This window comes from Argentina anserina, chromosome 6 (genome assembly GCF_933775445.1).
Source record: "Argentina anserina chromosome 6, drPotAnse1.1, whole genome shotgun sequence".
Classification (NCBI taxonomy): Eukaryota; Viridiplantae; Streptophyta; class Magnoliopsida; order Rosales; family Rosaceae; genus Argentina; species Argentina anserina.
Genome location: NC_065877.1, coordinates 21,974,226 through 22,046,314, shown reverse-complemented (window position 1 = coordinate 22,046,314; position 72,089 = coordinate 21,974,226). Strand labels below are relative to the sequence as shown.

The following is a 72,089-nucleotide window of genomic DNA, read 5'->3' as shown; positions in this document are numbered from 1 at the left end:
CATATGTTTGGTAAAATGGTTCCATTTAATTGCTAAGGAAAAAAAAAACGGATTGGTTGTCTCTTCAGATTTTTCCGACTCACTTACTATATTAACATACCAAAGGAACTCCAAGTCTCCAACCCCAGATCCGTCCTCCTCCATTCCAAAGCTGCTGAACTCAGCTCATCAGCAATCGTGACCTCTTCCACCCAAAAATCTTTAGTCATGAAAAAAGAAAAAAAAAAGATAGTCATTGAGGCTCTAAATAGACCAAGGTATACCACATGCCACTTGCTACCAAGTTAAGCCTCTAGTAGCATTCCCATTCTACCATCTAGACATTAATTCTTACCACCAAATGAATTGATCTTTAATCGCACAACCGCCTGAAACCCCAAAAACACCCCATGACCCCTACCTTGCATCCGTACTGTACTTTAGCCACTCGATTTTCACCAGCACTTCTCTCAGAAGAAGTCTGGTGGCTCTGATGGGTACAATTTCCAAATATACTCTGATCAATCATGTCATAATTGTAATCATCGTACATATATACAAAATACGATAACAAACTAACTGCAAAACTTGAGAGGTGGTTTGAAGTGTGCTTCTAATGCAACTGTTCAGTGGGGAGGAGAGCGAGGAGGCAGAACAGAGGGGATGTCCCAATATATACCGTAGTTGCAATATATTAAAGATAAACACTTCTCACAAGTTAAACAAAAAAAAAAGAGATAAACAAACACAAATGTAACATTACTCTTTCTCGCTTTCCAGTCCCAGTCCCACTATTATAGCACTTAAACAAACCATACAAATCCACCTCTTTGGCTGACCCTACCTAGACCTTGATTGATAAAAGTACATGAAACACATTTTTGAAGAATTTCAAGTATTGATATATAATAGTATAATACAATTCACTTACATACTAGCGAGTACATGTATCATCCTGCCGAAAATTTAAAACTGAAATTGAACTCCATTACTGAACAAGCAATTGACTGGAAAGAACTGCATAGATTGATATCGTTTCCATACATCTAAACATTTGAGAGACAAATAATTGGTTTATCGAAGAAAAATTGAAGCAAAAAAATTTGTAACAGATTCACTTTCTCACTTACAGTCCCCCACATATACCAGTTCCTCTTGCAGCCTTTTACTTCGTCAGCCAGTAGATGAATATAAGAAATGTGCACATTGATGCGACAAGAGATAGAATGATGGTATCCATAGACTTTTTACGCTTTATTGCTGAGAGGATATGACTTACCTGCAGTCACGACATGGGAATTATATATTAATACACATACTAAGTAATAAAACAAACAGAAACACACGTCCCAGTCCTTATTTCTAACCTTTTATAGTTTTTGTAATCCCCTTTAAACAAATCATCTCATTTATCAACAAAAAAAAAATTTACAGTTACAGTTGCAAAAATATTTGAACGTGTGACAAGGCACATAGGTACAAGTTAAAACATATGCCAAAAATCAACAAAGTAGTTAAAGGCATTGATGGTTTTGAATTTAGCATCTCTTACTCTTACGATCAGAGCTCTAAGCTCCGAGCTTAGACAACTATTAGACTCAAACAGTTTATATTGTTAGGTTTATCAAGGATAAGGTACAAGGGACTTTCAACCCCAATCCATAAGTACAAGGCACTCACACACTCACAACCAGTGGTTTACTTTTGACCACTGGCCCATGCATGCATCTTAACTATTGTTTACAATTCATTTCTAAAGCAGAAATACTTGATTCCATAAGTTTTGGAAAAATGTGATCAGAGATTTTGGTCGATATCAAAGAAACAACTAAAACATCAATGACTAGAACTACTGGTTTTATACCGTTGGAAGGCGGCTGCCGATATTGCTGAGCTTTGAATTGATGCCGCCAAACGTTGAACGTTGAAGGGCAAGTGCACCTAGAGTTGCTTGAGCTTGAGAGATTACAGTATCCATCTGCATCACCACACCAAATATGGGAACTTTTATATTGAGCAGACTGAATGCTAATCAAACTGCTTGTCCAAAATTTCTTATAGCTCACCACCCAAACCCTAACCTTATAGACCAAAATGTACCATTTTTTCCTTTACATACCTGTCCCGTACTCCGGCTAACAGAAGCATGTTCTTTCAGGAGAGCATTTTCTGCAGAATCTCCAGCTTCCAAATCTACTCTTGTTCGATCAAATTCCCTAAAATCCTCGAGCAATGAAGCGTGATCCTGCTTAGCTCTAAGGCTGGAGCGCAGACGATAAAATTCCTGCACTTCAATTATGTCTAACAGCAAGTTAGTATCTGCCAGGTTCAATCTTATTCTGGTTATTATTTAGTTTGTAGATACAGAGAGCATAATGATACAAGATTGGATTAAGATGCGATAAAAATGAACGTGAAAGTTGCTTCACCAGCATAGAACATGATATTAAACCTACGTACTTTGTTGAAAAGATGATAGTAGCATCAAACTAAAGTTGATGTCAGAATTATTCTTAGGAAAGTTAAATCAGCCCCTTTGTAACTAATTAACCTCGACTTCATATTAAAATCGGATGATGAAGTTAATAAATGAACCAAAAGAAAAGGTCAAAACGAAAATAAAACAAAAGTACTTAGTCACTTAAACTTCTTCTTCCTAAACATGTGCAGGAATTGACACCTAAAATCAAACAGAAGTACAAGGAGGCACAGGAGATTGTATAATATATATCCCTGAATATTTCTACTGAGTAACATAACAAATCTGGGAAACACCTAAAAAGAGCAGTTCATATATTGAACTGCCATGCATGTTCACCAGTTGGCATAGTCAAGAGGCCAGAATACCTGAGTGAGATCTTGAAGAATCTCTTGATGTCTAGTCAAGGTATGAGAAACCATTTCTGATCCTCCTGCTGATACCCATGCTTGCATTTGTAAATTTACTTGTTGGAGTTGCTTTAATAGTCGCTCTATCCCAGATTCAAGATCATTGTCAGCTTCAAATTTGACAGAACCCTTTGCGGAGACAAACCTACGATAAGAATTCATCTGTTCATCCAACTGAGCTTCAAGCTTCCTCGCCTGAAATTACAGACAGAAAGAATATTCATTTATAGGTTTAAACAGATGTGCTTGTAAAGGGAAAAAAAAAACAGAGTGCAGCAATTAGCATACATTATGCTTAGTGTATTCCAAAAAATTCAAACTGTGTAATAAATTGCTTGGTTAAAGGATTATAGCATCACGTATCAGAACAACTGTCTCCAATATTGAATAAGCAGTGCAAGAGTGGAATTTAATATTACCGATGGAGAGCTCCCGGGTATAAGTTGAAATGGTTGTTAGTCCTATAGTTTTTAAGGTCAGATCTTACTAATAGACTTATATTAGGAAGGAAAAAAGTTGGCTGTTTTGGAGAACTCTTAAGCATTATACAAGACCCCAAAGTAGCTGCCTTAAATTTGGGAGGCTACGCAAGGTTCTAATCACCGAGAATCAATGGAAAATGTATCTTCCATTGATGCAAAATTCTGCTCTAAATGAAATGACCCAGTTGTTGCTCTTCTTGATTGTCAGGATGGTCAAAATACTAGAACAAATTCAGTACTCGTAGATTCTCATAATGCAACCTTATAGGCCACATATATGGCAGTGGCATAAAAGGGAACCGACACATTATCTAAGTATTTATTTTTATATCCACAGCCAAATAAGATATGATTTTAGTTCATGATCAGGCATAATATGTGCACACAGGACATTGTATCATAGTAGGTTATTGAAAGGATTGAAATCTGTTGCCTTTTAAAGCTGGTATACGGGTAGAACATTAACAAACCCAACGAAAAGAGACTGTAACAAAAACCAAAATTGCAATTTCTGGAAGCCTAGAACCAATTCAGAGAAGTCTATCAGTAAGGAAGGTTTACAACTTGCACCAGATTTACAGTCACAAAAACTTTGGAACTAACCAAACATGGTGTTCAGGACTTGGTCTTATAAAAGCTGAACTGGAGTTTCGCAGGAAATGAGCATCACTCCATAACAGGTCTTGAAATTTTTACATGTATTTCCCTATGTCAAGTTATAAGTCAACTGGAAGCTATATCAGAAGCTGATCTTATACGCCTACAGTGACATGAATTCAATTCAGAAAAGTTGGAATCTTCATTTCAATTCTAGACTTCGCCATCAAGCAAGCATATATTCCAAACAGATGGTCGAATTTTCGGTGATAATTACAAGGAGGAAGATGAAGACGGGTACCTGCTTGCGAAGCGCGTCCCATGAGCTCGGAACTTCCATATCCACCGACACCAAAAATCAGAGGCGGATCGATCAGTCGGTCCTATCTTCTTCGTTTTGTGGCTTCTGGAACCTCCAATTCGGAATTTGGGAGAGGAGACGGGTTAGGAGACGGAGACAGATGGTCTGATTTCAACGGCAATGTGGCGTGTTTCTTAATTCAACCCCATTTTCATCCCCACTCCCCCGCTCGCGGTCCACCGAATCACTAATCCCTCATGTGAATTTCCCATACAGTACATTAGATTAGGTTTTTACTTTTTACTAGTAAGTTTTTACAAAATTGGGTCATTCCACTCATGCGGCAAAGAATTGTAAGTATTAACTCTGAGTTAAAGATTGTTAGTATTGTCATTATATATTTATTCATATTGAATAATGAAATAAATTAATAAAATTACTTAAGAGGAACACTTCCTATAATGTTTGTTTTTTCGAAACATGTTATTGATTTATATATTTATTATTTTATGTGATATGGTATGTTAAAAGATATTAGAAAAAATATAAATAAATAAATACATTGAAAATTAAAAATATAATGACAATACTACCCCTTAAATGCATGACATGTGACGCAAAATTGGATAGAAACAGTTAAATTTAACAGACGGGGTGCAAATCGGTAATTTTTACCAAGTTTAGGAAGTAAATTGACTCAAATACAAGTTCAGGGTGCAAAGTGACAATTTCAGCTAAATATGGGGTGCAAATCGGCATTTATGTCAAATTCTAATTATACCTAATAGTTTTTTTATTTTCCAATTTTACTCTTATTTCAAAAGGAGGAAAAAGAATGCAACCGTTGTTCATCTTCCCACTTCGTTTGCCGACGGCTGCAATCTTCCCCCTTCTCAATCTCTCAATACCTCCATTCTCTCATTCCCTCCATTAATCATTTTGTTTTCATCAGAATAGTATAACGGTAAGTTCCCTTTATTTGCTTCAGGTTTCTTTTCTTACTCTAAATCTGAAGACCTTGGGTCATTCAAGAAACCGGATCAAGCACAAGTGCTTATTCTATCTACTGCATTAGTTGCAAATATTATCCAATTAGGTTTCATTTAGGGTCTCCACACTAATCTTTAAGGATATATTTGGTTAGGGCTGAGAGTTAGTACCGAAAAAATGGTACCGAAACCGTTCGTCCCATACTGAATCCCAACAGGACGTGATGAATCGGTACAAATTTCCAATATTGAATCGATACCGATACCGAAAGTATATAATCGGTACGAGTCGGTTCTATTAGATCTGATACCGAATATACTGAACCGTACCGAAACCATAAAAACTCATATTGGGGGAGGGAGGGGTTTAGGGTTCACAAAAGCCAATATATCCTAACTCATTTCATCGAAAACTCATCGCCTCTATGCACTTCGCGTCTTCGCATTTCATTCTCAATCACTGAGTCCGCCCTTCACTCTCATTATCAAGTCTCAATCGCAGCCTCTCGGAATCTCGATGTGAAAATTGAAGGTAAGCCATAATTTAATCTCGAATTCTTAACTGAAACACTGAAAGTATGAATTATATATGTAGTTTGGGTTTTGAGTTTTACTTTCTTTGGGTTATGGTTTGACTTTGTGTTCGTTTCAAATCAAAAAAGTTTGAGTTTTGTGTTTACTTTCTTTGTGCAAAAGTATGAATTTGTATAGTGTAAAACTCTCAATTTGTGCAGAAGTATATGCAGATGTAGGAATTGCTCTCAGTTTGTATCTTTTCAGCTTTGTGAAAATGTGAAGTGTATTAATTGTATCTTTTTTATGTGAATTATGTTCATAATTGAACCTAGTTAGTGTAGTGAATGATGCATATGTAGGTCTGGTGGAATTTTCCAGTTTGGTACCGAAAAAATACCGTACCGTACCAAAATCGAACGGTATCGATTATGTTCGGTATTGAGGTTGAAAATGGCAGTACCGAACTGATACCGAAATATAAAATCGGTATGGTATCGGTATGAGCACAATACCAGACCATCTCGTACCGGTCCCAGCCCTACATTTGGTAGCACCCTTAAAGTTTTTTTACTAATTTTCTTGCTCCTATCTAACTGAAAAATAGTTTGTCGTTGTTGGCTTCAACCGATATGGGTAATTTGTCCAACATAGTTATCTACCATTCTAAAAAAAAGTACTTCAAATTTCTTAGTTTAACTTAGCTAAGGAAAATCCATCTTATTAACCAATTAAATAATGAAAAAATATATATTCTTCAATAGCAAATTCCGAATAAAAAAAACTAATATCGGTGTCAAATATGATGCTACATGCAAATTTTGATTTGCTCCCAAATTTCATTACTGACCTTTAGTTTGAACAAAATATGGAACATGTGCAAGACCTACAGGCCGAGTAATATATAGTGAAATTGTAACAGATAATTTCGCTTCTTATGGATCTAGTATATCTATTATAAAAAAAACATATTAACAGAGAGAATTGAAGTTTTGTTGAGCCTCAATTACCATAAAAAATTATTATATGTACCGGTACATAGTCTATGTGACGTACTCTTTTAATATTATTGGTCAATTTTATACTGTGTTTGTTTCTACTTAGTTATTCATATTTAAATAATCTTTCCCCTTTCACGACGTGTATGTTTACCACACCATGGAGTAATATGATTTGATGGGTACGTCACATAGCAGTGACACGTGGTGTTCCTGGTACACATAATAATTTGGTTATTTTTCTGTCCTGTTGGGTGGTTCCTCCCTGAATCATCAGTCTTTGTGATATTTATATCTTAGCACCGTACCTAAAAAAGAGATTATCGTCAATGGAAATAATGGAGAAATAATACCAGAAAAATTAATAATATTACAAAAGTTCCATAGACAATAATAAAGATAAATACCCCATTGTAATACAGTAAAATCTCTATAAATGAATAATGTTTAGACTAAAGGAAATTATTACTAAATTATTATTGATAGCGGGATTATTATATTTTTGATAAGTAAATAGTTTATTCATTTATTGATAAATTAATAAATTATTATGTTACAAAATTTATTGTTATTAGTAGAGTAATATGTCTATTTTTAGCTAGGATTATATATTTCTTCACTTTTCAAATTTAATATAATTTCATGCCTAAAAGTAACTTTAAAATGTTAAGTTTCAATAATTACTTTCCTTAATTGTATTATAAATTTTATTCACTATCTATTTTAAATATTTGATCAATTATTAATCATATTAACTGATTTTTAAATTTTATTAAATGAATTGTTACTTTATATATTCGATGGGACTTAAAAATATTTCAAAAAAAAAATATCTTATGCATTTTAGCGAGATTTCTAATAATATACACTGGTCCCGAGTCGGGATCAGAGGAAATTATTATTTAATCAAAGTTATTAATTAATCGAACATTCATTTATCGAAGTTCAACTATACTAAGTAAAAATTAAGTAGAAAAAAAACAAACACACAAACACTAATGTGTATAAATGTAAAAAAAGATTAAAGCATACATTGGCCCTCTCTGGTAGGACTTAAACCCCAAAGTCTACTACCATAACCAAAAGGAGCAATAGTAGAGTAAAACTGAGAATTTCTTAAGGGGGTATTAATATGACTAAGCAAGCGACTGAAGCCATACAAACTTCAGGTGACACCTTGACACAGAAAGGTATGATTCCAGAGAGAGAAGAGTACTACAAGAATAATTACATGGATAGATCTGTTAATAGAAAAGAGTTGAAGAACAAAATACAGGAATTGAAGAATCCATGTAAAATGAATAAACAGGCAAATAGCAATTTCAACAGTATGATGGCAAGACCAAAGCTACAATAAAGGACAATCACGGCATAAGTACAACGTAAAAAATTTGGGGTCTCTACCATGGGTTATCTCTAAACTGTCATCTACATACTAGCATTTGCAATCGCAAAACCTTTGGCGATATTCAGCCGTTTTAGATCCTTAATTGCACAACATGAATCTATTTTTTGTATTGAATATGTTTCGTTGTCTCATGCTTAAGAGATGTGAAAACAACATTTTAATTGCATATCAAAGATCAAAAGTGACGAGGCACATCATTTCGTTCAAGAAATACATTTTCTGTAATACACATAAATGTAGAAGAATGAAAATTTCCCAAGGCACACATATAAACAGATTGTACCTTTCTCTATCCAAGTAAAAAAAATATATATGTGAAGGAATGAAAAGTAGAAGAGAAAATTAGAGACCCATTTTTCAAGCCCCTTTTTAAGTTAAACCTACACTCATTTTCTTTTTTAATCTACACCAAAAACTTATATATATGCATTCTTTACTTGGTTCTTTTTTATAATTAATATATTCAAATTATTTGTTTGAGTTTACTTTTTTGCCCTTTTAACTGAAAATGGAAAATATCTCTCTAAATATAGCTATTAAAAAATTTTAAATTCTATAAACATGTAACATTATATATATAAATGTACTTATAAATTAAAATATTCAATTGGTAAATATGGACAATTTATGTTAAGAAATAGTCAATTGAAGAAGTAAATTTATGTTATAAAAGTAATTGTATTAAGCAAAGCAATTGAATTGAATGCCTTAAAAGTTGTCAATTTGGCTCTTACTTTTTACCACTTTAAGGCTATTTAATCATACAATATGGTATTATATTCTTTCCACTTCAAAAATACATATTTATTTCTTGTAGTCGTCGAAATTTCATTTTTCCATTGTATGTTAGAAACTACTCTTATATATATTTTTATTTCTATATATCCTACCGTTGGCCATTACTAGGTTATGAATTTTTTGTTTTGTTTTTAGATTCTATATATGATATAGGTGTATAATCCCTCCATATTAATTTGTTATAATAGCAATCCTATCCTATAGGTAAATAATAGTTAAGTGTGGTATATCCAACAATACATCCTACCTATGAAACTTACATTTCTTAACTCAAAAGGTAAATCCTACCTATAGAGCAGAATTAACAAACCAAACCCACATGTCTTCAAGGAACAATTAATCTACACATTCCAAAAACTTAACCTACTTAACAAACCACACCACCTATCTTCAAGGAACAATTAATCTACACATTCCAAAAATTTAACTTACTAAATAGAAGTTACCTATTTCACAGGAAAGAAAAACAATCAAACAAATACCCTTCAAAACCACATGCCTTCTAGGTAACTATGCCTATCACACAGGTACAACAACCCGAATTACAAGTAGAATACAGCTCACTAACAAATTCAACTCAACAAAGAATCACATATACATATTTGACGAAATTCAAATGAAAGTCATACCTATGGTACTGGAACCACACAACAACAAACACCACACATGTCCAAGGAAAAACATATTGGAATAAGTGAAAACATAAATTGCTAACAAACCAACGCCATATAGGCTTGTGAAATCGAGCAACCCATTCATATCATGAATAAAGGTGGGAATTGAGAAAACCTCTTATATCAAGGTTTCGTATGAGGAGATTATATAATCTCCAAATCCCCCTGTATTTAATTATGTTGATTTGATCATGGATGAGAATGAAATCAATATTTGATGCTACAATCAAGGGCCAGATTTTGAATTCAGTTAACTCAATCATGGTTGAATTTTGTAACAAAGACATATGCTTCAATCAAGTGATACATGCTAATTTTGGATTTTATAGTTATCTATTAGGAGAGTGGCACATTTAGTAAATACACCAAAATAAGGTTATCTTATTTAGAACTAAAGTATTTTTTTTAAATGAGATAGCGTAATAAATAGATTGGTTGTAAGTTCAGAGATAGCAATGGGGAGGGTAGGGTCAGGGGATTGAAAAACCATACCCATACCCCAAGTCTGTTTGCATCCTCGTACCCGTCCTGATTCCCGTAATAAGATACTAAGTATTCCCTACGCTTAGGGGATCAAGTTCTCATACTTGTTCTAATACCCGTTAATAGCAATTTATTTTAATATAAAAATTTCCAGTAAAGTACAAGAAATATAAAAGAATGAAATAAAAATCAAATATCATAATAAAATTATCTCCTTACATCAAAGATTGTTGTGCGTGCAAATAATCACATAATATATTTTAATATTTATTTATTTATTTAATTTGTATACTAATTTATTTGAGTAAATATATATTAATTAATTATATTAGAAATATAATATATTATTAGGTGGGTATGGGGATGAGGATTGAAATACCACCCCCATCCCTTATCCGTTTCCGCTATCCGAATGTGGAGATCTTCGTATCCGTTACCCGATTTTATCCGAAACATTCCCCGATTAAGGTCGAATACCCATGGGTATCCTACCTGCTAGGTATTTTTGTCATCCCTATATAAGTTTAAGGGGTGAGTGTAATATAAAATAAATCTACATTTTTGGGTGTATGTCTAAATGCCCCAAAGTAAAAAATAGCAAGAAGCATAAGAATACAAAGTTGTGTGTTAGGGGACAGTTCTGAGTGCAATACAAGAAATGCTCCCATAAGAGCATCTTCAATAGAGATGCTAAAAGTTATTGTCAAATTTATATTTTGACATTTGACATAGCACATATAGCATTTGTTATTTTGACTAATCTTGATTTCCAATAGAGATGTCTAATTTGAATACCATATATATTTTGACTAATATATATACCATATATTCTTTTCTCTTGTTTTCTCTTTTTTTTTGATCTTGTAATGTAAAGATCTATGGTATGCCATATCCAAACTATAGTGACACTGTAGCAAATCTATAACCAATATGACATGAGATACAACAAAATAAAAACCACTTCAAGATTGTATTAATCATACTGCATTGAAAAAAATAACCGTTTATTTGAACACAAACAAACACATTGTGTTCTAAATATTACATTCTCTAGATAACAAAACGAAACTTCATACATAATTAAAAATTAAACAACAATTACGAATTTTCAAAGGAAAATTGGAGATAGAAGTCTTCAAGTGTCACCTTGCAAAATTTTCATTTGCAGTTTGAAATAATACTCCATTTGCAGAGGATTCATAGTAGATGTATCCATATCCATAATTTTCATCTCAGCCTCTATCTTTATATTCTCAGCCACTTGTTTCCTAATTCGCACTTTCTCCTTATCAACTTCAATCTTTTCCTACATGATTTGTAGTTTCTTTTCATCTTTTTTTTTCTAGATGTAACTTTTGAAGTTCTACTAGTTGATCAGTTTCGTTCAACTTTCTTTTTTCAGCCTTTGTACCAGGTGGTCTAGTCACAAAACTACAAGTGTTCATCTCCTCCTCAATATCTATATGAGTGCTTGTAGTTGAAGATGATGAGATATTAGTTGTAGAAGGTTTAGATCTTTTCCTACTTTTCTTCATGTTTGGCTCTTGCATTATTTGATTCCATTTTGGTTGGTGCCTTAAGAGAATCCAAGCATGATCAAGAGTGAACCTTTTCCCCTTCACTTGTTTTTCATACATACTCTTTGCACCTGCAATCTGTATAAGAGAAAAAACGGTAAAAATGTATATGAGTTTCAGGTTCTTATAATTGCAGTGATTTTATAATGTAATCAAAGGAGGCAATGAATTAAAAATTACCTTGTCTTGTTCAGTCTTCCCACTTTCATGTAGATTATTTATAGATGCAACACACCCTGAAAATTTGTTGACGATACTCTGTATTTTCCCCCACCTTTGTTTCAACATTTGTTGGGAACGATCAGAATCAAAGTCCTTGTATTTATGGTAATAATCTGTGATCTTCCCCCAAAAGGTGTTAGACTTTTGCTCATTGCCTGTGGTTGGATCCATACCAGTGTTCAACCATGCACTAATAAGAAGAGCATCCTCCTCTGGGCTAAAGCCAGCACCTCTTGTTTTAGTAGTCGACTCAAACACCTCCTCTGAGTATTGAGAATCCATCATGTTGCAAAGACTGCTGAGAAAGTAAACACACACAAAAAATAGTAATAAACAGACCAATACAGAGAGAAATAGGTCCAGAGAAGTTGATACCAAATAACAAAATATATAGTGGCTAAACTTTGTTGTTAGTTGGGGAAACATATGAAATATGGACGGGAAAATTTATTATCATAATAAATTAAGTTAAAGGATTTTAGGACTTTGCAGGTCTTAAGGATTGTTAGTTTTAAGGAATATAATTAACAAGTATAAAAACGTGTAGTGTTATAGTAGAATTAATATAGGACAACAACACACCTTCTTATTCAATATGCACACCAACATGTCCTTTTATGATCTCTTTGATGACAAATAAGAGAATATGGTTTTCTAGTTCTAAAGAATTTTTTTTTAAAAAGGGAGAAATAGCATATATGTCTTCAAGGACTCTCATTAAGCACCAAAGAGTTAATAATAAATTCAGCCTTGTACTTCAAAATTCGTACAATACCAATACAAATCCTTGTACTTTAGTCTTATGAAATAGGGATAAACTTGTACATAACAACATATGCCAGCAAGTTTAGAGCAACATTGAAAAGACATAGAACAACATATGGCAGCAGGTTTACAACAACATTGAAAAGACACAGAACAACAAGTAAGACTATAATAAAAAACTAAAATAGAAGCAAAAAGGAAAACTAAAAAAAAAAAAAGAAGCAACAATAGAAATAGAAGCAATAACAATGAGCAAGGATATCACAATAATTAGTTCTTGACAAATTGGAAATAAAAGTTCTTGTCCACCATTATGGGTGTCCTCATCAATCCCACACCATTTTTTCATAATTGAGGTCTAGTCATAGGCATATCAGAACCAAAGTCATTTAATGGTTTAGAACCAAAGTCACATTCTTTTCCAGAGAAGCAGACGCAAAAACCAAATTCTCTACTGTTACTGGTTCATGCATCTGCAATTATATACAAAAAGATAGATTTCATGTATAGTCATATGCCAATCAAATGATAGTACAAATACCTTCATTAGATCTTACCTTGCCACGGTTCAGGCCTTGAGATAAGATGATCAAGTCACATGCATTAAGAAAGTTACTACCCCTAAGATTATAACTTAACCAAAGTCAATTACAAGCAAATGTCTATAGTCAGAAACTGAGGAAACATTTATCAAACACATTCTAATCGGAAACTACGTAATACAATTAATAGATTTCTAACTGATACAACTAACAACATCTAGTCACTAATTCCTAGCAAGGCGACGTTGCCATAAGTGCTCAACTAAATCTGATTGGAGCATAGAATGTGTTTCCCTATCACGAATGCGTAAGTGGTTGTTGAGAAATTCTTCAAACTGGACTGACTGAATAGGTGGAAGTGTTTCAAGATCATCATCACTCTCAGTATCAGAATCAACATATTGGCTTGCAAGAGTATCAATATCATTTTGGTGCAATACGTTCGTCACGTTCATCTTCTATAATCATGTTGTGCATTATAACACAAGCTTTCATAATTTTCTGGAGAGTTTCACAATCCCAAAATCGAGCAGGTCCACGAATAATGGAAAATCGTGCTTGCAACACTCCAAATGCTCGTTCTACATCTTTCCGACATCCCTCTTGAGTTTTAGCAAAATTATTTGCTTTCTCTCCATGTGGACATGTAATGGTTTTGACAAAAGTGGCCCATGAAGGATATATATCATCGGCTAAATAATACCCCATTGTATAATTATGATCATTGATCGTGTAATTAACAGGAGGCGCTCGGCCTTCACGAAGATCAGCAAATAAAGGAGAATGCTCTAAAACATTAATATCATTATGAGAACCAGGTAAACTAAAAAAAGAATGTCATATCCAAAGATCTTGTGAAGCAACAGCTTCAAGAATCAATGAAGGTTCACGATGATCCCCACAAGAAAACATACATTTCCAAGCAACCGGACAATTCTTCCACTTCCAATGCATACAATCAATACTACCGAGCATTCCTCTAAATCCACGATTCTCACCCATTAATAAAAATCTGGAAATATCATTTGAATTGGTTTTCTCAAATATTCATCTCCAAATACATCAATAACAGCCTGGACAAACCTTTTAAGAGCTTCAATTGCAGTGTTATCGCCAATTTTGCAATAATCATCCACAACATATGCCTCAATTCCAAGAGAAAGCATCCGCATCGCAGCGGTCGCCTTTTGCAAAGTTGATAATCCAAGACACCCAGCTAAATCTCGTTTTTGAACAAAATAGGAGTCACAAGCTTTCACCCTTTCAAGAATTCGAAGAAAAAGAGGACAATGCATTCGAAATCTTCTCCGGAATTTTACGGGCCCATGAATTGGATTTTCAGCGAAAAACTCCTGGTAAATTGTCTGATGGCCTTGAGATTGTAGCCTAAGTGTAAAAATCCGACCAGGAATTGAACCTCGGCGTCTTCTCCTTCCATTCACTAATTTTCCTTGCAGAGAAATCATTTGCAGATGTAATTCTTCATCTGATGAAGAATTGGCAAGAGCCCAAAATTCCTCATTCGTGGCATCAGAGGAAGAATCTGATAAATTAAAATCCATATCCAACACACTAATGGAATGAAAAACGAGTATGGTAGAAGAAAATGTTCTGGATCGAATATGGAAATTGTGATGGTATATGGAGAGAGAGAGAGACGAAAAGAGTTGAGGAAGAATAAACAATAAAAAAAGGCATTCACATGTTCTAGGTGCCAAATTTGACATCCCTCACTGAGATGTTAAATACATGTGTAATTAGCAGTTGAGTTGGAGTTCATTTTGCGCTGCCTTTTAGAGCTATTGGGCCTCTAGGTGGAAAATAGCATCTCCGATCTAAAACCTCTTCACTAGAAAAAGTAACAAACAGAAACAATTATTAAACGCTTACTGGAGAACCCAAAAAGTTTAAATACGCCCTCTTTTATCAAAAGCCCTAAATATAAATATCTTCATATGCGTATATGCAGCTAAAAAGCAGCTGTAGAACATGTCAAGATCTTACCTTTTTAGTCTCAAACGTTGCTTCCAAGTTGTACATGAAACTTCTGAACAATGACCTGAATCATATTAGAATGTAACCGAATACATAACGCAGCAAGTTCAAAAACTGCAGGTAATAGTGTTATCATTAAAAAATATATTGTATTCATCAATTAACTTGCTGCCAGAAAAAGTACATGAAGATTTCATGCACAGACATACAGTTATGTAACAGGCTTCTAAAATTTTCTTCGTTTCCTACTATCTCTTGTTTAATGAGTGCTCTGTCCATTCTCAACACCTAAACCATACAAGACACCAGCATACTTCTCCAAAGAACCACTAAAGAAACTCTCTTTCAATTTTCTGAATGCACAAGATGTGAGCAAACTATCAGATCCTGCCTGGTGACAAATGCCAATCCTCTCCACTTCCAACAACTCGGCGAGCTTGTTCAGTCCACCATGTAGGCTATTGCAAAACTTCATCAAATGCTTGATATCATATATCGTTGGAAAGTAAGTACTGATCAAGTTAAAGAACCCCACTTGCGTATCAGGCAAATTCTGGCAAGTCAAAACCTTAAGCAAGTAGCCAAAATCATACCCGCTGTGGAAAGTAACCCAATGCACGTTATCATTCAACACAATCCCCGACGACATCAACAGCTCCCCAAACAGCTTTGCATCAATACCCTTCTCAATGTTCTTCTTGAAATCAATGCCGCTCTGGCGCAACAGCTCGATCGAATCATTAGCAAAAACATCCTCATTCAGATCAAACTCTCGGAAATTAAACTGCCAAATGCACCGCTGGTCAGTCCCACAGGTCGGCAGATTACCTTCCTCGTCCGAAAACGTAAGTCCCAGCTGAATCAACTTGAGCAAATCCACATTGTCCTTCAATGTCTGGTAATGGTAGTCATAGCTGTTCTTGAAGTTGCCTACAGGACGAAGAACTATGCCGGGGAACTCGGTGTCCATGGCAACATAAGGATAGTCGTCCACAATCTTACGTATCAATTCAAATTCCTCCTCAAGATTGTCGTTCCACACCTCCCGGATTAGGATCGAGTCGCTTTTCCGTAAGAGAGGCATCCCAAAATCCACAAACAACTTACAATTGAGAAAAACAGGGGAAGGAAGAAAGATTCTTTTGATGACCTGGGGGAGTCACCAATTCAATCCAACAACTATTCTCACATTTAAAGCAATCGAGAGGAATCCACCCGATCCGTGTATCAATCCAAATCAAATATTCTACATCAATAAAAAAACATAAAAATCATCACAATGATATATACATGGGTGATCATATATTCATATACGACCTGAAAAATTGAAATATATAAAAAGGTGTAATTGAGAGGAAAATGAGACCAACCTCGAATAAGGGGAAGATTAATCAGAGATTATAAGATGAGAAACTGCAGATTCAAGGGAGAAATTTTGTGTCTTGTCGGCAAAGACGAATGGAATATAAGATGAAGTTTCTGAGGTCAAAACTGGCGGTTTGATTGATTCTTGAGATTGGTTTTTCTAACTGATTTTCGTGTTTCTTTTTTTCCTTGTTGGTTTGTTCTTGCTCTCATGAACGAGAGGCAGAGAATGAGAAACAAAGAACAAACAGAGAGATGGTGAGAGACAAAATGATAACATAAACTATACGCACGAAGCTTCAGAAAAACAAGGACTCAATTACATGAAACTCTGTGGGAATCGGTCGGATTTTACCGGTCATTTGTGAGTTCGCGCGTGCCAAAAGTGTTTCCTTGTAATCGTTTCTTATAATTATAAGCTATGGAGTCCAAGGAATAATATCATAGTAGTGTAACAAGATCCTTATCTTTGGTTTGACCCGCGACTTTTTTATACTATAATTCTGATCAAACTGTTTAACTAATTCCCGAAACCCCATAATCCTACCACCAAAGTGATCCTTGATATATGAATAACCCATAAGTTGTTAAATACATACTACTTACATAGCATGGAAACGATTAATATTGGTATAACATATAAAGTGGATAGCAAGCGAGGTGTATTTCCTCTACTTGCAACATTTTTCTTTGCTTCTTGATGAATTTTTCGATTTGCCTCCTGGCATAAAAGCAACAATATCGATATAACATATAAAGTTGATATCGATATTAATTGCATGATATTCTTGGTCATGTCATTGATCGATGTTTTGCTTCCAGTGCATCATCGAATTTGGATGGTAAGACCTCACACTAAAGCTGGGTGAGAAACCTTTTTTTTTTTTTTGGTAATGTCTGATGAACTAGATTAACTGATGAGCCACTCCCAATAGATCGAGGCTTTGATTTCCCGTCAACTAATTGATGAGCCACATTTCAAATTTATTGCCAAATTACTATATATGCCCAAATAGTAATTAATCTGATTAATTTAAGTGATAAAATATATTAGGTCAGGAAAATTGAGTATGAAGATTGAGAATCACCAAGAAGCAACAGCTAGCTAGCTAGCCATCATGCAATTTGATTCATGCATGATGCATACAATAGATTACTAAACACAATTTATTTCCAATCATGAACGATCGTTCACTTGATGTAAAGCGCACTTGACGAGCAAGTCGTGCTACTAGCACGAACCCAACTGAAGTGGCCCGACTCGTGGTATAAACACGATCAGCAAGCTGCAAGCTCATGATTTGCATTGAAGGTCCAGTTCCTGGTTGATCTAACTTGTTCAAAATGAACACAAGCAAGGATTCTTCAACGCAATCCAGACGACGTAATCATTCCCCAATCATAAATTCATGCAGAATCGAATCTCTCTGAGTGGTAGCAAAGTGATGTCTAAGCGTCTAAGGTAATGCCAGGAGTATATACGTCACCCCTTAATAATAATGTAAGCACGGTTTTAATTCATTATGTTCCGTACTTGTCATTTTCAAATTTCAATCATCAGCTTACTCAATTTTATTCCAACGCTTTCACTATTAAGATTTATGTGTTTGATTTTGGCTGATCTCCAAACTTTTCTTCAGGCAGGAGGGAGCCATTGCATTATCTCACGTTATGGACAAGTAATTTATTGTTAATATATCACATCAATCAACCACAACATCATTTCAATAATGTTATAAGAAATTAAAAGGGGCTAACTACGTACTGAATGCTGCATACTGTCATAGGTCAGCTTCTTGGTCTCTAATATGTGACTTGAAGCCTAAGGCAGCAGAAAAAGCCCTTCTCGTTTCCCCTATAGGATCTGGCCGGAAAAATATCAGACACCAAGCAACATGCTCGATCATCAGGGTCGTCTACCGTGTTGGGATGTATCATGTACCTTTATTTTTTTAATAAATTAATAAAGTGAAAACCTGTTGAATTAGTTAACATGTTACTTAATCAAAAGTTGTCATGCGTAAATAAAATTCATCATATTAACACTTTCGTTGTTAACATGAAAAATTCATCATATTAACACTTTCGTTGTTAATATGAAAAATTGTTCAAAACCATATAACTTGTATTGTCAAATAATAAGTTATACTAACTAGAACTTAAATTACAACTTATTGTAATTGAGTGGTAAGATATAAATATCATAATTAGAAAATTTTATTAGATGGAGAACTTATTTATCAAATTGAAAACATATTTACAATATTAGGTACTTGTATATATGTTTAGTCCAAATATTAATTTTATCATCTTCATAACACAAACATCTTTAAATTGTAAAATAGTTGATAATCTTATAAATAATGTAGTTACAAAAGTAATTATTACAACTAGAACAAATGTTACTGTCTTGACATCAATAATTATGCATTGTGGTAAATTGGACAGTCATTTTAGTAATTTAACATTAATGATATAAAATAAAATAATTTACTATATTGAAAACGAAATTGTTGTAACTGTTATAATATTGTCCACAAACTAGTACCTAAGTTCAATTTTATTAATTCATAAAATCATAATCTAATTACCGTTTAACATCACTTGTTGTGTTTGTTGTAAGACGCTTAGTTATTAAAGTAATTATTTCATTATGATAAAAATATATATAATTTCCGTTTAAACTGTCCCAAGAGTAGTAAATTTGTTATAGGTAGAGTATATACCACAATTGAAGTACATTTACCACATTTGTTTTATTCACGGCAAGGACATGTCTCTTTCAGGGCCCCTAATGCTCATGGGCACTCATGTACGCGAGTGGAGGACAGTCCACAACCGGAGCTGCAGGTATCCCCACAGATGAAGGTAATACCTCTAGCATGAGACTAATCCTTGCCGGGTCCATGTGAAATGGTTCCAGCCCGATATTGTACCTGGACACCCTGGCCACAGTAACCTAAACGGCTTAACAAAAGCCGAGCTCTTCGCTTTCAAGGCTCATCAGAAACGCTGAGGTGTGTAATGTCATCGCCAACGATCAAACCCGTGACCAATATCACGTTTAAACCCTGGTCAAAAGAGTTGTCGCGGTCAACAACCACTACACCACACCCCGTGGTTACCATTTTAACATTCATAGTTGTAATTTTGATAAATTGAGTAGTCACTAAAATAATATTTTCATTAATGACAAATACATATAAATTTATAACTCCCACAACAAAATTATTGTCACACTTGAAAAACTGTTCTTTGATGAGACGCGCGAGGGTCACATAATTAACCCTGTAAAATGTCATCGTTAGTATAGAATAAGCAGAGATCGTTATTTCCGGGGAATTGAAGGGAACACTAAATTTTTAGTGTTAACAAAAATGAGGGGTTTGAGAATGATTATTAACTACTAAAATAAAACCTAAATTACTATTTACATGATCGACTTCTCTTTAACAAACTTAAATCAAAATTACCATTACACCACATAATTACAAGTTCGAACCTATCATGCATTCTAATTTGACCGATTACATACTTTTTAGACACCAATACAATTAGAGCCTTAAGGGATCATCTAATCATGCAAGATTTCAAATAACATTTAGATTGACTTAGGGGCTAATCTAAATTTGCATGCAATCGAATTCAATAACACTTAGAGTAGAAATCAAACAAGATTACATTTAAGCACCAAATCTTTGTTGGAGACATGTTTCATGTGTGGCGTCACCCACCATGGTTCACATGCAAATTTATAGAATTTTTACCACTTGTAATCAACACAAACTGAATTTACTTAGGGCATGATTCGATTTGTGTCAATATGGTTGATGAATTTAGCACTCAAACACAATCTTAGGGACTGCGAACAAACCCATGAAGAAGAGTTGCGAGAATCATACGTTGTAGGAACCTTGGAGGTATGTCTTCAATGGTGATTTCAGTGGAGAAGGAATTGGTATATGGGGGAGAACGGCTTGCTGTTTTGGTGAAGAATGTTTGAGGTAGTATTTTGGTAGAGTTTTGGCTTTTGAATGCAAATGAGAAGTGATTTTATTTGAAAGGTGAAGCCATGTATATATAGAGGAAAGAGGGAGGGTAGGCTTGGTTTGAACGTGCCTCTTTCTTCCTACTATAATGTCATGCTTTAATCCCTTAAATCATGTCATGTTTTAGTCTCTACAGCATGCCATGTTTTACCCTAAATCATGTCATGTTTTATTCTCTAAATCATGTCATGTTTTATTCCTTTAATGATCATCTTCTAGCTTTAATTAATCTTCACATTTATTTCTTCCTTCTTCTTTTCTTCTTCCCACAGCAAGGACTCCATCTCTCCACTTTATTATCTTTTCTATTTAATTGTTGCATGACTTGTTGATGATAGGACTCCATGTGCATGACTTCTCCTTGTTTTCCTCTAGTATTATCTCTTAAATCTAATCTGAAAATAAGAAAATAAAATCATAAGTAAGAGATAATTAGTTTCAAAACCTAACACGGATTCCTAGTGCAAGAAGGACTCTCAAAATATCGCCAATGCGACCAAAATGTAGAAAGATGAAGACTCCTAATCCAACTAGGTTTCCTAGTTCTACAAGGATTCTTACTCAAACTCGGACTCTAGACCAATTCTGTTTTTTAACTCACATAAGCACAAAAATGCATCCAATACCGCCCAAGACTCTTATTACGACTCAATGACTCAATAGTATAACAATAAGGGCTAAGCAAAGTACAAATAGAGGTAAAAACATGTTAAGAACGTCGCACAAAATGCTCCTATCATTCTTGAACTAGTAAATTGGTTATACTTTGAGTACTCACAATATTTTCAACAAAAATCTCAGTTTTAACATCAATTGTTATGGTTGTAGTAAAGTGTATAGTCACTAAAGTAATCATTTTTATCATTTATACATAAAAATTTAACGATGTGGTTAATCAGGATAGTGCTTAAGGAAAAATATAAGAAAATTAATTAATGATCAAAATAGAAGCAATTAGTTGATCGTTAAAAAAAAATAAAGATTGATATCTTGAAAATCAATTAATAGTTAAAAGGACAGGAAAACTTAGAAGAAATTCAAATCTAACTAAAATTTTCTAAAATGACGTGGTCAATCAAAAAAATTAATAGGTCATTAAAATAGATTTTTGATTTAGGAACTTCATTATATATGGTTTTAAGTTGACTTAATTTTGAACCGAAAACAATAGTTGATGATCAGATCTGCACTAGTTTCTGTGTCACTTGTTATTCTTTCTTACAACAAAGTGACAAACTTGAGGCTAATCGGTTATTGTGGCCGCCGGTAGTTTCTGATGCTTAATTCTTTAGTAATGTCATTGCTTACGAATCTCTCCCTTTCTAAAGTCTCCCTAATCAAAGTCTTTTTTCTATAATCTATCTGCAATCTTATATGAGAGAACAATTACAAATGTACACCAAGTAAACATATACATAGTAACGAAATGAGAGGATCGAGTGCACAATATGTACATTAGTATACAATGATATTAATGTGCACTATATATATAGCATATAGACATATCATACATGCATAATAGAACAATTACAGATGTACACCATGTAAACATATACACAGTAACGAGGAACTTGCCGCCTACCTAGAGCAGACAAGGCACATTGAGTGCACAAACATATTTGAAGCCCGACATCACCTACACAACTATGGTCGGACCTTATTATCTTAAAACACCAACATAACCTTAACTAACTAACAGAATAAAAATACATAGGATTGCGCCCAAAGGAGAAGCCGAAGCCCAAACCCAAACCTTATTCTTAGAGACCAGAAGACCTCGTCGACAACCACTCTTGACCCCTACCCGTCTCAGCTAGAAGACCTTGCTTTGTCAAATGGTCATTGCCGCCTAGAGGCAGGGTGAAACTTAGTTTCGTGGATCTACTTTCTGTCGGCAACGTAGTGGGAAACCTGTTCAATTGGTAACTATGCTTCACAGTAGTCGAGTTATCTTTCCGGTATGTCACCGCTATATTAAAACAAATAGAGTAGCCATCAGCGCACTCTTTGCTAATTGGTGCCTCGTTGAGTACTTATTTGTAGATATTTCTGATATTATTTCAGATCTTTGTAATTAGGGGTTCAGGCTTTACGTCCCCCCTTGCATTCGACAGTTTCATTTATTAAGGTTTGAGGGTAGATGCACAAGCCCTCTATTTCAAAAAAAAAAAAAACACAGTAACGAGATGAACGAGTGCACCATATCAACATTAGTATACAATAATCTTTAGCCGATGTTAATATAAGTTAGAAGAATTTTGATTTCCTAAATCGACGTGATTAATTATGATAGTATTTAAGAAAAAGTTTAAGAAAATTAATAGGTTATTAAAATAGAAGCAATTAATTGATCATTAAAAGAAAAAATAAATTAATGGCTAAAATATGAAAAGGAAAAGTTAGAAGAAAATCAAAAACTAATTTAAAGTTCCTAAAATGATGTGCTTATTTTGGAAAGAAAATTATTGGGTTATAAAAATAGAAACAATTAATTGATCGTTAAAAAGAAAATATTTGTAAGTGATCGGGTCATCAGGTTACCTCTCTTCTAATATTTATGACCATTAGATATATTAACAATCCAATGACCACAAATATTTGAAAAACCCACAATACCATATACCCACCAATACTGTAGAAAATTCCCTCGGACATTTACAGCGAATTCTGAAGTGGGATTGATTTAATTCGTTATAAACCAAACGAAACTCTAATTCGTTATAAACAAGTGCTGCCTAATTCTGAGGCTTTCACAAATACACCACTTTCGAATCATCTAATAATTGCATACAGAAAATGGTCATGACATGCTCTCATTTGTCATTAGCACTGAGTTGTTGTATTTGCATAGGTCTCATTTGATTCCCATCAAAGAGCTAGGCGATTCATGTCGAAATTGTTTTGTTTTTCTCTCAGATTTGATCGACGATCCTGATTTTATGACCTTCACCTAATGTTATTTTAGAGGAGCCGTATACTTATCTTGAATTAGTCTTTCCAGAATTCCAGGAATATTTCGCTGAAATTTAGTTAGAAAGAATAGCGCGGCTTTTGGAGATCGGCCAGGATAACACTGGCCGAAATCTGAGCTGAGAGGTACGGTCTTCTCCAATCCAGATTGAGAACCTTATAAATAGTTGCAATGTGTACATGTATGATTGATTCACTCAAAATTTAATATCCCGAGCACTAAATAAGTTGCACAATCACTTACAACCTCCTTAACGAAAGGTAAGTTTGAATACATTATAACTACATGTATGTTATTTTGTTTGAATCTCAATCAGAAAATACTGAATAAGCTCTGTGCTCGCTGCCAAAATCCACTTTGTTGATCCATTCTTGAATTTTTTGTTTTGATTTTTGTTCCAGAACAAAATGACTAAGCCTAGTTTGTCAGATGTTGAGTCCGCAAGACAGAAACGGATCCATGAGTGGCTTCATATACTGCTTCTAGGACTGCCAAATGGTATCTGTAACGACCCTAACATTTCGAGCTTTAAAAAATCAAAATTTCAAAGTCGTTAGAACACCAAAAACAATCTCAATGAAATCGAAATCATTTAAGTGCACAGCGGATCATCTCTGAGTTCTCAATACAACTCAGAAAACCAATTATTACAACCCAAATTTATAATTTAACATTACATAAGATGGAATGTAATAATCCTCACAATCTCTCACAAAACTCACAAATAAAACCACACCAATTCTCACACACAAATCCTCGCTAGAAAACCTCACCACAAACAGGATACGAACGACTTCGAGCCTCCGGAGTCGTCACTCAATCTCCACTAATCAGCACCTGCGGAATTATCCCCTACACCATCGAATTGGTGCACCGGGATTGTAAACACAAACCCGGTAAGCTTATAGCTCGTATGAGTAAAATCAAAATATAATTCGCATATCAAAATATACGAAAAATCACAAATCAACAAATATAAATGCCCTCATGAGTCAATGGACAGCCCATCTGGTTGTCCCAAGGAAAATGAAATGAAACGCTCATGAGAAAATTAAGTAACCATTCTGGTTACCCAAATGCATTTATAATACGGGTACCAAGAACGCTGGTACACATCTGTTACCCCTCTCGTAATACACCGCCGATATTGGAAAGCCACCCGCTACCCAACATCCAAAACAATCTGAGTACCCATGAGCAGATAACCACCCGTTACCTCACATGCAGTACTAAGGCAGACAGACTAGAGCTCTAACTGTATCGTAACTTTCGCCCGGCCAAAGGCTAGGTTCCGACTTGCCAAACACGTACAATAATCTCACATCATATTGTACCAAATCAAGTCCGAAGACAATTCACATTTTAACAATCTCAATGTTAAAAATCACGTACAATAATCTCACATCATATTGTACAATTCAATCACATGCTCAATATAATCACAATAAAATCATAACAGTATATTATATAGCAAACTATATATATTCGTACTTATTTACCATTTATACAATATATATATATAGTCCACTATATCTTATACATGTCATATTTCACAACACATGCTCAATACACAATCTTCCGTCATCAAAATGACCATTTCTAATGAATTAATAACAGTATATAATATAATGAACTATATATATATGTACTTATTACCATTATACAGTATATAAGTAATCCACTAAATTGTATACATGTTGTAATTCATTATTAAATACTCTTGCGAAAATCTTGAATCACCGCGAGGGTAGATTCGTAAATATGTGAGATTTTACTCACCTTAACGAGTCGAGCGTAATCCCACAATTTCCGAAGATAATTCCTTTCCTCGCTTATAGATCACCTTGAAAAGATAAGAAAAGAATTTAGAAACGTTTCGTAAACCTTTAAATGCCGAAACAGTAATAATCAGTTACTGTTCAGCAATTTTCGGTTTTACGAATCTACTGTTCACAGTTACTATTCACGGTTACTATTCACGGTCACTATTCATAGTGCTGTTCATGTATTACTGTACAAATGCACAAAGTAATACGTATTTCTGTACGTATACGTACTATTTACGTATTTCTGTACGTATACATACTGTTTCTATACGTATACATAATATTTAAATGTAAATACAAACTCAGTAAATAAAATTTACTAAATTACCTTTTACGAATTACTTTTTACAATTACTGAAAGTAATTTATATTTACATTTGCCGTACGAAACATTTAATTACATTTACCGTACGTAAAATTTAATTACATTTACCGTACGTAAAATTAAATTTACATTTATCGTACGTAAGTAAATTACCTAAATACCCTTCTCGGAATCACTATTCACGCCGCCGCACGTGGCGGCGCGTAGGGTGCACGCGCCACCTCCGGTAGGCCGCGCGTGGCGGTCACGCGCCACTCACTGTGGCAGCGCGTGGGGCACACGCGCCGTGCCTAAGGCCGGCGCGTAGCACGCCACCGCCGCCCCAAATTCCTCCCTTTTCTTCTCCCTTCCCCCTCCACGGCCTCACGTCGCCCCTAGACCCCTACACGCTCCCACACGCGCCGCCTAAGGCGGCGGTGTTCACCATACTCCTCCTTCCTCCGATCTTCTCCAAAATCACTCCATTTCAATCCCAAAATTACAACAATCGATCAATCATCACAACCAATTAAAATTAAATCCTCACCTAGTCGATCTCTCGGATGCACCGAAACTCGTCGGATCGGCCGTGCTCGGCTCGGGGTGAGGAGCGGTGCGGCGAGCTTGGGGTTTTGGTGAGATGGACCTCGCGATGCCATAGGAAGTAGCGGTGTAGCACACGACCGCCTGGATAAGGAGATCGTCGGCGATGGAGTCTTCGAAGGGGGGAAGCTCGGTGTCGATCCACAGCGATGAAGGAAGGCGCGTCTTGCTTCGGGGAGGATGCAGACAAGCTTGTGGTGGAGTGGCGACCGGCGGTGAGCAGCACGGAGCCGGAGTTCGTCCGATCTTGGAGGGAAATTTCTTGAAGGAGAGGGGTGAGTCGGGGGAGGGAGAGAGAGAGAGAAGGAGAGAGGCGGCCGAAAGGAGAGAGAGAGAGAGAGAGAGTTTCCAATTATGGGAAACCCTAATAATAAATACTCTATTTATACTAGTTTCCAAATCGGAAACTAACTTCCGACGTTAATAACTTTTACGTACGTCGTCCGATTAGAACGCGTCACATATCCACGAACTCGTATCGACGAGCTCTACAACTTTCGTGAAGGAAGTTTTCGCAACCGAGCAACGGAATAAAAGTCGATATATACGTTGCGGAAATGTAACGTTTTTCTAATTAAACGTTCCGAGATCATTTCCGTTTCTTGTTTTATAACGTCGCTACCAATCACATTCATTCTAATTAAAATTCGCAATTTCATAGAATCCAAATCAAATCAAATATCGTTTTGAAAATTAGGGTTATTACAGTATCACTCGACTTTCCACAATGTCACTGCCATGGTTGCAGCTGGTGTCCTCACTCTTCCTTATGCCCTTGCACAGACGGGATGGTATGTATTATCTGATTAATGGATAGGTTTTGGGATTATAGACGCCTATATGAAACTGATATATGTTAACATATCAAACATTATTTACAGGGGTCCTGCGGTAGCTATCCTTATTTTTACATGGGTCACCACCCTATACATACTATTGCAAATGATTGAGATGCATGAAATGGTGCCTGGGAAGCGCTTCAATAGGTACTATGAGCTAGGTTAACATGTCTTTGGTCCCAAGCTGGGGTTGTGGGTTGTGCTGCCCCAACAGCTAATTGTTGAGATTGGTGTTTGCATACTCCATATGGTCATAGGAGGAAAATCATTGAAGAAAACCCATGAAGTACTTTGTACTAACTGCAACCATATCAGGACTCCATACTGGATTATGGTTTTCGCTTCTTCTCACTTTGTGCTCTCCCATCTGCCCAACTTCCACTCCATTTCTGGTATCTCACTTGCAGCAGCAATCACGTCCTTAAGGTCTAGCCTCTCTCTTTATTACTTATATATTAGTAATTTCCTGATCGATCGATACAACATATATTGATAACCATATATAACACAGAGTCATATACATATGTTTGTTTGTAGTTACTTAACTATTGCATGGGCAACTTCATCAGTCGCCAAAGGATTGGTTGCACCAGATGTGGATTACAGCTACAAAGGAGCCACAACTAATGCTGCTGGCTTCTCAGCGGGACTGGGTGAAGTAGCATTTGCCTATGGTAGTCACATTGTAGCTCTTGAGATCCAAGCAACCATTCCTTCAACGCCGGAGAAGCCTTCCAAGGGTTCTATGTGGAGAGGAGTACTTTGTGCATACTTAATCGTGGCTATATGCTACTTCCCTGTAGCTCTTTGTGGGTATTCTGGCTTCAGAATTTTTGCTGAAGACAATATCCTCATCTGGTTGAATGATCAGCCATCTTGGCTAATTTCATGTGCTAACATCTTCGTCGTGATTCATGTCATTGGAAGCTATCAGATATATGCAATGCCCGTGTTTGACATGCTTGAGACCTTTTTGGTCAAGAATATGAACTTTGCACCCAGCTTACTTCTCCGTTTTGTTACTCGAAACATATATGTTGGTACGTACACATAATACGCACAACCTCTGCTCTGTTCTTATCTCCGGCCAGTGCAAGGTAATTAATCTAATAATGCTAATTGATCTTTACTCCTTTTTTAACCGCAGTCGTTACTATGTTCTTCGCCATAAGCATCCCTTTCTTAGGTGGCATTCTCGCATTATTCAGAGGATTCGGAGCATTCGCTTTCGCACCAGCAACATATTTGGTAAGGAAAATTTTCTCTTAATTAATTAATCTGTGCGCGCAAATGAACGATCAAACGTAGATAAACTTTGCTCAATCTATCTGTGCTGAAGCTTCCCTGCATCATGTGGCTTGCCGTCTACAAACCAAAACCATTCAGTACGTCTTGGTGCGCAAACTGGGTAAGCTTCCTAGTTGTGTTGTCAATCCTCTTTAATTAATCTATATCTATGAATGCTAGCTTCGGATTATAGCTTCCTATATATTTCAGGTTTGTATCATTCTTGGCGTTACTCTGATGGTTTGTGCTCTCCTTGCTGCCCTAAATTCTATCATCATCAAAGTAAAAACCTACACGTTGTATTCCTAAGCTACTATCGCCTGAAACAAGCAATATGATCATATACAATCTAACTTGGGATGATCATATACAAAACAAAGGTTCGGTGGAACCATTTTGCTCTAATAGCCAAGATTAGATTTGATCATCATGTACAGTTGTTTCTTGCTTAGTTTTTCCTTCAATCTCTTGTCGTGAATCGTGATAACTGGATTTCATTCCATAATTCCAGTGCTTTTAGTGTCTTATTTTTTTACAAGACATGCATTTAGTTCATGTGAGATGGCTAAACAATTAAAAGACATGCATGAAAGGTGAGAAATACTTAAAACAAGAAGATTAGGCCGAGATTATATATTAAGGGTGGCATGGAACTTGAAAATGAGGTTAACATGCCCCACCATATAAATCCCTATGGTGCCTTCTCACTAAATTAAACTAGATCCTACTGGAACATGATTTTCTGATTCCTATTGTGTTTTAACTGAATAAGTAAATATCAAAAACTGTTGGGGGTGGGGCGATAACAAGTACCTGGCCAGAAAAAGAGTTAGAGGAAACTTATTTGCTGTTATTAGTTAATTCTCTAGTGCTATTTTTTTAATTAACATTCTCTTCTCCCTCTAGAAATTTGATTCCTAGTGAAAGCACACAATAGTCCACAAACCATACTCTAACTAACATTGAGTGTGAAGTGTGAATGAATGCCATATACTTGCTGAAAACATATGTGAGTAGTGAAATCATCAATTCATTATAACATCCGGACAGAGTCTAAATTCATTGGAATTAGCATTTGCAACAGTTTGATTAGTGATTACCATGTCCTGCAGCTTCATGTTGCAGTGCTCCATGTTCCTTAGTTGAAATTGGCACAGCTCATTATTTTTCATATCAATCTGATTCTCCAATTCCAGGTTCCTTAGTTGAAATTGGCACAGCTCCTGGAACTTGTTTTTGTCCAACTTCATGGTAATGTGAGTTGCTTTGCGTCAAAATGCGAAATGGTTGGTGCAACAATATAGTGTGGTTATGATAGAAATGCCAGAATAGCACAAGGAAAACCCAAATGTTAATGTTATGATCACACATCCGCGCACACTACCTACTCCGATCCATTGATCTTTTTAGTTTTGTTCCTTTCTTTTTATTCTCATGACTTATTCCCGCTCTTAGTTTGGTGGTCTCATTTCATTTCCATGCACGTCTTCCCCCAGACAGAGAACAACGGATTTTATCAACTGTGAAAACCTGCAAATGTTGTACTGTTTGCCCAGGATTTGAAGAGTCGGAACTACAGTGTATCCGAGAAATCCGAAAATACTTCTTTTATGTTCATGTGTTTTGTGAAGCCAACCTATCGCGACTTCGCAAACAGAGAACAATGGATTTTATCAACTGTGAAAACCTGCAAATGTTGTACTGTTTGCCCAGGATTTGAAGAGTCGGAACTACAGTGTATCCGAGAAATCCGAAAATACTTCTTTTATGTTCATGTGTTTTGTGAAGCCAACCTATCGCGACTTCGCAAACATGAGTAGGGATTGGCTTTCATATATGTAACTCCTCATTCAGCCTATCATATCAAGCACAAGTCCCATGCAGTAGCTCTTTGAACTAGTTTATGATATGATGATATCAACTTCCAACATATCATTGTCTGTTGCTGAAAAGGGTTGTTATATATATATATATATATATATGAGATAATTAAAGATTAAAGATTATATTGGATTGGGAACACTGTCATTCCATTTTATGTTTCAATGCCTTGTTACTTGTTAGATACAGATTTACCCTAGAAAAATTGCATCATCGTTTCTTTTCATCTTTTTAATGAAAAGAAAACAAACATCTTTGATATTTTCTTTTGCATGAGAATAGAAACGTCTTCTTTAGTAGCTACAGAATTGAAGGCACATAATTATAGTACGTTACCCGTAGCCCCATTTCTTTACCAAAGTCACCAACTACAAATTAATATTAATTATCGCTCAAAGGTGAGTAAAATAGGAAAATTCTGTAGTAATGCAGAAAACTTCATGTGCAAGTAAAATAGGTCCATGCAGAATGCGGTTTTGGAGGAACAAACACAATCATCGTATCGAACAACAATTAATAATCTATCACAGATTAGGCATAACAATTATGACCATACATCAACTAGGTAAGGTACTGATCATAATTAAACTCAGAACATAATTGATTCAAAAGATTAATTAACTAGAAGCCAAACTAGGTAATTAGTTGAACAGTGCCCTAGGCACAATCACAGCCTTGAGAGGGTTCTTCATGATCACGGTGAAAGCGAAGGTCTCAGTTGGGTCGGGTGGGGAACCCGGAACCGGCAACCACTTGAAGGCTTGCACCATTCTCGCCAGCAGCAAGTTTATGTGCAAAGTCCCCAACGTCCATGCCGGACAAATCCGCCGCCCCGCTCCAAAGGGCACCATCTTCACTCCTTTTGTACCAGTTATGTCCACGTCAACTCCATCTCCATCGATGAACCTTTCGGGTCTGAACTCTTCCGGATCCTTCCACATTTCCGGATCCTCCGTCACCCATGCAGTGTAAAACTCCACGCTTGCATCAGCTGGAATAGTGTAGCCACCGAGCTCCGTCTCCTTCACCGCCGCATGAGAGAGGAGAAAGTGACTCGGAGGGTGTCGCCGGAAAGTCTCTTTAACCACAGCAGAGAGATAGGTCATTTTCTCCACGTCACTCTCGGTGACCACCCCATCTTTCCCAACACTGTCAACAATCTCCTTATATAGCTTCTCCTGAATCTCCTGGTTCATCACCAAATGGAGCAACGCCCACTCAGCCGCAGTAGCACTTGTGTCAGTCCCGGCGTTGATCACTTCAGACACAAGAGTGACGAGCTCTTCCTCACCCAGCTTACCTTTTCCGGGGACTTCAAGCCCAAACAGCGAGTCAATGTACGCTGCACCACTCGGACTCACCATCTCATCGTTCACAACACCGCCGCCGTCAAGGAAAGCTTTCCGGTTTCTTATCAGCGGAACCAGACACTCCAACTGTTTCGTCCTTAGCTTTTTGGCCTCCTTCACCTGCCGCCGGAACAACGGAGTCAGCAGTGGCAAGAAGTCGGGAAGCTTCGGTGTGGTTGCCATCATGACATCCTTGAGTATACTCTCAATGACCTTGATTCTCTCCTCGGAGATCTTCGCTCCGAAGCAGAGGCAGATGAGAACGCTGCAGATGGTGAGCCTACAGTTGCTCATCACCTCCACACAGCCGTTCTCCGTGGCCTCAGACATGAGGCGCTTCATATGATAGTCGAGCGCCCAGTTACGAATCCAGCTACACTGGCGGATCCTGGTAGGGTTGATGAGCTCCGTCACGAAGTTCCGGCGGAGGGTGCGCCAGAGAGGGCCGTAGTGAGCGGAGTTGATAGCACATTTACCGACGCTGAAGATGAGACGGATGGGAGAGTCGGAGGGGCGGCTGGCGAACTCGGCACTCCGCTGGACGAGGCCTTCGTGGATGAGGTCGGAGCTGGTGATGATAACAAGTGTTCGCTGTCCCATTTGCATGCTGAAGATTGGTCCATACTTTTTACGTAAATCGCGTACCACAAAGATGAAGGGTCGACCCTCGAGGATGACTTGAATCAGGTTTCCCACCACCGGCCAGCCTGGTGGTCCTGGCGGAAGGTTCTTCTTTCCTTTTCCCTTGACGGAGCAGTAGCGCCACCATAGCCGGAGAAACACGGCCCCCAAAACGAGGATGAACACGTCTATTAAGTCCATCCCCATTGCACTCAACTGAAACAAGAGAAATATATATATAGATATCGAGCAATATATATATAGATATCAAGCTAAAGCTCGATGGGGGAATACATATATAGATACAACTCATAGAAGCAGAGAGAGATATATATACAGAGCTGAAGTTGAAGTACGTACACCTAATTTTTTCCGAATTACCTTTCTCGTTGTTGTTTCACTACTAAGTAGATGAACAGAGTTAAGTAGATAGGTAAGTAAGAGTACATGAATTAACTGCAAAGGCCAGCATGGCAAAACCAGTGAGCAATGCATTGAAGGCCATTCAATGAGTGCCACCTTCTTTCACTCAGGGAGACTTGTACCATTCAAGCAGAATCACGTGGACCTCTGCTAATGCTGACCTTCTCACTCAATTGTGTGTAGAACTTTTTATTTTTGTGTGTGGGGCTAATTTAAGTACAGAAATAATCTGCAGTTCTGCATCTACGTCCCTGCACTGCCCTAATTTATCCGAAAGTTCTAATATACATCAATCAATGTATACTATATATCTCACATCCGACAGTCGATATTATTTTATGAGTGGGGTCAGAAAAATAATATATATTGTCAACCGTCGAATATTGGATGTATAGCATATTGATGTATAGTACATTAACCCTAATTTCTCACCTATAGTCGTTGTTCTGGTAAAATCAATTGAGTTTTACCTTTTCATCTGAAAATCATATCAAATCATCTGAAAATCATATCAAATTAATTAAAACCTGTTATGATTTTGGTCCACCGGCCGAAGGATGGATTTGGTTTCATTGATATCGGATTTATTTGTATCGATAATAAAATAAGATACATACAAAGTATGCTTGAAATATATATATATATATATATAGTCTCTATTCAGAGTGAAGCTTCACTCTGAAATTACAGAGTGAAGTTCCAATTTTGACACACTTTTCAGTCAATTTTTTTCACCATAAACGATTCAATATTTAGGTATGTTATTCAAGATTATCCATACAAAATTTCATCTAATTCGGACATCGTTTGAGCTTTCAAAATTGAGATTTACACAACGGTTCACGTTGAACAGTTTTAATTCATTCATTGATTTAATCTAATTTCAATACCTTAACGATGTCCGAATTAGATGAAATTTTGTATGGATGATCTTGAATAGCATACATAAATATTGAATCGCTTATGGTGAAAAAAATTGACCGAAAAGTGTGTCAAAATTGGAACTTCACTCTGGATAGAGACTGTATATATATATATATATATATCTGTGTGTGTGTGCACGCATGCGATATATATATATTACCATATATACACACACACACACGTGTGTGTGGTGCATATATGGTAATTGTATTAATTAATTATAGTTATTAATTAATCATAAATATAAATTAATTAAATAAAAAATTAATGAATCTTGACATATTTGTCACTAGAAAGATTACAATCGACATAATTGTATTAAATATGGTATTAATTAAGATATGTATACTCTAAGAAAAATAACATTTATTACCTTACATATCCCCTTAAATCGATTATACCCTAATAAAATAATATTCTATTTTAGAAAAAAAAAACCAAAAAATCTTATCAAAAATTTTCATCTAAATATAAATGTTGTAGTTACCTTACATCGTCTGAAATTTAAATATATGTTATATAGGGGTCAAGATTACAATAGAAATAAATGGTAATTACAATGGCAATTAAGGCTACATAATGGTAATTGATCCGTTACATCCGTTGACCATAAACGTCATTAACTTATTCCTTTATTTACTTAAACAAAGGCACACTAATGGTGTTTTTCCTTCAACACTGCCCCTTGTGCCGAGTTTAAAGATATAATGGTGCATAAGATGTTGCCTCATTAAAAACCTTGCCAAGTAATAAAAACCAATGGGAGAAAATAAAACCTTGGTCGAAGGAGAAAAGAGCACAACGCACCTATTTCATTTAAGATTAACATATATGTGCTAGACTCCCCCTGATGTCTGCACCTCCCCCTGATCTTTACATTAATCATGAGAGTTTTGATAACTTTTGCATATTTAATGATGCATCTTATTTGGTACGTATTTCTTTACGCCAAATGTGTAACGACATGAATATAATTCATTCTAATAATGTCGTTTTCTTTTTTCTTTATAGGGAGTATAAACATAATCATTTAGGTATTGTTGTTGCGTGAGTGCTAAGCTATACAGCGAATGAGATGTCGTGTCAAGTACATTTTATTAAGTGCAATAATGCGTTTTTGCACTTGTATAGGGAATCTCATTTCCTGACACTTATTCGTCATCTTTCATTTAGACGAAAACATATCTATCTTTAAAGACTTCGACTGATCATGGGAGCTATGGAAGCCTCACTTTTAACATTTAGAGTGCTTAAAAGCCGATTGATGGTTAATCATCAATATTACAGTCCTCAAGATCCCTTTTGAGATTGTGTCTTCCCAATGATCTTTTTTATTCTCGACTTAGGATTTGTAATGACGACATCTTTTTAGTTCATCAAAAGACTTTGCAAATCCATATTAAATACGCAATGACATAACACATCTGATCCCTATTCATAATCAAGTATTTTACTTCGTGAACGTTTCAATTCCTTTTGTAACGCTACGTGATCTAGAACCATTTCTTGAGTGGATAAAGTATGTTCTATGACTTTCATGTATATCTATTAATTTCGATCCCCATAGAGATACCTTATTTCACCATCCATAAGCTGCATTTGTCAGTTTTTCGGAAACTACCAAACTGATAAGGTAGTGGAGTGCAATGACTTCCATCACGAGAATATCTCGTTATGGTCCATTACAAAAGAATATTTCCTCGTAGTCGTATCCAGTGCGTTTGTGAGAGACCTTGCGCCATAAGATGAGTCTATATTCTTAATTCTCATACGCATCCTAACAAAGATATATGATAGGGTTTACACTTGCGGTGTCGGCTTTACCTGCCCAAATACCTATCTGTTTGTTAGTGAATTTTAGTTCATGCTGGATCGCTTCTTTCCATTGGGCCAAAATTACTATGTTGTTATTTCTCAACGAAGTATGGTTCGATATGAAGACTCAATATCCTACATCCTCATATGGTTTGTATTTGGTAGAGATCTCTATATATTCAAGGATTTGTTCTAACATCTGAGGCGTCCCCCAGTGATAACCAAAATCCAGGAATTCTTATGAGTCGGATTTGAGATTATGGATCAATGGATCCAATTGTGCCAAACTAGCTTTCTTCCTTTAATCGAGTATATATCGAACATAAGGTGGTCTCCCCCTCTTCCTTAGAGAGCCACGACCTATGACACCATTTATGCCACTTTATGGTGCCAACATGCCACCATCTATGGTGGCAACGCAATGCCCAATTCCTTTTGGGTGGCGTCATGTCCTCTTCTTAGGACATTGAACCTTGCAAGCCTATTTGCAGCTAATATCTGTGATATCATCACTTGTGCAATAGTGAGGATCAAGATGAGACACAGTGGGGACAAACCACGACAATTCATGTCGTTTCACTTGAACATTCTTTGTTCTTATCTCCCCCTAACGACGGGAAGACTGTCTCATCAAAGTGATATTCCACATATCTAGCGGAAAAAGAGATCGCTTGTCAAAGTTGCTATATAGCAGACTATCTGGATGCTGGTCTCCAATAAGAACATTTACTCACATTAGTTGGCTTCACCATTATGTGATGTGGCGTCGCAATTTTGCACGTAGGTTAATCTAGTTGAGCTCAAGGATTGTAGATCCGTATCAATCCTGGCGAGCTCAAGTATTTCGATCCTTTGATGTTATCGATTGTAATTCTTTTTACAATGATTAAGGTGATAGCCAAAAACTAGTGAGTAATAAGTTGTTTATGCAAAAATTACATTACCCTAAACAGAAAGATTGGTGCGTATTACCATTTACCAATATCAAGACTAGTACTTTAGTCATTTTCCGTGAGACCAAGTGGGTTTGTAACTAGCATAAGTAACATTAGATTTAGTAGTGAATGGTGTGATGACACGTGACCAGTGTGTCGACACATCAACCAACACCATAAATTATTTAAAGTGTCCGCAAGTTAGTTGAATTAATCCACAAAATTGTCGTTGGATTCAATCCTTGAACACAGTGAGAATACATGTCTTTTGCATAGGATGATCTCAATCTAAATTTCTTTAAAAAATTGATAAGATTTGAATGATTAGCTTTACATACCTAATCACAATAGATATAAGAAGCATAATATGGTGTTAGTGCATATACTTATGCATCAAAAATATCATTATTCCGTCTTAGGGGAGCGACGAAATCTGGGGATGAAATTACATCTTCAATTCCTCCATAAAAATAAATTTAAGGATTTTGACAGTACTTTGTTTCCTTAGTTCTTACTTCTATTTTATCCAAAAAATATGAGTGTCCTGGTGTAACTCCTTTCATATACGAACACATATACCACAACCTGGGTATCCTAGTAAATCGTGTCAAAACCCAAATATGCCAAAATCCTGAAAGTCAATTTCTTTTGACGTTGTTGGATTTATTAAGCAGTTTCATATATATTTGCTAAATGGACATATGAACTTCTCTAATACTCGGTTACATCCGTAGTTATTAGAGATAGTGCAAAAGAAGTAAATTGTAATCTCACTTATTATTTTCACATGAAATAGTCGTTGACATAAATACTCCAAACATTTAAAGGTTTGATTCTCTGTTATTGGCTCTTGTTACATAAGATGCCAATGAGGTATATAGTTAAGACATAAAAATGGAATATTAACTCAAATGCTTTAGAGTATTTGATAGTATCGTAAAACGATATTTCCATTCCATCACGTACGTACATTATGAATCCTGAAGGATTATAATTAGCGATCATTATTAATATTATTATTTATACTCATGGATATAGTACGATTATTCTTCAGTACCACTACTGTGGGGATCGCATGATGCATTTCTTTACATTCAGTTATTCATGTCATACTAATATTTTGTGAAGTTACTTTACTTTATGCGGTACTTCGCAAAGTCAATTATTAAAAATCGAACCGCCTATATCTTGATTAATATTCGAATATTCTCAATTCATTGAGAAAAATTCATAACATTGGTTGTATGTCAACGATTGCATCAAGGTCTTGTCCAATCCAAAGGTACTTCAATACCGAAATTTTAGGCATATATAATAGCCATTATAATTATATCTTGAAAAATTAGTGACAAACTGTAATCGGAGTCTGAAACATTTTGAATTGACATAGATTTGTGTTGCTCTTAAATTGAAGAACTTTCTCCTCATAGTTTGATATTGAATATATTTTTTCAAATTGTCGTACTCTCATTATTCTATACTCTTTTTGTAAGAGGGCATTTCATTGCTCATATCATATCCTCGATGCATTTTTTAAATGGTACATTGTTATTAATTGCCATGGATCGGTTTGTATGAACCTACATGTTCATAATAGTTGCCCTTTGCTTTAGGGTTTTTTCTTCATTATTATCCATAGTTTATTTTGAGAATTTTTCCTCTCTTTTTTTTCTTCTGAAAAACATTTCTTTGTCTTGAGAGACATTTCTTTGTCATTCAAGATTTAAATATGCTTCCAAGTTACTTGTAGGAAAACATGTTTGCATAATTCGATCATGGTTGAGCCTTGGTTGGCTTGTAGGGAATGTCGGCACTGAATTTTTTTTTAGAGTCCAATATATGTTGTGTTGGTTTAACCAACTGTAAATAGAGTACGAGACTTATTAGTTTCGCAGTCTAAAATTCTAAATACACTTACACGAAAATTAAACATACTAAAATACATTATGACTACTTTGGATCTTTATGAAGTTGCTTTATCACAGTAAAGATATACAACTTAATTAATTTCCAAGAAATACAAATCGGATTGCAAGACCAAGAATTGAAATGGTCGTATTTTTCGATGCTTCATGAAAATACTTTATCATAAGAATATATTTGTCCTCTTTTTGTTTTTGAATTATAAAATTATCATGAAATTTTGTTATCATGACAATTCTCATATCATATGCTAAATAATATAATTATAAAAATTATATAAACATAGCATATGCAACAAATAGAGCATATCATTTAACATGGTTAAATAATTTACAAAACTTAGGCAATTCTCGTATTCATGATACATGCTAATGACCATGTATAAATATAATGCTTAAAAATTTAAATCATAGCATCACAATTTAATGACATGCTAAGTAATTAAATTTTGATAAAAAGCATAGCATATAACATGAATAATATTTAGAGAGTACTTTGCTCATATAACATATATAATTTCATTTATATGAATGAAATGCAATAAAACCGACAATACTAATTTAGATCTTACTTGTCAGTTTGCCAAATAAACTGCATATATAAGCGATTATTGATCTCATGATTCCATGTTGCTCGTCACATGGTTATAAATAAATCACATGCAAAAAACAACAACACTTATATGATTAGTCACTTTAATCATATTTAATGAAATTGCATTTGATTTTAATTTACCTTATTCAATAAAGGTAATAAATAATATATAAAAAGTAAAGTGGATTGCACATTTACCATTTACACAGTAGTTGTTAAATTGAGATCAGTAATAGTGAATAATAAATATGATTCACTCAGCGGTAAAAGTAATAAAATAATTACCTTTAACTGTTTACCATAAGAGGTAATTAATTTTTTTTAATAACCAGAGGTAAAAACCTTTTTTTTCATAGGTCAGGTCGGATCGATGGATCCGATTTAGGAGTCGCCTCGTCGAGGTCTGCAACCGCAGATCTGAGTCAAACGTCGTCAGATTTGTAAATTTGCCAAATAACTGCCTGTAACTGTGGTTGTTTTTCACGCATCGCATTTCTCGCATTAATCGTCGTAGTGCAAGTGATACGTTACATACAAAATAATTAGAATTATATGATTAGGTCACATTTAATCATATAACAAATACTAATTTACTAATTCACCACATAGAGTAGTAAATAGTTAAATAGTAAATTAAATGATTAGGTCTCATTTAATCATAATTTCCATGTAAATTAAGTGAATAGAAAATATGATTCATGTAATAATTTAAATTACCTTGTCAATTATACCAGAAAGAGGTAATCATATTTCTTTTTGTTCTTGGGTCGAATTCGAGGCGACGATGGAGGGGAGTGGCGGTGGAAGGGTGCCGACGGTGAGAACAAATAAGAATGTGGGTGCCCTGATAAAAAATCTGGGTGCTTTTTACCTTCTTCGTCTTCTTCTACAAAAATTCTTTTTTCAGCAAAAGCTATGGTTTCGATCTAGGTTTTAGTGTTATTTTCTTTGGCTAAAACTCAAATCCAAAGCAATCGTGTTGATAACGTGTTGTAGAGAAAATACAATAAATCTACTCATCTCATTGATAATCCCCTTTATATAGGGGTCAATATTACAATAGAAATAAATGGTAATTACAATGGCAATTAAGGCTACATAATGGTGATTGATCCGTTACATCCGTTGACTATAAACGTCATTAACTTATTTCTTTATTTGCTTTAACGAAGACACACTAATGGTGTTTTTCCTTCAACAATATAAATATATTTTGTGCATTTATATATATTTCACGCGTGCACATACATATTTCAAGCATATTTTTATAAATTTCAATTTTTAAAGTTTTATTTTATAAGCATGAAAAAGAAGAAATGATAAAAAGAAAATAAATATTTTTATAATAATTTAGAACCGTTTGATTAAAAAAGATATGATTGTCTTTTCATTTAAAATAATATTTTAATATAATTTTAATTGTTGATGTGCCAATATAACGTAGCATGCCACGTAAGATTGCGGCGTCAGATTTAGCGTCATATTATACGCCCTTTAGAGTGAGAGAAGGAGTTTATGGGTAATTAGGGCATATGCATGGTGGATGGTGGTATGAAATAATGACATTATAAAGCAGATCGAGCTGATGAATTAATATTTTCAATGGTAGAGCCAAAGGACGAGAAAGTAAACCGAATACAGATCTTAGATGGTGTTAACCTGGCTAGTAGGTGAAGATAAAGAGCTATTTCCAATGGAAAATAAGGTAAAGAGATACAGAATGTTATTTGTTTTCGATGAGGAAGGTGAACATATATATATTGATTATTTGATGTAGATAAAAGGAGGGATTTTCAAAACTCACAGAAGGGGATGGAAAATAATCCAGTCAAAGAAGCTACACATGGCCTTCGCCCTTCTGTAAGTCGCTGGTGCATGCATTGATGAGAAAATCAGCATCTGTCTGGGAACTATATATATATATATATATATATATATTTCTTTACGAGGAGTGAAATCTTACGTACATACGTTGATATATATAAGTATGACTGATCGAGACCAAAAGTTCATGAACCTGCAATAGCCGTGTGTTTTATATTGGAAAATATATGAGACAATGACCATCTGTGAAATGCATGTCGCGCGCGTGTTAGATTGTGCATCATATAGATCGACATAGATACGTAGATTAAAGTTGGCAAGTTGCAGTATATTGTAGATAATCCCACACTGGATATTGAATGCATGAAATAATGTTTGATCCAGGCGGTGCAATCTCTCATAAATTAGGATGGTGTGGAACGTTGGAAATGACATTAGTGTTCAACTACCACCACTCCAGTACTATATACTGCTCTGATCTTCCTTGAGTAATTGGCTAGCTCTCTAGTCTCTACTATATATTTACGATTTGGGTCCGTAACTGGTCGGAATAGCTCAACCATATTTCTTTTTTGTTACGTACAGTCCTTACCGACTTGAAGTCATTTTCTCACCAAAGTATTTAAGATTGCCAAAATGGAGCATTGTCATGACTTATTCCCGCTCTTATGTTGTTGGCGACTTGGCGTTTCCTTGATTTAGGAAATGTTGGCGGTATTGCTTAGTTCGGTGGTCTTTTTCCATTTACAAGCACCCTCTTCCCCACAGACAGAGAACAATGAATTTTATCAACTATAAAAACCTGCAAATGTTGTACTGTTGGCCCATAATTAAAGAGTATGAACTACAGTATCCGACGATATTTCTTTTATGTTCGTCTATCGTGAAGCCAACTTCATTCTATTGCAAGCATGAGTACGTACAGATTGGCTTTCATAATTTTTTTTTATTTTGGGAAAAGATATTTGGATCAACGATGTTACGCCTCATTCAGCCTTTTATTTCAAGCACAAACGTCAGGCAGTAGCTAGCTCTTTGAGACAGACCAAAAAAAGCTAGCTCTTTGAGCTAGTAAATAAACTTGAGCTAAGATTGTGAAAACAAGTACATTGTCTGTATATATAAAACTCCACAAAATATATACCCATGTCGAGGTTTCCTCCGTATCAGAATGGAAGCAATTAAGTGTGACATGTATCACAATTATGATTAATGTCAAACTATCATATCACATGTGATTAACTTACCATGCATATCTTCTGAAATCACTTCTTTGGTACTGTCACTCTGATAAACGATTTTGTTCAGTGAGATGCTTCAATCAACAGAGCACAATATTAGAAGCAGCAAATCTAGATCTTGACTATGTACCTGGCATGTTGTATTGTATGACGACTTATAAATTGTAAGTTACAAACATAACTCTAATATTGAATTCACACATACACTTAGCTTTAATATAAGTCTAATATGTACTGCTGTAAATATTCTCTAATTTGGAGAAGAATACATCTGGCAATAATAACCATACCTATTCTTAATCCGATTCTAATAGATTGATGTTAGAGATACTTATTCGTTGAGCGAAGAGCCACCTAAATTAGGATTTTTGGCTACCCACACACAAAAGAAAAAGATAAAACACTGGTCACTCGTTACAGTTTTACAAACTCGACAGTAGAATAAGTTTTAATTTTGATTGATCACTCCTTATACTTTTCAAATTCGAGCAATCTGGTCGTTCCGTCATCTTTTAATTCCATTTGGGTGTTAAGTCGATCCAATTTATGTTTGCGAAAAAAACAACTTAACACTCAAATTGGATGAAAAGATGACGGAATGACTAGATTGTTCGAATTCAGAAAGTATAAAGAGTGATCAGTCGAAATTGAAACTTAAAACAATCAACTATCGCGTTTGTAATAGTTTGAGGAGTGTCTAGTATTTTGTTCAAAGAAAAATGATGGATGTCAAACAATTCGATTAAATTCTTGATGCTCAGAAGCAAACTAGGACGGTGTGCCGGGATTGTAAGATTTGAAACGCTAAACTTCTAGCTAGCTAGCAAATGAAAGACGATTCTTTTCCTTTCCTTCATGAAGCATTGATTTCTTTAGTTGAGAATTTCGTCAACATAAATCACAACTATTTCTTATTGTCAGTTTCAACTTTAACCATCAAAATTATAATCACGCGCAAGTGTGTTTTCCTTATTATTAATTTAGAGGCAGTAAAATTATGATCACGCGCACTTGTGTTTTCCTTATTTTGCATGCATCGGACTTATGTGATTGGTGTTGAATCGTTTGTAACAGCCATGGAGTTAACCTTGCATAGTTGGATGCATGCGCGCGCGCCTAACTAGTTATTGTTGCTTGATGCTAATGAGATGCGAAAGCTCGGCCTTATTTGCTTACATTAATTGAAGAGTCTCTTAATTGAAACGTTGTTACAAAACTCTTATGCAAGACGAGTTCGTAATCAATTTTTGTTTTAGAATGAACAAGAATCATGTTGGATTAATTCATTAAAAGTTCTTAATGATTCAAATCTAATTCACTCCACTTCATCAAAGGAGAGCACATCAGCTGTGCCCACTTTCCCTATGCCAAACCTATGCCACCACTACTAATTCGACACCTGTTTGCCCACTAACAGAAATTTAATTCTGAATTTCTGATAACTTATAATCCGGAAAACTGCACCCCAAAGTAGATGATGAAGAATCCAAATTTGTCATCACAGACCTTCAACCCCATATGAGAGAAGAATATGCAATTCTTCTTTGCTTATCAAAGAAGGAAATAGGGGGAAGAAACTATGAATTCTGAATTCAATTTGTGGTTAATGTTTGTGTAATCAATTATGTAGAAGAGATCTGAATCTACATATTCAAGGTAACCAATTTCAGGCACACATATTCCTCTCTCTCTCTCTCTCTCTCTGACGCAGACCTTGAAATTTCGCAGCCATGGCAAGCACCAATTTCAGAGGATCCGGATTCCTTTCAGAGCTCGAATTCATATTTGGCTCTTTGAATTGAAAACCGTCAGGATTGAATTGGGCACAAGTGATGTCTTTTTGGGCATTGAATCTGAAATTCGATCTTGTTAGGACATTGTAGCTTATATCAACTGTCATTGGGAATGGAATTGAATTAGGATTGAGAAAGAAAGAAAATTACCAAGATGATGGAATTGAATTGGGATTGAATTACTGAGATGAGGGAACAAGATCTGGAGAACAACTTTACGAATTGGTAAAGAGTGAGATGAAATAGAAGGATATATGAGAAGAAAGCGGCATTCATAAATTTGAACAAGTTCAAAAGTCTTGCAAAGTTGACGATTTGTCCGGCCAACTGAGCCAAGCACTGAGCAGATGGAGGGGTGCTTTCGTGGTTGGAGAAGGACCAGGGGAATGAACAACTAAGAAATAACTATGAAATTTATGTTCATTAATTTTTTTTTTGTGTGTGAAGACTTCAGTCCTACGCTCCGTCTCATTTATTGAAATAGTAATAAATTTTTGCAATGAGTGACGTATAATTTGAACCCCGTGCTACATCATCTGTGCCACTCATTTCCTCGTATAGAACATCCTGAATAATAACATAAGTCTCATCTAACCAATAACCATCTATATAAGACTTACAAGAGCTAGTCTATCAATATTCATTTTCAGACGGCCCTGCGGGGGGCACTGCCATTTGACTAGAGGGCGTCTCTTCTTGCACACAGCCTTGGGATGGAACTGTTGTTGAACTTCCAACTTATGCACCATCTGCTGCAACATATTCAGAGGACAACAAACACCTCCTTTCCACAAAATATTATTCCCCTCAGTCCAGATAGCCCACAGAGACATAAAGAAAAGGTGACGCTGATCATAGCAAAGCCTTTCTAACATACTCACCACCTATTCTACTAAATCAGGAGCTTTTTGCTTATTAGGAGGTAAATAAAAGGGGCCACAGGACCAAAAAAGCACAAGGGAAGGACATTTCATAAAAACATGCATACCTCTCTCAATCTCTTGTGATAGAAGACGCATGACATATCATCAGCCGGCACATGTCGACGATAAGATTTTTTATTTTTTTTTTGAAAAGAGGAAAATGAATTAAAACTTGAAACCTCTGGAGCAACCAGAGTTTACAGCATCAAATAATAAAGCTCTAGAAGCCTCCTTAGGAACTTCCTCAATCCAACAAGCCGGCGAAGAATGACCTAGATCAGCTAGAGCATCAGCAACAAAATTAGCTTCCCTAAAAACATGTCGAAAGCTAATGTATCTAAATTGGGCAGCTAGGACTTTAATATCCCTAATAATCACAAGGAGCCTCCATGGAGGTTGTATAACTCCATTAACTACATCAATGACCATCTTCGCGTCACCTTCAACATCCACCTAGTGAAACCCACGTTCCAGAGTTACTTTCAAACTGTTCCTCAACGCCATAGCTTCAGCAATAGGAACCGAGGTGCGTCCGAAAGAAGTGGCAGCTGCATAGATTGGCTGACCGTCTTCACCCCTCAAGATGAATCCTCCAGCGGCTGAATCATTTCTAACTGAACCATCAAAATTTATCTTTACTCTGTTTCTAGTAGGATTTTGCCATTTAATAATGGCCGAGGATGGTTGAGATATAATCCCCCTAGAAATGGAGTTTTCAGTCACAGCTGCAGCGAGGAAATTTGCTGCACTCAAACTAACAACATTAGCATTAGGCCTGGTCCCCCTGAAAACCAAATCATTTCTTGCTTTCCAGATGAACCAAGCAACTGTTAGAACCTTTGCAAATAGGTCCTGATCATAATTTTGGACAAGGAACAGGTTCTCCAGAACCTTAATCAAACCATCAGACCAGTTAATACCCTGGTTAATACCAGCCAAGTTCCAAACCTGTTGAGCAAACCTACACTCACCAAAAAGGTGGTTAGCAGATTCATTATCTTCAATACACATGGGACATGAATTATCATTAAGTAAACCAAATCTTGAGAGTCTATCTCTAGTCTTAAGACGACCCCTGATCAAAAGCCAACTAAATAACTTAATTTTTGGTTGGACATCAAGCTTCCACAATTTATTCAAAAGCTTTATATTCTGATGCTTGTTAAGGTTATCATGTTGGATCCAAGTAGCAGATTTAATGGAGTACTTGCCATTAGCAGCATGTCCCCAAATGACTTCATCCTCTTGCTCACACAAGGGTAAAGGAATGCAGACAATACTTTTCATAATCTCACTGTCAAGGACCAAGCTTAGTTTATCCTTGCACCACTTACCATCCTCAATATAGTCAGCCACTTATCATCAAAGTTAATGCTTGTTCTCATATGAAGGGGAATAAAATTGATAAGAGGAGTATCAAAAGCACAATTAAAGCTCCAGAAGTTAATACTCTTACCATTGCCAACAATCCAGCGCATACCTTTCATGATCAGTTGTCTAGTGTCAAGAATACCGTTCCAAGCTGCCGAGCATCTTTGCTTTTTCTTTGCCTGAAAAAAGGAAACTTTTGAGAGATATTTTCTCTTAACAATCATAGACCACCAATCATCATTGTCAGTAATAACTTTCCAAGCTAATTTGCCTAAAGCTGCATTATTAAAGAAAACAGTCTTTCTAATACCAAGCCCTCTAGTAGCTTTAGGCATACAAACTTGATCCCATGCCACCGGGGAGCATTTATGATCAGATCCCCAGAAGAAGTTTCTAGACACTTTGTCTATTTCATTTGTCACTTTTTTTGGGTATTTGAAACAGGTCATGATGTGGTTTGGCATTGAGGAGAGATTAGCCTTAATTAAAGTTAATCTCCCAGCTCTAGACAAGGTACCTTTCTTCCAACCTGCAAGCTTGTTAGAGATTTTTAAAAGTAGTTCCTTTGCATTAATTTTGTCCTTCCAGAAGATAATATTGTGAATGCCAAGATATTTGCCAATTGTTGCCTTATGTTGAATATTAAGAATGTTTACAATATTAGATTTGATGGAAGCACTGACCTTAGGGGAGAAATAAATTGAAGATTTATGATTATTGATCTTCTGACCTGATGCACTTGAAAAGAGCTCAAGCACTTTAGCAATTTTCCTTGCTCCAGATTTGCTAGCTTTTGCAAAAATCAAACAGTCATCTGCAAACATTAAGTTTGAAATCCGAAAACCTCTAGGGGAAGAAAGAATTCCCACATGTGTTTTAGGTTTATCAGCAAGAGAATTGAAATGCCTAATGAGAGGCTCCATTGACAAAATAAAAATATAAGGTGAGAGATGATCACCCTGTTTAATGCCTCTGCTTGGCTTAAAGAAACCTCTAGGGGAACTATTAACCAGTATGGAGAAAGAAACTATGGAGATGCAATTTAAAATAAGAGAGATCCATCTTTGGTGAAAACTAAATCTTTCTAAGCAATGTACAACATAATCCCAATTCAAAAGATCATAAGCTTTTTCCAAATCAAGTCTCAAAGCCATAGCTCCAGTTTTTGCTTTTGACTTGTGGAAATCAGAAAAAAGTTCATGAGCTATTAGAATGTTATCCTGAATAGCCCTACCAGGAGCAAAGGCTCCCTGGTTCTTGGAGATGCATTTAGGTAACAAGGGTCTCAGTCTCTTGATTAAGATTTTGGTCAAAATTTTATAAGCAACATTACATAAGCTAATTGGTCGTAAATCATTCACTTTTGAAGGTTTTTCTACCTTTGGGATAAGAGCGATATTAGTATGATTTATTAACGAAATATCCTTACTATCACCAAAAATACTCTTAATCATTGGAATGACTGAACAACTCACTGATAGAAGGCCACATGCAATCCGTCTGGACATGGGACTTTCAATGCTCCAATACTCTTGACTGCATCAAGGATTTCTATATCTGAGATAGGTTTCAACAAAAGATCATTATCTGCATCAGAAATACAAGGTTCTATAATATAAAGAAATTCCTTTGTGGCATGAACACAAGGAACACGGTCTTTAGAAAATCTTTTTTGAAAATCCTGAACAAGGATCTCCGAAATTCCTGCATCTGAGGTAATCCAATTACCACAGCTGTCCTGGAGCTTTGAAATAAAATTCACTTTTTTCCTGATATTTGCCTGAGCCTGAAAGAATTTTGTATTCCTGTCACCCAAATTGAGCCAGTTAGCTTTTGCTCTTTGCTCTTTGAGCCCAAAAAATCTCTTCATCTTTGTACAGTTTACACAGTTCCGTCCTAATGGTAGAATCCTTTTCAATCAAGAAGGAGGAATCAGGTTGGTTCATCAATTGTTGTTGGATTAAGCTGCTTTCTTCATTCAGCTCCTCAAGCTTCCTAAACAGATTTCCAAAGGTGCTCTTGCTCCAACTCTTAGCCTGAGAAGCAAACTGTCCAGTAATAGTTAGAAAATTGTGTAAAGGGTTATTGTTATAGACTTTACCCCAATATTCTTTCACCATAGGTTTGAAACCATTATGGGATAGCCAAATATATTCGAATTTAAAGGTCTTAGGCCTCTTTTGGACATTATTCTCTAAGGAGAGAAAGATGGGACCATGATCTGAGCCAATAATAGGTAAATTTTCTAATTTAATGTCAGGATATTTAATAATCATATGACCATTAACACAAGCTCTATCAAGTCTTTCAAAAATTTGAGCATCACCTTCTTGCTTGTTAGTCCAGGTGAACGGAATGCCACTAGTTGATAGAGAAAATAAGCATTTGTTGCATAAGAAGTCACATAAATTCTTCATATACTGAGTGGTACCTTGCAAACCACCCAACTTTTCTTCAATATTGGTGATTATATTTAAATCCCCCATAATAACCCAGCATTCATGATTTCCAGGGTTAAGTCTAGCTATCACATTCCAAAGATCAGCTTGTTTATCTTTTTTTGGATAAGCATAAATGAAAGTAGCAAAAATAGTTTTCCCGTTTGAAACATCAGTGATAGTAGTATGTATAAATCTATCATGAGGCATAATTACTTGAATAGAAATTTTATTTGAATTCCAAAGCAAACTTAAACCACCACATTGTCCAACAGAAGGAATTAAGCATTCATCATCAAAACCAAACTTCCTAAATTTATTTAGCATATTAGTAGATGATCTAGTATCCAAGATACACAAAGCATCTACATGCTAGCAGGAAATATAAAAGTGAGCTTGTGCCACAAAACCATCCCAGGCACTTCCTCTACTATTCCAAGTCATTAACTTCATATCTTAGCTAATTTTAAAGAAGAAACACTGCCTTCCTCCTCAGCAGCTTCAGCCATGTTATCATCTTTATTGTTGTCTCCAGTAGGCTTAATTATGCAATTTAATTTATCAATGTAGACATTTAACATATCAGTAGAAAGACACACCAAATGAAAGACACCCAAATCAATTGGATAAAGACAATCATCTAGACAAGCTTCAGTACTTGATTCAATAGTACAAGAACTTAGAGGCATAAGATTACCATTAAAAAACATAGTATTATTTCCAGATTGTGGAAAAATATAATCAATCCCGATAGAACTAGCTTTTTGCCACACCCAAATCACAAATGGGTATAGCACGTAAACTCCAAATATAAGAGTGAGTGAGGTCCGATTAACAAAAGTGAAAAGAGACAGACAAAGACGTACCTGGGTAGAAGTGATAGAGACACATACCTGGCTTCGACTTAGATCGATTCTAAGAGGAACAAGGACGTACCGACCATGACTTAGTACTCGGTTTGGATTGAATGGGTTTTCCAACGAGACGCGAGAGGGGCCAACATCCGAAGCCTTGGTGTGAGATCGAACCAACATTGTAGGTGAGAGCATCCAAACTTCATCATAAGATCGATCCACCATGGAGAACTCAAATTGGGAGAAACCCCTAGAGTAGTCGAGCAGATCGTAGCGGGCGGAGGTCTTTCGTACGACGTTTGGCCATGGCGGCCACCAAGCAATCCACCGAGCGAAGCCGCGAAAACCTAGCAGAGCCCAAGACGCCAAACTCTTGGCGCGTGGGGCGCGTTCCATTTTTGAACCATATAAGTTACTCTCCCACGCGGGAGTTTGTTAGTTTGTTTCGACGATAAGATGATGAAGCGTGCTTCTCAACTCAGTCCACCCCCAAAATAGCCGCAATACCCTCTTGCATATCACCATATGTACATTTTTACTAAAAGAAATTGCACTCTTCTCAAAATTCACTTGTTGGCCCGAAGCTAATTCATACTCATGCAAAAGATTCTGAACCTCTTCCACCTAAAATCTGATGAAGGAGTCATCGACAAAAAACATATGAGAGATACTTGGGGCCCACAGACATACATTCACTCCCTGAAACTTACCCTCATTCTCAGCTTGAATAATTGAGTGAGAGAGCACCTCAACACATAGAAGGAAAAGGTAGGGAGAGATTGAGGGTGTGTTTGGTATAGCTGGGCTTATAAAAAAAGTCGGCTTATGCTGATTTCTGAAAATAAGTGGCTGATAAATAAAATTGCAGACTGTTTGGTAAACTGGCTTATATAAGTAGTTGTTAGTGACAGAAGTAATGGCAAAGCGTTTGGTAAACTCAAACTAGCTTATGCTTTTAATTTGTTAAATGACCAATTTAGACATGTAAGATAATTTTTAGTTAATTTTAGTTTAAAACAATGCCTAAAAATATATGGCATATTAATATTGGATAATTTTAAAATTATCTTAAACCAATATACTTTGATATTGATAATTTGGTTCTGATTAGGATCATGTCAATACATAAATACTCAATCACGTGCATTCATCAAACTTTGAGCAATCATGTCTCTTAATATATCAATTTCTTGTGCGCCATGATGATTTTGTTCATCATCATCTTCCTCATCTCCACCACCTTCCCTTTCTTCGCCTCGGACAAAATGTCTATCACGATGTGCATATCTTCGGATATAATTATGAAGTGTCATAGTAGCGATGACAATCTTCACTTGTTTCTCGAATGAATATCCTTGCATGTCTTTTAAAATCTTCCATTTTTTTCCAAACTCCAAATGAGCGTTCTATAACTCCTCTAAGTGAAGAGTGTGCTTGGTTAGATAGTTCTCTTTTATTTCTTGGTTCTCGGCCACGATATTGTTGGAAGTGTTGTGGTGGCCCTTTATAAGGTCCCAAATACCCTAGCAGAGTGGGATATCTTGAATCCACAATATAATATTTTCCTACAAAATTATCATGTAATAAAATTTGTGAAAATGTCATTTGAAACATGAATTAAAATGAAAATTTTGACTAAAATTAAATATATTGCATGGTGGAGGATGAGGAAAGTTCATATTAGGATTTCGAAGAATCGATTGTAATACTCTTGTATCATGAGCTGACCCTTCCCAACCCGCACATACAAAGATAAATTGCATATCAAAATTGCATACCGCCATAACATTTTGTGATGGAAATCCTTTCCTATTAATGTATGGAGTTTTTTCGTCATCGCAAATTGAAGCAGGAATATGCACTCCATCAATAGCCCCAATGCAATCCTGTGAATAATTTTGTTATTTGAAAATTACTATAAATAATTATATTGTCTAATATTTGTAAGCAAACAATAAAATTACCTTAAAATATGGATAATATCTTCTATCCCTCATTATCTCCGGTGCAACACCATTGAACTCAGGATCCTCTGGCTTAATTATTTTTTTACTTAGCTCACACACTAGATCCATTGCTTCACTAATATATCTACACACTAGATCCAACTTGGCTTCAAACTCGGGTGATATTCCTTTTTTTTCTAAACCTTGCATATTCCTTTGTTTTCTGCATAAAAACAGTAGCATTTATCATAAGATGTATGAAAAACAGCCCATTGTAAATATATTTATCAATAAATAAATTGAAAGAAACTGATTCGCGTACCCCAATATGTTCACGCCAAAACTCCTCATCTGCATCAATGGTGTTGAGTACGGGATTCCACCCAAGACCGGTTTTTAAACTCTTCAATGTTTGCCATGATTTCCGGTCACCTTTAAGGGAATCCCACTTATTTTTAAGTTGTTTTCTGTTATAATCTTTTCCGGTTTAATCTTTTTCGGTTTGTTCAACAAAAGATTTGACAATAGTCTTCCATCCAGCTGAACTAAAATGAGAACCTGGCTTTGAATTTTTATGCACCTCCTTGATACACAAGTCAACAAAAACTTCAACTAAATTCTCATTCCAACTAGAAGTTTACTACCTCTAGTAAACTTTAGTAAATTTTTACTACCCCAGTAAACTTTATTTTTTTGCATCTAAGTTGATTTTTCTCCGTTGTAAGATGTGTTATGGCCTTTAGAAATACTGTTTTTCAAGTTTAATACCCCCAGTAGAGTTTACTACCTCTAGTAAACTTTAGTAAATTTTTACTACCCCCAGTAAACTTTATTTTTTTGCATCTAAGTTGATTTTTCTCCATTTTAAGGTGTGTTATGGCCTTTAGAAATACTGCTTTTCAAGTTTAATACCCCAGTAGAAGTTTACTACCTCTAGTTAACTTAAGTAAATTTTTACTACCCCAAGTAAACTTTATTTTTTTGCATCTAAGTTGATTTTTCTCTGTTTTAAGGTGTGTTATGGCCTTTAGAAATACTGTTTTCAAGTTTAATACCCCCAGTAGAAGTTTACTAGAGGTAGTAAACTTTAGTAAATTTTTACTACCCCTAGTAAACTTTATTTTTTTGCATCTAAGTTGATTTTTCTCCGTTTAAGGTGTGTTATGGCCTTTAGAAATACTGTTTTTCAAGTTTAATACCCCCAGTAGAAGTTTACTACCTATAGTAAACTTTAGTAAATTTTTACTACCCCCAGTAAACTTTATTATCACAAAACAGAAGATTATCAACAAATAAGTACATGGATCAATATTTAAATATCCAATCCTTTCCCAATTCAATGATCTCTCGAATTGTTGACCATGGGAATCAGACCTTCACTTCCATCTTCCAAGTCAAAATCTAGATCACTTTCCCTTAGACCTATACGATCCGTTACATAGATCACTTCCAGACTATCATCCCAATCATCTCAACTCACAAAATGTCAACCCTGAAGGGACCAAATGACTATCTCTCTTATCTTTTTGAAATGTGGTAACAGAACAATCCAAGACTTTAACAATCCCTTATTTTACAAATTGAAGAATAAATTTGATCTAAAAACTAATAATCTCCTAACAATGAGTAGTTATTAATAAACATGGAAACCAGAAATCCTAACATAAAGGAATATTTCAATCATCATCCATGCCAACGACACCAACATGATTTAGGACATATTTGATCTCAATTGTAATATCTATACCGTCAACGCAACAACAATTTAAACCCAAATATCATCAATTGAAACCCAAAAATCAAAACAATTGAAACGCAAATATCTTTAATGGCTCGGCACATAACGAAAAGAAGAAAGCTCACAGAAAAAACAAGACGACGTCAGTCTTCCGCCTGGAGTCCCTCACCCGCAGCCCAGGGATTTGGTCGTCATCTCTCACTTGTAGCCTAGGGTTTTGGTCGGCCTCTATGAAGGACGACATTATAATCTGAGAGAGAAAACATGAAGGAAATGGCAGCTTGTTTACAAAAAGGTATATGGTCGTAATTATTGAGAAATTAGAAGGACACCCAATGGTATTTTAAAAAATTCATTAATTCGCCGCTACAGTACCGCGTTAGAGAAACAGAAGTTGGCTTCTAAAAGGAGGGAGGGAGCTCCTTCTTCTTATGGCTTGAAAAAGCCATGACTTATTGGAAAAGCTCTGTGTTTTATAGTTTACCAAACACCAACAGAGGGTTTTGCTTATAAGCACAGAGCTGAAAAGCTCTACCAAACGTAGCCTGAGTCCCCTTGCCTTAAACCTCTTTTGGGAACCACACGTCCTCTCGACTCACCATTTAGGAGGAAAGAATACGAAACCAAAGTCACACAACTCAAAATCCATTGCAGCCATTGAATAAGAGACCCCAATCTAATCATCACCTCCTCCAAAAAATCCCACTCCACCCTATCATACGCCTTCCTCATATCAAACTTAAGAGCACAATAACCAACATTCCCACTCCTCCTTTTTTCAAACAGTGAGCAACTTCAAAGGCAAAAAGTGAGTTATTAGAAATAAGACGACCGGGAACAAAAACACTCTGATAAGGAGAGATAATCGACTCAAGAAGCGGCTTCATTCGGTTAGCTAAACACTTTGAACCAATCTTATATACAACGTTGCACAAACTAATCGGTCTCAATTGAGTAACAAATTAGGGCATATCCACCTTGGGTATCAGAGCGACAAACGTCTGATTAACCTTTTTCAAACCCTCTGGAGCAACGAAAAAATCTCTTACTGCATGGAACATATCATCACCTACCACTTCCCAGAAAGCTTGATAAAAGCTTGGAGAGAAACCATCAAGATCAGGAGACTTGGAAGGATGCATGCATTTAAGACCCCTCCAAACTTCGTCTTTTTCAAACGGACAAGTAAGCACAACATGGTCACAATCTTGAACTCCCCTCTGTAACCCATCAAGAATATTACCATGATACTCCACACTATCTGACGAGAAAAGAGTTCAAAAATAATCAATGATAATTCCCTCAATGCCCTCCTCTGAAGTACACCACTCCCATACATAATTATAGAGCCCATTGATAGAATTCTTCTTCTTTCTGTTCTTCACTCTCTGATGGAATTTTTTTGTGTTCGCATCTCCATCTTTTAACCAAAAAATTTTAGCATGTTGTCGCCAGCACACTTGTTCCTGCTGAAGGAGCCCATGTATCCTAGACTGAAAAGCAGACCTATATTCCGAACACGGAGCCGAAAGGGACCCATCATAAAAGATAGCAAGTTGACTTTGAATTAGCTCAATCTCTCTTTTCAAACCCCCAAAGGTCATGTCACTCCAAGATTCCATTGCAAACCGGGTGCTCTCTAATTTATTGGCTATGATATCACTAGGACCCACTCCCCTCACTGACTCACATGCCGACCTTACAACCACTCTACACCCTTCCTCCATCAGCCAACACTCTTCAAACCTAAGCCTCTTTTTCTTCCTTTTTTTTTTCTTTTCTTTCTTTGAGCCTGAATTTCCAAGAGAATGGGGAGATGATCAGAAGCGTTAGGATCTAGATGCCGAACTTTGGAGCCCGGAAACAAATCTTTCCAACTCTGAGAGTAAGTGAACCTATCAAGATGAATTTTCACCAAAATCCCTCCCCTATTACCACTCCACGTGAAACGAGCCCTGACAAAATTTATATCGTGCAACCCACAAAAGTCTAGAGCATCCTTTATAGCCTCCACCACTTTATCAGTATTACTTAAAATATCATTGTAATCACCACCAACTACCCAGGGAAGGTTACCATGCAGACTCAAAGTACGAAGTGAATTCCACGTGATCATACGTTCCTCTACCTTAATCAGGTCTACCATAGAGCTCAATAAAGCGCCATCTATTTGGATCCCCAACCTCTCCAACTACAACATCTATATGATTCTTGGAGAAAGACTGAATCTCAATTTTAGCCTCATCCTTCCACAACAAACTAAGACCGCATCTCCTACTCAACCCTTTACCTCTCTTTTTCGAAACAAACTTGCAGTCCACAGAAAAAAACATTATCCAACCCAATTCTCTCTTTACACCCTCCATTTCCGCCGAAGTACATCTAGTTTCACTAAAAAAAATGAGACTGGGAAGATTGAGGGATACTATCCCTTTGAGCCCTGTAACTGTCCAGGAGTTCCCAATCCCCTAGCAGTTCTAACACAATGCAGTCATAGCTCATGATAGATCGAGACCAGACCCATCACGGAAGACTGCTCAAGAACACGTCCATCAAAAAGAGTAACAGTTGGGGCAAAAGACCATTCCTTAGCACCACCCTTTCTCCTCGACCCCCCAACCACGAAACCACGTTTGTGAGAAGTTGTTTTCAAAACCGAGGTAACCCTAACCGAACGGAGCCCAACCCCCACTTTAATTCCATTCTCTTTCTGTTTTGGCCCACACAGCTCCCCACTTTTCTCAACTAACTAAGGATCGCATTTTTCTAAACTGGGCCCCTTGTCAGTCAGACCCAAACCAATTGGCCCTAATTATATGCTCCCATGCTCACCACAACCCATAGCAGCAGAGTCCACCATCCCCTCGATCTGGCTTGGTAAATTCAAATCAAAAGACTTAGAAAGCACCATGAATCCCACTCTTTCCTATATTACAACCCAGATTGAAAACATAGGGAAAAAGGAATTCTCTAAAAAAACTGTTGAATAAACACTCGTTTCCTTTTTTGGTACCAAAACAGCCAAATTCTCCTCCTTATCAATTAAAGCACGATTGACAGAGATTATTCGATCCCCAATTTTCGCCACCCCGACTCCACACTCTTAACTCCGAGATCCCGTAATGACCTACTTTCCAAAAACAGGTTCGGACGTTCCTCCGCTCACAAACGCCGCCGCTTCTGAGTTCCGGCCATCTCCTTCTCACTATTGATTTCCATCTCATTCACACCGACAACCTCAAGATCACCCACCCATTCACCTCTATCTCGGCGGAATCCAGACATAGTGAACTCTGGCCCCTTCATCAACCAACCGCCTTTGCCTTTCTCCGCATGGCCGAACCGGCCTTCACTCTGAACCATGTTCTCAATTACCACCCGACGATCTCTGGACTCGTTCTCCCGCAATCACTTATCCTTACGTTCCGCACGAAGCAAAACATCAAATTGCTTCTCCTTAATGATTCCAGCTTTCTGGAGCTCGCATCTATTATAATCATGGTCAAGAAAACCACAAAACTCACAAAAGTTAGGCAGCCCAACATAGTCAACTTCAAAGCAAGAACCTTTAGTCACCCCCGACAGTCGAACATGAGCCACTTGACATATTGGAGCATCAGTATTAATCTGAAATATGATCTTCAACGTATTACCCAGATCCATTCTCAGCTTCTTCAAGACGAGCAACAACTCCAATCGCATTACCAATCCGTAAACCAGTTTCAGGCTCCATGTACAGCGGTGGAATACCCCACGACGGATCCAAAAGAACTGCCAATTCAAAGAAATTTGAAAAAGGTCGTCCCTACCATCACTAGCCGCCACTACAAACAGAGAATTATTGAAATGCCATGGGCTCCCCCACCGAACTTTGTTCTTGTCATATTCATGAGGAAATGAAAACACAATCTTGTCGCTACCCTCTAGAGCCACCACCGTGATCTTTGATCTGCCTCCACCTTATTTTTTTTTACGTCCACAAAGATCGCATCGTCCCATAAGGGCTTCTTCGTTATATTGTCTGTTAGTGAGTAACTGGTCAACAATCAGAAACTTTTTTGGTCTCCACCGATAAGGCTCATCCGAAAGCACGATCTCCCTTGCTTCCTACTCAAATAACACCAAACGACGAAGCATCCCACCAACTTTCCTCCATCCACCACAACCAATCGCCCACCACAAAAAGGAAATGCCAAAACCTCTACATCCAAACCAACATCCGATGGGAGAAAACCCAGGGAAGACACAGACTCGACTGTATTCCTTTGATCTATAAGCAATGTTCTAAAAATCTCTAAGCGTTAATCGAGCGGACAGCTAAAAACCAGCGCCCAGAGGATTAATCGGGGATTAATCGGATTTTTATTTTTGTATATATTTTAAATTTTAATAACAAATAATTATATAAATACAATTAAAATAAGAATATAATGCATGAAATGAATGTAAAAATATATATAATGTCTAGAATATTGAAAATACATTTGTTCTTAATCCTTAATCCTTAGAAATGTTCAACAATATTGATCTAATGATCTTAGCCTCTTAGGAAAAAAAAGAAAATACAATTCAACAACAATGAACTTAGGAAAATCAATAATAAGAAACACAATTCACCAACCCTTTGGAAATTAAGAAAAACAATTCAAACAACGGGAATGCATTTTTGCAAGCATAATCCCTCGGAGCTCATCAAATTCTTCTTCTCCATATCATTCAAGTACTTCTTTTGTATCCGAATCAAACTCAAAATCCAAAAAAAAAAAAAAAAAGCCCAGGATCTGCCCAACCGCCAAGGCGGGCAAAAATCGGCCAGTCGCCTAACACCGCCGTTTAGCCCAAAATCACGGCGGCCAAGGGTCTCCGGGCGCCTAAACGGCGATTTTTAGAACACAGTCTATAAGAGAACAAAGACAACCCTAACTCTGACGCCGCTCAAAAGAGAGAACGAAAGAAAAGAGACTCGACACTCTTTTTCTTAGAGTATTTTTTTTTTAAATTTTCATTTATTTAAAAGCTGAAATTTATAAAAACTTAATTATGTTGGTTTGTGTTTAGTGGAATTCCACGTGTCAATATCGTAGTGAATGGCATAGGTTTGGCACACTTCTATCGTAGTTACTCAAAATTAGAAATCATAAATCCACAAACAAGAGATTTGTTAAAATCAGTATTCTTGGGTTCAAAAAGACAATCAGTTTCCGTCTAGACTTCCATTCTACAAGACTACAATTCTAAATCACAGGACCAAATTTCACATGCAAAATGAAAATCATCGTTTCCCAAACACAGTTAATTTCAACCACCCTAAAACCCCTAAACATACATATATTACTGTATCAAGAAACTCTGAAACATAGTTCCACATTAATGGAGTCTCGGTCAGAGAGAGAGAGAGAGAGAGATTTACAGTGAGACAGAGTGAGAGGGAGAGCGAGAAAGACTGAGGTGAAACAATAAAATGAGCGAGCTTTGTATACTCGGAAACTAATTTACACGAGTATTTGTGGTGTTAACCATGATCATTGGTTAATATTCAACAAATTTGGACTTAAATTGACTTAATACGGATACCAATAGTCTTTTAGAAAATCTAGAGAGAACTGGACCTTTCTTCTTCCTTTCGCACCAGTAAATTTAAAAATTCCACTGCTTTTATCCTATTAAACACCGTATACCCTTAGACTGGATTTCTGACTTTGATTTCAGTCCAAATTTAATACTGTACATGATCATTTTCGAAATGGTGTTTTGAAAAAAAAAATTGTAGGTCTGCCGTAGGGTTTAGGGCCTTTCAGCCAAATTAGAATCATCACTTAAGCAGTTAAGCACAATAGATAATTACCTTTAATACTAACTTTAACTTCCCATTGTCATATTCAACAAAAACTGTAAGAGATTGTCTATTCTAATGTAAGGTAACCTAATTAGTCCTGATAAACAGCTACAACAACGATGATAACTGTTGATCGTCTTAAACATGGGTTTGATGTTATGTCTGATGAACAACTTTCAGCCTGCCTCTTTTTATAAAATAAATTGTTGACAAACAAAATAAAGGAACCACGAATGCTGCTATGCCATAATGGTGAAAATTTCTCTTATTGTTTCTTCCACAAAAATTTTTGTATTTGAGACTCCTAGAGTGATGTGCACCTAGAGAGGATCAAGTCTGCCCTGCGGTACTTCTCTGAATCGCACCTATTCTCTGAGGAGGCCACACAATGTGGGTCACCCTTCCTTGAACTAAACCCAGGGGAATCTGTCAAGAATAGCTTAAGTTAGCAAAAGTGACAGAATTATAAACTTCTCATCTTAGCCACACTTGCAAATTACTGTCACTGCAATCTGACGCAACTATGTCACTATTGCAAGCTGCAGGCTGTTCAGTGTTGTTACATCTTAAGGTAACAACAATAGTAGTGTAAATTCTGCATTGGTAATACTACTGTTAATCTATTATTCTATTCTAGAGCAAAAGACAGGATAACCTACTGTGCCAAATGTTCTTGAATCCATGCTTGAAGATGAATTGTCTCCCTCAACCCAGCAATGCCCCTCCGGAACTCTCAGCACATCGTAGGACTTCCGAATTCCAATCCATTCTCCAGGTAAGGCGGTTATCCTCTTAATATGTTTCTCCTTGTGATCACTTGGTGAGCTGACAAAAAAAAAATCCAAGTCCTAAGATATAAACAAAAATGGTAGCCGAGAAAATGTTGGGTGGAGAAAATACCGGAATACTACAATATCACCATGGGAGAACTTGTAATGGTTAAGACACAATTTCTCCAGCAAAACATAGTCATCTGGAAAAACAAGAGTTTCAATCACATTATGCATTGAAAAGGAAATTTGTTTACAATATTCTCTTTCGATAATCGATACCAACCAGTCGATATGCCCATAAACTTAGTCTCCCCGGGATTCAATGTAGGAGACATAGAGGAACCCCGAACCAGAGCAACGCTGGCGATACGATCCGATATACAGAGACCCACGACCCCAACCGTGAAGAACGTGCTGGCGACACTCTGCAACACCTTCCGAGTACCCATTGTCCTGGTTTCGGCAGATACTCACATGCTGAAGAATAACCAAAGCATTTGCATCACAATACTAATAACCAATCAAAATACAAAACCAAAACACAATGGGGTAGTAGCAGCAAGTGAGAGTTAAGCAAGCAAAAGCAGTGTTGGGTGTCTCAGAGGCATATAATCGAACACCTTTGTGTGCATTGTGATTGCGAGATCGATACAGAGTAATCTCAAAGGAAAATTAATAAAATACATGATATGAAGCAAACCCAAGTCTCTAAATTAGAACCAGAGCCAGGAAATTTATCAATCGCAGAACGTAGCGAGGAATTCAAGAAAGACTAACAGAGTGTAACTATCAAACAAGTCTAAATATACACAAAAAAACGTAGCAAGGGATTCATCACCTGATTGGTGTTAAGTGATTCAATCAATACGGCTAAGTCTTTCTCCTTCTCTGTCTATGTAGAGGTGAGAGCCAGAGAGAGAGAGCTGCAGTTGCTGCTGTTCAGAAATTCGGTTTCAGAGGCACGAGTTAGCTGAGGTTATAACCGGCACTTAAACTAAAGAGGTGGCTCTTTACCTTTACCCAAAAAATAGAGGTAAAAGAGTGCTGTACGCTACAGCTACACAAGGCCGTAGTTTTGCACTTTTGGTCATAATTTTAATCGACAAAGCCTAAGTTGCCCATGAAGCTTTCATTATGGTTTGCAAGGAGTAAAAGATGTTCCCCGGCAAGCAGCATTACAGCAAAGTTTTATCCAAGACGGGTTAAATCGGATAGACAGTAAAACGGCAGTCACTAAATTATCACCATGAAAATTGTTTAAGTTCAATATTAAGAAAAGTACAGGTCTTCCAACATTACAAGTTATTTTCATTAGCGTAAGATCCGGTTAAGGAAATTGAAACAATCAATTGAGCTTCAAAGAAACACGATCCTGCCTTCCAGTTGAACAGTTGCAAGCATTACAATAATCTATGCTCCAATTTCCATGCTCCGCTGTGTGCTGTTGTGCTTCAGAAATAAGAAACCGCAAAGAGAACAAAGTTAATAAGATGTGCATATACAACAAATAACGGTTCTATTTCATCCCAAATGGAATAATCATATAAAAATCATCCATAAGCAAGAGAGACAAAAGCGAAAACAGAAATCCACCAAAACTGAGTACTCGCCACAATACTCAGAACTTGAAGTTGCATTGAATAAAAAAATCAATTAAAGAATCATTATTGTTTCTTGGACACAAACTCTCAACTAGACAGTATGCAGCAGATTGTTTTTCTCTCAATATTTTTCCGTAGGAATTTAACAAAGCCATAATTGTTTTCATTCAACAATATGTCAATATCCCATCCTACCACAGCTATGAGTGAAACTGTAATGTGCCATGAATGACGCATTATCTGGTAAGGGAATGGGCCCAGACTAGCACAATTCCTACCTTATACAAATTTTTCAGGTTTAACAATCAGCCCAGACTAGCACAGAACTGCAAGATCAGAGAAACACTAACCTGCTCATCTCTTTCGCTTGAGTGTCCTAATATTCTTCAAGATAAAGGCAATAACCTCCTTCAATGTCGCTTTTCTGTCTTCTTTTAAATTCCAGAGCTCAGCAATAACATACCTGCCACTTGGATTATACTCATTAACTTCTTTTAACGCTTTAACAACACAATTATGTATCTCAAGCCCCCACTCCTCCTTCAGATTACGTAGCTTCTCATCTTCCTCGTTGATAATTTCCTGTGACAACATCATTTGTAACGAATTAATCATCTTCTTATGACTTCCTATTGCCCTATACACGAAAGTTCCTTGAAATCATAGTTCTTAGAGATAAAGGAATTAATTCTCAGTATGAATACACATCATCTAATGCATGCCAAAAAAAAAAAGTTGAAATCTTTGATTTTTGCTCTTCTCCACTCATCCTCATTCCTCACCAATAAAATCGTTATTCAGCACAACTCGGTCCCAACTACATCCAGTGGATCCCAGTGTATTAGAAGTTTGAGAGAAAAAGTAGGACAAAATGTTGGACTGCTGTTCGTTCAAGGAAAAGATCACACAATTGGATTTTTCAATCAAAGTATAAACTTATGTGGGAAAAAGTATCGATAGAACAAAAGAAGAGTTAGTTCAATTAATGTCGACATAAACAATAAAGGGCAGAACTGCTCATTAGTTCTCCAATAGGAGTGTCTCCCCAAATTCACCCACTTAAACAAGCAGAATTCCCTGCTTGAAGGTACAAATATTTTCAGGTGAAGCCAGAAAATATGAAAGAAATTCATTTTATCCATAGGAAGTATCTTTCAATATTCAAATTTGCCTCCCATCCTACAAGAACTTCCTAAAAATTGATATGGTACACACTATAATTATTGATAGAATCTCCTATGTCGAGAGCTTAAGCCTTGCTCAGCAACGAAAACGTAGGGACTCTCACCGAAAGCAATTAGGTTAGAGTTGAATGCTCCAACTTGAGCCTAAGCCTCACATGACAATGTGTAATACTCTGGACCTCTTCAGCCATTATTAGTTGGTTTGAATTATTGCAGCAAAGACACACTTAATTATTGGTTACTAAATGTACTGAGAATTAAAATATCTGATGCTATTCGAAAGACATACCACAGTTTTCCCTTCTCTCTCTATCACCTGGAAAGGATGCCATTCTGGATCTTTCAGATTTTCCTGCCACTGGGAGCACATAGTGAAGGCCTGAACCTGCGCTTCCTCGAGAGAAAACTTTGACTTGCATGCATTGAGGAAGGGTTTTTGATCCAGATCTCCCATTCTCTTTATCCCAATATGAGATGGACCAGCTAACATTTCAGACAAACCCTATAATAAGATTAAAACAATAAGAGCTTTCATACAAGGACACTTCAAAGTTGCACATCATAATCTTTCTTCTACTGCAAAAACAAAAACAAAAACAAAAACAGTAGAAATATACTCTTCCATCAATTCATAACTAGAAATGACAACTTATGTTATTGGAATTAAAGAAGTAAAAACAAAAGCAAAAACAGTAGAAATATACTCTTCCAATCAATTCATAACTAGAAATAGAATGACAACCTATGTTATCGGAATTAAAGAAGTAAAAAGGATTAGCTGAATGTATCATACTTTGGTCACCCTAGAGATTTAAGACAAGAAAAAATCTTTAAGTAAGCAATGGAAAAAAAACAGCTTTTAATTGGCAATTCGTAATTGATCACTCAGAACTCAGTAGCAATTCAGTCATTCTTTTTAGTTTCTTCTTTTTTATTTACGTACTTTATCAACGTCTGTTGCTTCCAAGGAATGAAATATAGAGATGACAATCAAAATAACCTCATTATTTCCATCATAATAGAGGCTGAGCATTAAAGTGGCTGTTTTATGATTTCAGTGATTCTAATGAATGACTTAAAGTTTAGAGGTCAGTGATTACTATATAAATAAGCCTCAAAGTACTAGGAACAAAACTTAAGAGGAAAAGCAAGAAATTATGGCCAACGAATGCTTGTGTGTGTGTGTGTGAATTAACAAAGATCAAGTACACAGGAAAAAAAATGCATACCTTTATCAATTCTTTACGAGCATCTTGCAACTCATCATTGCTCTGGCGCTCTTTGATGATTAGAGTTTGATTCATATTTTCCAAACCTTCAAGCTCTTCCTGTTTCTCTTTCAATTCTTCTTCCATATCTTTTATCTTCTTTTGAACGGCATCATCATCTTGATCCCCAATGTGCTTCATCACCTCTAGTTTACCTTTCAATTCTTCTATTTCCATCTCCACCTTCTGTTTGGCATTCAGTTGCTTTTCTAGATGAAGTATTTTATCTAAGGCATCTTTTTTCTCTCTCTGAGACCAAAGAGTCCTTGTCAGTGAAAATCAATGAACCCATCATTCGTATGTTATTTCTATAATCTCAAGTAGCCCGTATTTGATACCTTTTGCTCTTCAACCAGCCTCAATACACTCTCATCCGCCTTTTTCTGCTCCGCAGAAGCCAATTGAAGTGAATTGTTTCTCTCATCATTCTGAAGATCAGGAGCAAATTAAAATGAAAATCATCAGTAAAAAGATATTATGTGAGATTTAATTGTATTTTAGACCAGAACATAACGTTGGCAATAAAAATTGTGCTGCAACATTAGACCTCATATTCCATCAGTATGGATGAGCATAAACTGTTGATCAATTTTAAGAAGCTATTTTCATAATATGAACAACACATCATTAGGGAGGACAACTGAAAATCTTTTGACACAGCCAGCACTTAAATAGACAGAATGGATAATCTGTTGATCAATATGTCTTTTGTTAAACTACATATAGTTCTTTTACTACTACTTAAAAAACAATATTTCATTACATGCTCCCAAATGCCTATAACTAGCCCTCCTTCTACTGAGGTCTGAAACTCTTCCGATTTCCTTATGTTCACATATGAAACTTGAGTTGACTGACTTACAGCACATATAGAAAAAGCAAGCTATTACACTGGTACCAGATCACAAATGCCTAATCTTAATCATTTCTATAGTGGTCTAGAACTCTTCCTAAGTCCTATAAATACATAGGAAATCGACTAGACACGGACATTATTAATCAGGTCATTATTGGGACCCTTTAATGATTGAATATACAATTTATTCACAGATATTGAGAGATTTATAATTCGAACTCTAGACATGTCAACAGCTTTGATTGATCACCAATTTTAAATTAAATTCTAATTTAGACAAACTTGAACCATATAATAAATGTTACAAGATAATGAAATATAACAAAATTACAGCATAGAAACTGGTAAAAGTAAGTAGGCATTTATTAAAATAGATTAAGAATGTAGCATGTACCTTCTTCTTATCCTCGTCAAGTTTTTGCCTCTCACGTTCAGTTACTGCTTCTCGTTTGTTTAATTCTTTTCTCCAGGAATCAAGTTTCTTTTTTTTAGACTCCAACTCGTAATTCAGTTTCTCTTGCTCATCTAATATCCTCTGAACATTGGCTCTTGACATGTTCTGCATCCTTCTTGATTCTGATCAGCAAAAAGAAACGTATAAGGCATTATCTTAGGCTGCATAATTCTTCTGTTCACTATTATTACCATTACTACATAACTAGGTGGGATAGAATAATCCTTTGGGCTCAGTAACGAATAAATTCATGTCCAACAGCAACCTTGATTACAATTGTTTCCTGCTTATGACCATGGATCATGTGAACAGGTATATGGGTGAGGAACAAACTCAGATCTATAATAATTGTTTGAAGTTGACAGGATCTATCACAAAATTAACAGCAGGACTCAAACAGCACCTTATACTATAAAAATCAAATGCAAATAAAAATTTCACCATAAACACATACGTTGAACCAGAGGATTGAGAAAACTGCATGCCCATAAACATAAAATCATAAAGAAATCACAAAAGCACAGAAAGGGGACAGGATTAAACCGTCGACAAACGCGTTATGTAGCCTATCTTTTTCGTCTAGCATCCTGCTTAAAGACAACGCATCCTCATTGTATTTGTATCTTAGTTCATCCAGATTTTCATTTGTCATATCGATTTTGCTGGCCAGGTTTGCCACGACAATATTCTTGCTTTGGGCTGCTTCCTGGACAATGTCCGATACCGTTTTAAGCTGTCCTCTCTTGCGGAGAAATTCCCCCACTGGCCCTTGGGATTCATAATCATCAGAACGTGCACACCAGCCGTAAATACTTGAACCAGGTTGCTGCTTCCGTGCATTCCAGTGCTCTTTGCCGTGACAATCAGATAAGAACCACTTTTCAAAGTCAGTAGCATTTCCGAAACCATTCCAATCTTTATTGAAGTATACCACAGCACCTGCCACTTTTTCCCCTTCATTAAAGAAGGCATGTACTTCTAGAGGTTTGTACTTGGAAAATTTCTTCAACCAATAACCAGAATCAAGCAAATCATCCCCATCCTTTGGCTGGCCCAACACTATATTGGCAACAACACCAGTCCAGGGCCACACATAAAGATCTTCTGGCTTCTCATCTTTGACAACAGGTTTGGGCGGAGTCAAACGCTGTGTTTGATCAGCTTCACTGGCTAACTCCTTCTCTAGATACAAAGCTAAAGCAAGGTGGTTGGCCTTCTGGATAGCGCTTCTGTTGGCAGAGCCTTTGGCCACCCCGGAAGAATGTTGCAGCAGATCCTTGTACTTGTAATCCTGCTTCTTCTTCCCAGCACAGAAGGGGCATCTGAGAGTGCCATTCGGACCCTTTACTTTCAGCTTCCCGCTCCGTAGCTGCTCGTATGGTTTATCTTTGTATTCACTAATCTCAGACTCACTGATATCTGAATCTTCATCAGAGCTATACTCCATCGCGTCCATTTCAACTCTCTACAAACATTTACATGTAATTATTCAAATAAATAAAAATTGAGCAGCATTTTCCCTTAAAATGCTATGAGCAGATTATTAAAATGTCCTAAAAACATATATTTACATACAAAAAAAAATGTCCTAAACAAATTGAAGTTGCTCTTAAGAACACAGAGATGGCTCTAATATGCGATTGCTCTTCGTCTAGGGTTCGATCTCCCTTCATTTCTCAATTACAGAAACCAAATTTCAATATGGAAATGAAATTTTTACAGTTTCCGAAACACAAAAGCTACGGAAACTACAAATTGGAAGCCGCATTCAACATGCACATACATATAATCAACAAATTCCAACACAGAATTCCGAGATTGAGCGCAGACTGTAGAGAGAGAAAGTGAGACTTACAGGAGAGAGAGAGAGAGAGAGAGAGAGAGAGAGAGAGAGAGAGAGAGAGAGGTGTGGAGACTGGAGAGTAAAATTGGGTCAAATGTGAGTAGAGAGGCGAAGGAGTAAATGAGACCTAAAATATTCAAGGTGAGGACCACGTGCCTTGAAGGCCATAACATTTTCAGTTTTTCACTCACGTTTGGATCGTGATACCCCTGCGATGAGTATTTTGATGAATAATGTTTCGGCCCAAAAGAAAAATTATTGTAAAGAAACAAAAAAAAAACATTATTGTATGGTTTGGATCGTATGAAGTTTTTCAAGTGAGTACCATCTTGTTGAGGACTAAAGACTTAATTATTAATTATCTCAACCATTTAGTTTTCAAGTCTATATAAGTAAATTTGGTAATGGTTAAAGTATTAAAGTAGATTAAATTAGTGAACATACCAAAATTGTCAAATATAAACTGTTGAAGTTTATAATGAGTAAATTACATTTATGAATGTCTTAACGATTTGCAATTTGAACAAAATTGTATAAGGATGATATGCTCATATATATCTACAAACTAAACGGTCAATATATAAATAGAATATCGAAAAGTGGGTGAATCTCTTAGTCTTCAACTAGTTCTCAATAAGATGATACTCATTGGAAAAACTCTATTGGATCGTTATATCATACAAATGACACAATGAGAGTCTTGATAACAGATTCCACGCACCAATAATGTACAAGTCGTGTACACTATTAGTCAGGGACGCTGCGGTGAGCTATGGGGTACGCTGACCGTGCAGTGGTATAGTTTCAATATATATGGATGGTAATATATAATTAATTATATATATACATGTATATGCTACTCTCTTGTTAAGTTGGCAAGAAAATAATTTTTCAACTTTAAATTTCGGAAGATAAGGGGTTAAACTCTCATTGAGTCACTGTCCACATTTTCAATTTTAATGCCCCTACCTCCACAATTTCGCACTAGGTATTTGAATACAATGGATCGGCTTTGTCGTTAATTTTTCAAATCCGTTAGTTTGACAACTCAGTAGTTGAGTATTGTTGTCTTGTGGATGTCGAATTTCTTGGCTTGTGATCTTGCAATTTCTATCGTTGTTGATCATGCTGAGATTTTGTCTCCCTCTCCAATCTGCTATAATTCTATTTGGTTATAGTTTTTTACAACTTTCCTAAAATATTAGTAATCATATGAATAGTTGGTAATTAAAAAAAATGGTTGAAATGCATATTGATGGTTGCAATTTTTCAATCTTGTGTCTCAGCCAATATTAAATATAAAAAGTAAAACTCGAAAACCTTAAGCAATTATAACTGATCGCGTATTAGACTCAAATTAAAAATTATTTTGGCATGCAGGTGAAAGTGTGACAATATCAGTAAATTTGTACACCCCAAGTTCATCTTTAGGAACCTTTTGCTTTTGGGGTGCGGCCTTGGTTCCTGATATAAAAAACAATTTCACAAGTTGAAATTTGGAACAACCTTAGTCCTCTGAGTCCTGCATCAATGTACTGCCTAATTTTAGTTTTGTTCCAAAAATTCCAAAATCAGCTTTGGTTACTAGGAACAAGAGCATCTTCCTCTGTCTAACAACTAAGCAACAGATAACAACCTCATTGATATTAGCATGCAATGCAACTTTCCTAGGTACTTCAGCATTCCAGATGGTCTTCCAAAGGCCCTGTTTAAAAATTCAGGTGGTGGTGCAGGGGCTAAACCGAGCCCCAAAGCCATATCTCTAGCCACAATCTGTAGTGAAGATCCTTCTTGTGACAATGCCAAATTTGATGATCAACTGAAACTCTACTACTCAATGGAATACTAAGAACAAGATACACACCCAATTGTGTGAAAAATCTCTCCAGTTTAGCTTGGTCCCTTCTTCTAATAGGAGGATCGATCAACTCGGAAACAAAATACGGAGCATCCCTACTTGAGGGTGAAGAATGGCACCGGGGAACTCTAAAACCAATTTGCCTTCCATATTTCAATTCTCTCCACTCCCCACATACCATCTCAGGCACTGGAACACGAGCTCATAACTGATGAAATCATCAGATGAACCAGTTGGTAACAAATAGCAATTTATAACATAAACTGAAACTGTCTGAGCCACTGCTTTGATCAAGATTTTTCTTTCTCTGGCACCACTCAATAGCTTACAGCGCCAACTCACCACTCAATATCAGGAGCTTAATTGGATAACAGAGTCCCCGCCTTTTCATGTATGTATTCGAGTCCTCTTGCAGCACCCAATGTGCCTAATAAGTTAGAACAGGAGCAGGTTGAGCTTCTTGTATATGTCAGGTTGCACCTTTTCCATGCTGCATTTATTATACAACTAATATCTTATCAGCACAATTACCAGAACTTGAACATAAGAGGCTGTTATAAAGACATGAATACTTTCATTGCCTATAGAACCACATTAACCAAGGTTGTGAAATAAAATCCAACCATTATAAAGTACTCCTACATATCATGTAAAATATCATGAAGAGATCCATTTATAATTTATTTGCAAACTCAAACGCAGAACAGAAGCTCAAGTTTTCTCTTAATATAATGAACAAATGAGCGGGTTTCACCTTTTCAAGCTCTTCAATGCAAATGACCGAAGGTGACTTCACATATCTCTGCTTGCTTGGTCATGCACATTCTATTCAGCTGTAGCTGCTGTACCATGCATCAACTGATCATCAGAGTTCCTAATTTTAATCCCTTTTCTTTTTTGTTCATTTTATTCCATGGATGGAAAGGTGAGTTCCAAACTGATTTAAGAATCTAATAAAAAAACACAACTGATTTCAGAAACTTTACATGGAATGGAAAACAATGAGACAAATTTTATATCTTAAATACTGTCACAGCTATTACAGAAGAGAAGTTCCGTAATCACTGAACCAAGCGAGCTCAAATGACTGAATGCAAAGAGCTGGATGTGTGTCATGCATTGAACCACGGTGCATATTTAGAGTCCAAAGTATACCAGCAAATGGGACAAGAATGATTCTTCTCCAGCCACTGAAAAATGCAAGGACCATGAAAAACATGCAAGCAAGGCAGTCGACTAGTGTTGCGCCCAACCTCAAAGTCATCCAAACAAATAGAACATGTCCCACTTTTGGTAGCAAAGTGATGACATAAGTAGTCTTCAGTCACTTGATCATCCATTTGATGCATTATTTCCAGCCCTTCAATTCGCCGCACGTCAATGAAGTCATTAGGGACCAAGGGAGTGCAGTTTTGAACGACATCAATTATTCTTGCCAGAACATTGGGGATGTCTTCTTTCTCTTGAGGAGGATAATGAGTATTAATAAAATCTACGATCATACGCCCTGAAGAGGATTGCATGATGCTAGCAGAATCGAAGTTGTTTAACTCCGAACGACGCACTGTAATGACCTTAGTTGTAGGGGGGAGCATCCAATCTTCTTGAGAACAAGCATCACTATTTGGTGACAAAGTGTGCTCCGTTATCTTGTACTGTATGTATCGGATCTTAAGCTCATCATCACGGGACGGTGAAATCTGGGCCGAGGTATCATCAGAGATGCCGCACATCATTGTACTATTCCAATCCACATAGCATTTATCGAGATTAATGATCGTGTGCACTCGTTTGTGAAGATCAATGGTGTGAGATGCCATAGTTTCAGATTGAAGATATGAATGGCAGGGGGGTGGGTTCTGTTTATATACACCGAAACAATTACGAAGACCAACTCGGACAAGGATTCCCAATAATCACTCCCAACAAATGTAAATCTATTCCAACTTAGACTCGGATTCTCTACCTAAGCTAGCAACGGTATATACCAAAATCAGATCAATTTAATTGTGGATAAAACAGGGAGATTACCGAAAATTTTGCCGGCGCAGCTTTCCGAATTCCGATGAATGTAACCGTGCGATGGTGGGTTGATGAGATTTTGGGTTACCTCTAATGGGTGGGTTGAAGTTGGTGGAGCAGCAACCAATGTTCTAGCCGGTCAAGTGATCAACATGTTGCCTGTGAGTAGAGGCGTTCAAAATGGTGTTCAAAGGTTTATTCTTGATGGTGTCTAGGAGCGTTAGAAAGCTAATAGCCGAAGCTGTTCGTGGCAATTGAGAGTTGATTACTTGAATTGGTACATTGTTGTGTCTGTGAAACTGATTGTACAGTGACATTGAATAAGAGTTTCTGCAGTTCAGTTCTGTGTACTCTCATTGGTATATAATTCTTAGGAACTTCAAACATGCAATGACAAAGCATGGTCCTGCTACTACATGTAGTAATCGTGCTAGATCACCAGAATATATGGAGTCAAATAAAATGAAACTAGAGAGCATCAGCTATTTCTTACAAGTATTTCTACATTTTTTTTTGGGGGGGGGGGGGGGGGGGGGTTATAATTGAATAAAATAAAGAGAGATAGTTTACTTGTACTTGTGCTTGAGTAAGGCTCCGAAGGAGAACATCTTGATGATAACACAATCGAATCTGCAAAAAGGAGTCATAAAGAGAGGAAGGGGAAGGAGGGGCGTTCATAGATGGTCACATGAAAACTAGAATCGGTGCCTCCTATGATTATTCTTCCTCATAATCCCCTTTTTAGGCTTTTCCTACTCGAATTTGATTTGATGTTAACTAAATTAAATACAGTGTTGATTCCTCTTCATCAGAATCACAACTATGTAAAGACCTCCTTCAAAGCTTTTACACCACTGAAAGCAACACTGATATTCATTTAAACCTTTAAAGTTTCTGATATACAATGCAATTAGGAAATGGTATTCGGAAGAGCACCAAGCTGACCAAGCTTGCACCTTACAGAACCCACCAGCGGGTTTAAGAATATTTCTTTCTTAAAACGAGATGAAGAAGCTCGATCACACTTGCCAAACAGTTGCAGCTGCAGCTAATTCAGCTTCATTTTATGCATTTATGATGTTCCTTCATTACCTAATTCAGTCTCTTTCATGCATTTTATGCTGTAGCTGCTAATATCAGACTTGCCAGTATTTAACATTACAATTAGAGATGGTTGTCTCAACCAACACCTCACAATCTGATGATGCTTTCGGTGATTACAATCTTCGGAAAGAGTAATGCTGAAGGGATTCCACTCCATCGGCTATCACAAATCAACATCACTACAATGTATGTTTTCTCACTATGAGTAATGAAAAACCACAAATTTGAGATCAATATCTCC

The 72,089-nt window shown here is 36.3% G+C and overlaps 8 protein-coding genes and 1 pseudogene across 9 annotated transcripts; 1 reads left to right on the top strand and 8 right to left on the bottom strand.

Annotated features, from left to right (window-relative positions):
* Positions 1-764: 764 nt before the first annotated feature.
* On the bottom strand, positions 765-4,413 carry LOC126799478 (Golgi SNAP receptor complex member 1-1). Its single transcript, XM_050526685.1, has 5 exons — positions 4,249-4,413; positions 2,827-3,063; positions 2,099-2,263; positions 1,844-1,957; positions 765-1,258 (listed from the first exon to the last, which is right to left on the bottom strand). The coding sequence occupies exons 1-5, from the start codon at positions 4,285-4,287 to the stop codon at positions 1,145-1,147; spliced, it is 669 nt and encodes a 222-aa protein (XP_050382642.1). The 5' UTR covers positions 4,288-4,413; the 3' UTR covers positions 765-1,144.
* A 7,026-nt stretch (positions 4,414-11,439) lies between these two features.
* LOC126797068 (glutathione S-transferase T3-like) lies at positions 11,440-12,195 on the bottom strand. The gene is made up of 2 exons (XM_050523752.1): positions 11,869-12,195; positions 11,440-11,766 (listed from the first exon to the last, which is right to left on the bottom strand). The coding sequence occupies exons 1-2, from the start codon at positions 12,193-12,195 to the stop codon at positions 11,440-11,442; spliced, it is 654 nt and encodes a 217-aa protein (XP_050379709.1).
* Positions 12,196-15,349: 3,154 nt separating this feature from the next.
* Positions 15,350-16,820, bottom strand: LOC126798718 (probable CCR4-associated factor 1 homolog 6). The gene is made up of 2 exons (XM_050525758.1): positions 16,583-16,820; positions 15,350-16,458 (listed from the first exon to the last, which is right to left on the bottom strand). The coding sequence occupies exon 2, from the start codon at positions 16,294-16,296 to the stop codon at positions 15,472-15,474; it is 825 nt and encodes a 274-aa protein (XP_050381715.1). The 5' UTR covers positions 16,297-16,458; positions 16,583-16,820; the 3' UTR covers positions 15,350-15,471.
* Positions 16,821-24,004: 7,184 nt separating this feature from the next.
* LOC126799176 (lysine histidine transporter 1-like) lies at positions 24,005-28,765 on the top strand (annotated as a pseudogene).
* A 2,213-nt stretch (positions 28,766-30,978) lies between these two features.
* LOC126800137 (cytochrome P450 77A4) lies at positions 30,979-32,514 on the bottom strand. The gene has a single exon (XM_050527424.1). It carries the CDS (start codon positions 32,512-32,514, stop codon positions 30,979-30,981), a length of 1,536 nt encoding a protein of 511 aa, XP_050383381.1.
* An 18,452-nt stretch (positions 32,515-50,966) lies between these two features.
* Positions 50,967-51,453, bottom strand: LOC126797067 (uncharacterized). The gene is made up of 2 exons (XM_050523751.1): positions 51,330-51,453; positions 50,967-51,251 (listed from the first exon to the last, which is right to left on the bottom strand). The coding sequence occupies exons 1-2, from the start codon at positions 51,438-51,440 to the stop codon at positions 50,967-50,969; spliced, it is 396 nt and encodes a 131-aa protein (XP_050379708.1). The 5' UTR covers positions 51,441-51,453.
* A 7,669-nt stretch (positions 51,454-59,122) lies between these two features.
* On the bottom strand, positions 59,123-60,618 carry LOC126799705 (uncharacterized). 2 transcript variants are annotated; one of them, XM_050526953.1, is made up of 5 exons: positions 60,497-60,618; positions 59,942-60,155; positions 59,786-59,858; positions 59,545-59,710; positions 59,123-59,311 (listed from the first exon to the last, which is right to left on the bottom strand). In XM_050526953.1, exons 2-5 carry the CDS (start codon positions 60,105-60,107, stop codon positions 59,216-59,218), a joined length of 501 nt encoding a protein of 166 aa, XP_050382910.1. In that variant the 5' UTR covers positions 60,108-60,155; positions 60,497-60,618; the 3' UTR covers positions 59,123-59,215. The 2 variants fall into 2 exon arrangements, with proteins under 2 accessions (XP_050382910.1, XP_050382911.1); XM_050526954.1 differs by having other exon boundaries at positions 59,942-60,135.
* Positions 60,619-60,872: 254 nt separating this feature from the next.
* LOC126796655 (factor of DNA methylation 1) lies at positions 60,873-66,506 on the bottom strand. Its single transcript, XM_050523385.1, has 7 exons — positions 65,565-66,506; positions 64,962-65,143; positions 64,050-64,139; positions 63,673-63,960; positions 62,733-62,945; positions 61,610-61,841; positions 60,873-61,107 (listed from the first exon to the last, which is right to left on the bottom strand). Exons 1-6 carry the CDS (start codon positions 66,475-66,477, stop codon positions 61,614-61,616), a joined length of 1,914 nt encoding a protein of 637 aa, XP_050379342.1. The 5' UTR covers positions 66,478-66,506; the 3' UTR covers positions 60,873-61,107; positions 61,610-61,613.
* Positions 66,507-69,684: 3,178 nt separating this feature from the next.
* On the bottom strand, positions 69,685-70,918 carry LOC126796658 (uncharacterized). Its single transcript, XM_050523387.1, has 2 exons — positions 70,754-70,918; positions 69,685-70,581 (listed from the first exon to the last, which is right to left on the bottom strand). Exon 2 carries the CDS (start codon positions 70,540-70,542, stop codon positions 69,835-69,837), a length of 708 nt encoding a protein of 235 aa, XP_050379344.1. The 5' UTR covers positions 70,543-70,581; positions 70,754-70,918; the 3' UTR covers positions 69,685-69,834.
* Positions 70,919-72,089: the final 1,171 nt, after the last annotated feature.

Coding starts and splice junctions, on each gene's coding strand:
- LOC126799478 (XM_050526685.1), bottom strand. CDS start 4,287: ATGGAAGTTCCGAGCTCATGGGACGCGCTTCGCAAGCAG. Junction 3,064..4,248: donor GGGACGCGCTTCGCAAGCAG/GTACCCGTCTTC, acceptor CTGTAATTTCAG/GCGAGGAAGCTTGAAGCTCA. Junction 2,264..2,826: donor TTCTTCAAGATCTCACTCAG/GTATTCTGGCCT, acceptor ATTGAAGTGCAG/GAATTTTATCGTCTGCGCTC.
- LOC126797068 (XM_050523752.1), bottom strand. CDS start 12,195: ATGATGGATTCTCAATACTCAGAGGAGGTGTTTGAGTCGACTACTAAA. Junction 11,767..11,868: donor GGAAGACTGAACAAGACAAG/GTAATTTTTAAT, acceptor TCTCTTATACAG/ATTGCAGGTGCAAAGAGTAT.
- LOC126798718 (XM_050525758.1), bottom strand. CDS start 16,296: ATGCCTCTCTTACGGAAAAGCGACTCGATCCTAATCCGGGAGGTGTGG.
- LOC126800137 (XM_050527424.1), bottom strand. CDS start 32,514: ATGGGGATGGACTTAATAGACGTGTTCATCCTCGTTTTGGGGGCCGTG.
- LOC126797067 (XM_050523751.1), bottom strand. CDS start 51,440: ATGGATCTAGTGTGTGAGCTAAGTAAAAAAATAATTAAGCCAGAGGAT. Junction 51,252..51,329: donor GATATTATCCATATTTTAAG/GTAATTTTATTG, acceptor AATTATTCACAG/GATTGCATTGGGGCTATTGA.
- LOC126799705 (XM_050526953.1), bottom strand. CDS start 60,107: ATGGGTACTCGGAAGGTGTTGCAGAGTGTCGCCAGCACGTTCTTCACG. Junction 59,859..59,941: donor GTTTATGGGCATATCGACTG/GTTGGTATCGAT, acceptor TTGTTTTTCCAG/ATGACTATGTTTTGCTGGAG. Junction 59,312..59,544: donor ATTCAAGAACATTTGGCACA/GTAGGTTATCCT, acceptor TATTCTTGACAG/ATTCCCCTGGGTTTAGTTCA.
- LOC126796655 (XM_050523385.1), bottom strand. CDS start 66,477: ATGGACGCGATGGAGTATAGCTCTGATGAAGATTCAGATATCAGTGAG. Junction 63,961..64,049: donor GGCTGGTTGAAGAGCAAAAG/GTATCAAATACG, acceptor CTTTGGTCTCAG/AGAGAGAAAAAAGATGCCTT. Junction 62,946..63,672: donor CTCGTAAAGAATTGATAAAG/GTATGCATTTTT, acceptor ATCTTATTATAG/GGTTTGTCTGAAATGTTAGC.
- LOC126796658 (XM_050523387.1), bottom strand. CDS start 70,542: ATGGCATCTCACACCATTGATCTTCACAAACGAGTGCACACGATCATT.